General features: G+C 39.7%; 2 protein-coding genes and 4 non-coding genes across 6 annotated transcripts in view; 1 reads left to right on the top strand and 5 right to left on the bottom strand.

Moving 5' to 3' along the window:
• Positions 1-13,972: 13,972 nt before the first annotated feature.
• m1ap (meiosis 1 associated protein) lies at positions 13,973-47,598 on the top strand. Its single transcript, XM_053343073.1, has 14 exons — positions 13,973-13,988; positions 14,115-14,251; positions 15,094-15,114; positions 16,590-16,853; positions 17,007-17,204; positions 21,790-21,955; positions 42,985-43,140; positions 43,294-43,453; positions 45,202-45,343; positions 45,766-45,823; positions 46,071-46,213; positions 46,659-46,771; positions 46,889-46,967; positions 47,578-47,598. The coding sequence occupies exons 1-14, from the start codon at positions 13,973-13,975 to the stop codon at positions 47,596-47,598; spliced, it is 1,674 nt and encodes a 557-aa protein (XP_053199048.1).
• trnaa-ugc (transfer RNA alanine (anticodon UGC)) lies at positions 17,792-17,863 on the bottom strand. Its single transcript has one exon. It is a non-coding gene; the product is annotated as a tRNA-Ala (tRNA).
• Positions 18,926-18,997, bottom strand: trnaa-cgc (transfer RNA alanine (anticodon CGC)). Its single transcript has one exon. It is a non-coding gene; the product is annotated as a tRNA-Ala (tRNA).
• Positions 28,600-28,671, bottom strand: trnaa-cgc (transfer RNA alanine (anticodon CGC)). Its single transcript has one exon. It is a non-coding gene; the product is annotated as a tRNA-Ala (tRNA).
• trnaa-cgc (transfer RNA alanine (anticodon CGC)) lies at positions 30,232-30,303 on the bottom strand. The gene has a single exon. It is a non-coding gene; the product is annotated as a tRNA-Ala (tRNA).
• An 8,410-nt stretch (positions 47,599-56,008) lies between the features above and the next one.
• The window catches only part of dok1b (docking protein 1b), a 14,457-nt gene continuing 1,648 nt past the window's right edge, over positions 56,009-68,817 (bottom strand). Inside the window, exons 2-5 of the mRNA XM_053343348.1 lie at positions 59,970-60,293; positions 59,256-59,352; positions 58,978-59,150; positions 56,009-58,333 (exon numbers count right to left, since the gene is read on the bottom strand). Coding sequence (XP_053199323.1) covers positions 57,017-58,333; positions 58,978-59,150; positions 59,256-59,352; positions 59,970-60,293 — 1,911 coding nt within the window. The 3' untranslated portion in view covers positions 56,009-57,016. The remainder of the gene's footprint in view (positions 58,334-58,977; positions 59,151-59,255; positions 59,353-59,969; positions 60,294-68,817) is intronic.

The raw sequence follows: 68,817 nt of genomic DNA on the forward strand, positions 1-68,817 counted from the left end.
AAAGAAATACAAAAAAGGTGATGATGTTATTCCTATAGTGGCAGAATGTAACCAAATACATTTAAACTCATACAGAAGCCTACAGTCCTGATGTTTTTAAAATTGTATCCCACTTAATGCTTCTACTCCAGGATATTTCTGATACATATACTTACTCCAATATATTTATTTAACAGCTTTAAGCGGTTTAACAGCAATTTGACCTCCAAGAGAGAATTGCATTGACTATTGCATGACTCTTGTTTTGAGACAGATTTGGGAAAATTTGAACCTATCCTGTGATAAGATACGTAAGCATATGAAATACAATGCACTGTGAAGTATTAAACCACTGATTCCCAAAACCTTTGGCTTGTGACTCCTTACTAACAAAGCAGTGTTTACTCAAGGACTCTTATCATGTTTCACACGTCTAAACCATTTTATCAGTTTGACCAAAGAGATATTTTCCCTCTGGACCTCTCTGAGGGTCTCTGTAAATAACTGGCTGAAGCCTGAAAAGATAGAATTATCTAATATTAGATTAATACAAATTTGTGTGACAGAAGGAAACCTCATGCATGAGAATCTAATAATGTAACATCTGATAAAATATCAGTCACAGGGTACGTTTTCTGCATGTACTTTTACTTTTGATACTTTATGCTGTACTAAGACTTAAGGAGGATTTTGAATGCAGTACTTTCAGTGAAGGATCAGAAATCTACTTCTTCACACATGGTAAAAACGTTATATTTAAGAAACTGAGACCATGATGGTGGAACAAAACATACTGTGATCATAAGTCAGCTTTTCCTTGTTTAGGTTGTTTTATTTTTGACTTGGTGAGTATCTGCTGTTCCACAAGAGACCATAAGTTGTTTTTCATACAGGAGTACCACTGAGTACATGTCTGTTTGTTCTCCTGCTGTGAAATATTACTTTAAAAGGGAGAAAAAACATACAGCCCTGGAGGTGTCGGCAGGTCACAAAGCAAAAAGGGAGACAACAACATATCAGACTGACTCCAAGAGAGAAAGTACTAACAAACACACACACACACACACACACACACACACACTCACACACACACACACACACACACGTTTGTCTTTATATCCTTGTCAAGACACTCATTGAAATAATGCATTCCCTAGCCCCTTACCCTAACTTTAACCATCACAACTAAATGCCTATACTCAACCCTTACCCAAAGTGAACCAAAGCCAATTCTAACCTTAAAGTTAAAACCAAATCTTAACCCTCAAATTACCCTCTGAAGTTGTGAGGACTGGCTAAAATTCCCTCACAACACAGAACACATGTCCTCACAATGCTGTTTTTTGACTGAAATGGGTTCTCTTTAAGATAGAAAGATAGATATGCACACACACACACACACACACTTTCTGTGTTCTTGTAATTAAGACAAAGTGCTCCATTAGTTCTCCATTAATGACTGGAACAACTACATGTCTAATCAAGTGATTTGGTCCACAACTCATTTTTGGTTTCTATGGCAACGGACCTATTGAACCTCTCAGCGCTTGATTAACAGTGAAGAGTGTGCACCATAATGTAGTCCATTATGACGTTCCTCATCCACTGTTAATCAGGAGTAACACGAACACTTATTAATAAGCACAAAGAAACATTATAATATATTCAGTCTTCTGTGCTCCATATTATTATCTGTCTCAGTTCAATTCCCAAAGTTTGTACTGCATTCAAATGGAGATAACCGCACCTTGTTTTTCAGAAAGTGTAGTCTACTGTCTGGGATATCCCCAAAGAATCCTCATATTCTGCCATGCAAACACCTTATCAGTCTTTCCAGGGTTTCTCAATGTTTATATGATTATTGGAAGAGTTTGCAGCTGCTTTTCTTGAGAAAAATAACAAGCAAAGGAAAATAATACTACATTTAGAAAATTACTACCAAATGTGTAATCACTTCCTTGGTGCTATTTTTAAATTTATTTCTGAACATCAGACCCACAGGCTTAATTAGCTTCAATATTATCTAAAAAAGGAAATACTGTACTTGACTTCTATTGTTATGTTGGAGGTAGATTATGCTCATCTTTGCATCAACTTGTATTCTCCTCTAAATGTACGTAAACCTCACCTGGGAACATGTGGACACTGTTTTGCATGATCATGGTCATTTTTGGCAGGTGAGACTTGTCCATCTTCCACCTGAATATGACAATTGGTTCAAATCACAAGCATTCTGTTACTTTGGGTATTTCATGCAGAGAAGTTGCAGTAATTTATCAAAATTATAAGCCTTGCACATATTGTGGATATTTAGCTAATAACTAGCTATCAAGAAAACAAGAATTATGATGACAAACAGTATAATGTAAATTTCAGCTTGTCTACTAAGAAGGAATTTCAATTGTCCATCTCACCTGAGTCGGAAGGGGAAAATATTCTTCTATTTAAATCAATACACCTGTCTATACAAGCTGCATAATCTTGTGTGTTACACTCAGGTTCTTGAAGCATCATTTTTACAATTAAAGTATATAAAAGTATTTTCTTCTGTTCTGCGCATGTAACTACAGGACTGAAGCTGCTGCTCTGCTAATGTTGCACTTTCACTACACAGCCTGTGCAGACTGTGTTAAGCTGTTTACATATAAGAACTCTGGACAATTTCCGGTCCAGACCTTTTACACATGCAGCACACAATACAAGATTGTCCATCAGATGCATTCTCACCAACTGGAACTATTCCATTTGGTTCAGGCGAGGGTTGGCACATGGTTAGAATGTGCCAGAGGCAAGGCATGGTGTTTTGTTCACAACACATTGATTGAAGATGTACCGACTCATCTGTAATGAATCCATAATCAGTCTAATCATCTCTCCATTTAGTCATTTTCATTTGCATCTTGTTGTAAATGGCCATTTGATTTGCCCTCAGATGCCTTTATTCTTCTGGTTCTGTGCCAGTTGCCTGAAAGAAGCATCAACAACACACCCACTCACTCACTGTGAATTCTCTGGATAATAATCTGCTCTATTCACACATGGGCTCAATCAGACATTACACTGACACTGACTAAGCTAACAGAATAAAGTCTGTTTAACGTCCGGTCCAACTGATTCAGACATCTAGACCAGGTAATGTCTAGATAAAGTTCAAGGTCACAGTGCATGTGTGAAAGGGGCTTTAGAGTAACACCAATCTAAGTCAAAGATACAGATTATCAAATCTAAAATTACATCTGGCTTTGTTGCCATGGTTGTCTGTCACTGCATGTGGAGGGATCGGGCCATACCAGCGCAGCTCTTCATGGCAGACTGGGCATAGTGATGTCATCCTCTATACTAATTGGAGGAGAGAAGTGGATGACTCATTGAAATATAGCCTTTTCATTCGGGAAAACCGCCTAAGTGGCTGAGGATTTCAAGCTGCCCGAAACCCTTTTTTTCCTAACAAATCAAGTAAAGAGCGTTCAATCTGGGTGAAAATATGCTCAATATGGCAACACTGACAAGGAGGTCATTCATCAAAGTGAGATAATTCAGTCAGAAACAGAAAAAACTCACTGGGATGAGAAACAGAATGTAATAATAAATGTTGGCAGCCAGGGAAAATACTACAAAAATACAAAAATAGCCCTACTGCACATACTAAGTGATGAGTGCAGTCTGGATCATTTCGAGAGCACAAATCAGTAGAATCATTCCTTATCTCGCTACACTCACTTTCCATATTTCAGACTTAGTGAGATTATTAAAACTGGCCAATTGGCATCAGTACCAAAGACACGAAGGCATTCAGCTCTATCTATTTTGAGATGGCTAAGCGCCTACTCTAGTTTTTCTTTGTCGATTGAGCAGTTTTTAGCCCAAAGCAATTAGGCAAACCCACTAGCCCTGTCAGCGGTTCCATTGAATGCAATCCTGCATTGAGAAATTAACCATTGGGCAGATTTTGTACCTTCCTCTCTCCATTCACTGCATCTTTTTACTTCACTTCCTTTTTCTCCGTTTTTCGTCTTTTGATGGAATGACAGAAAGAGCGATTAACTGCTAAAATCCGCCTGTTGTCCGCCCCTCTCTCTCTCACACACACTCACACACTCACACAGACATACACACAGTGATACACACAAAAACTCAAATTCATCATTCATGTTTCATGCAAGGGGTGCTGAATAGTGCCGTTTGGAGAGCCCAATTTCCATGACAACAGGTCTGAGGATTAGGGTGAAAGACTGTCATTCCAGAGCAATTGTCAGAGCACCTTGATTCAGAGGAGCACTTAAAAGGGAAGTGAAGGAGCAGAGCACGGGGGTGGAAAAAGAAGAATTTGGGTCGGTTGAAGGATCAAGGGAGGAAAGGAGGAATAGAGTTGTGGCTAATGATCCTGCTGAAGATCACTTTACCCCAAAAATCCTCACCTACTGTAAGTCACTGTGGAGGAGAGGCGAATACCTAAACTGTAAATTTTAAACAAATTACAAAATTTATGGAACTTGTTTAGAATAAGAAAAATATATAACACCAGCCTCATCCTTTACCAGAAAAACTGGTGTACATGATGAAAACTGGTCAATTTAAATGACTAAAGGTTTCTTTCATAGGATCGCCAGTCTTTACAGCTGTTTAATGATGACGTGATTTTTATATCGGTCATCTCAGAATGAATACAGGTGGTTTAATTTTGAACATGTATCTGAGTAGAACATACGGCAAATGCACCAATAATAGTTGTGTCCTTAAAGGGACTGAGGCAGGTAGGTGGAAGACTGAAACAAATCTGGAAAATTCACCATGAAAAATTCTGCTGATGTAATTTTAGGGATGCTAGATAAACCTAGGGATGGGGAGGGGGCTGCAGACAGGTTAAAGGAACACCTTGGCACTTTAAAATCTAGTTTCTTTTGCTTCTCCTAATCTTTCACTGACAGAAGGATCGCCTCCCACAAATTTCTTATTCACTTTTCAAAGCGCAGCCAGAAAGTAAAATCATCTTTTGTGAGCAGGTTGCATGTGATTTCAACTGTGGCAGCCTGTCACTCTTTCTCTATTTAAAAAGTTTATAACAGCTTTATATATTTCAGCACCTCTGTTCAAAAGCTTTTATGTTTTAATTTTAGTTTTTCATATTCATGAAAATCTGACAGGTTTACATAACCTGATCCATATGCTTTCCAGTTGCTTGGAACTCATTTCGTTCGCTACGCACGAATCTTCAACCCGTCTGCAAATTTAATAGACAAGGCGCTTGTCTTTCACTGCAGTCTCTTCTGCGATGATCTGCCTGGAACAATGTTTTCACGGATGGATCTGCCTCCTTCCAATTAGCTGTTCCTGGGCTCCTTCTGAAGTTAACAGCCGTTCATGTTCATCTCGAAACATCTGCTGTTTTTAAATGGATCTAATGAATATATGATTTTTATTCTGCTCCAAAACTGTGCTAATGGTGTCAGCACACTTTAACATCAAGTCATTACTATTATGAAATTCAGACTTTTGAAAACCCACATCTACCCGCACAACCTTACACAAGAACAAAGTAAAACTTTTAGCTCCCATGAGTGCAGCAGCGCTGACATTTTACAATATGTATGACACAATACCTCACTTCATTGCCCTGGAGTCACAAAACTGCACATGGTAGAAAATATTATTCATTACTCAAAAAAAAATTTTTTTTATGAACAGATCAGCCATGGCAGTGAGACATAGTGTATTTGCACATATGCAAACATACACGTGCACACTGACATGAATCTTTAAATCACAATCAACAGGAGAACCAAGATTCATGAATATGTTAACAAGCACCCCCTGCAGAATAATACGGTCCATCCATTAACACACACACACACACACACACACCAGACACTGACCTGATCATTATACAGCCCTGAGGAAGACACTGGGTTCAGGGAAACACAAAGGGAGAGAGTGGAGACATCGTTACCATGATGTACTGGGCTCCAGTGTCAGTACACCTCACCTTATACACACATAAGTGAAAGCCAGGGAGGATAGTGTGTTTAGAATGACTCTCTATATCTAACACATAGACACAGTGTCTCGCCACCTCAAAACGCAGCTCAGATACCATAACATTAGCTGGATCTGCTTTGATTTAGGCTTGAGATTTTTTATATTACATGCTGAAAATTCCTTCTACTCATGACAGACCACTCAGTAAATACGCCATGTGTGCTTAACCATAGATGTCTAATGTACAACTCAACAACTGTTGAATCACCCAAATTGATCAACAAACATTTAATTCATTCTCTTCTATCATTTTCTGCATTTGGTACCCTCTGACCCTTTAAAGGAAATGAAGAAAACAAATGCACAGGCTTAATGTCGTTAACATGTCACATCACCACAGCTGGGACAATGTATAGCTTAGGCTACTTGTTCCTGTTCTGAATATGGAGTAGAAAGGCATGGGAGGAAAGTGCAACAACAGAGTGGATTGTTCGAAGAGTCACATGTCACATCGGCAGATCCGATGAGACCGTGTGGTGCTATAGCAGTTACTGTACAGAGCTATACTGTCTATACTGTCCTGCACAAGAGATAAGCAGGAAGCACTTCCTGACATTACTAAATTACACATATAACAAGAAGACACAAAGAAGCATTCTGTTTTCTATACATGTAGATCAACAACATGAGGCATGACACGTGTGTGGACCCACATCTACATACAATGAGAGTTGGTTTGTTGTCGAAATGAACAATTTTAACATCTATACCACTACTGCTGTTTTAAGACCTGATTAAACCAACTTTAAGTGCACAGACAAACCAAGCTTCATGTGTTACCACCAGGCATCATAGCAGAAGACAACCAAACCATCCTGTTGTATCCCTGCTTTGCAGTCTTGCCTCAAATCAAGCTGTGTCGATTGTAGGAATTGCATTTTGTTTATCACCAACTTAGCAGACATTTGTTTGTAGAGCTATTCTTTAATAAAGATTTGTCTACATGACGAGATTGACATCTTTTGTGCTATTTAGTCAATTGATCTAAATATAGAGGGGTAAAAGTGGAATATCAATGGTGAGCTCTTACATGAAGAGCTGCAGGTGTTCTTACTTTGGTTAGTACGAACCAGCACACCCCCAACAATCCAGGTACTTTGTAGAAAAAGATTTGTAGAAAAAGGTTTGTAGAAAAAGGTTTGTATCACCCCAGCACGGCTTGAATAGTCACTGTTGCTCACAGCCTAGCTCAGAGTTACAGTAGTACCATCATCCTGCTGAAAAACAGTGTATACATATAGTAAAAGCTATTAGCATGGAGTAGGGTTGGCTACACTCCTTTATTGTGTGGTTTGGTTTGACAGATAACATAAACATCTAAGGCTAATAATGAAATCTAGCATATTTTAAACGCAAAAAGTAAAGACTTCAAGTTGTCTTTTTCTCTTATAGATGCAAGTTGGTCTGAGCTGGTTGCTAGGCCAGAATCCAATAGCAAAGGCAATATAAACTCTCTGTAAACCATTTTTAGATCAATTTTATGCTGAGTGGACGTCCTGATTTGACAGCATGTGTGAGTGTGTGTGTGTGTGTCACCATTGATCGGGGCTTAATATTTCTGGTTGGGTGGTGGCTAAAGAGGTGCAGATAAACAAGTTTCTTCCACAATTCTGATTCTTGAAGGCCTACCACATCTCTTTCTCCCTTCCTTTCCCTCTTTTGTTCCTTCCCTCCTGGTTAAATATTCATCCCAAATGTCATCACACACCTGCTCCTTACACCTCATTATAGAGGCACTATTGGGCTGAATAAATAGGACCGGGGAGTGAAATAATAGCAACATTTGCATAAGATATTTCAATTTGTCACAACTGTTGGTGATTCAGCATAAATACAGTACATTTACTGGCATCACATTGCCAATCTGGTGACATACCACTAATATAACAAGTCATAAGGGTATAATAAAGTTATTAATGAGATCATGACACCACCAGGAGCTGACCTGAACAGGGTAACGTCATCTAGGTCACCATAAAGCCATTAGCCCTGAAGATGTTGATGTTCAAAGATGAGTCATGCATGTTCACGAGGACTTTCTCAGCAGTTTTCCTGCCAAGAACATCACTCCTGTTCATGTGGTACATTAGGAACACTGACTTATTGATGAGGCTGCAGTCACAAGATCATCAGGAGCTTCTGTTGTTTGGTAGACAATCTGTTTTCTGACGCAAAACCCCTGACAGCAACTGATGCAAAACCCCTGAGAATGATTTTAGAGCTGAGATAAAACACTTCCATTGTAACACTCGAAAGAGACCTTTTGACGATGGTGTGGCGATGCGGTCTGGGTCAAAGCAGTCTGCCTGTGGCCAAGTATCATCAGACACATGCGCAGCCACACTTTTGAGCAAATAGACGGGAGTGGCAGACCAGCTAAAACCTTTCATCCATCATCCTATTAGAGAAGGAAATGTCCTCAAGGTTTCAATAACAAATTAGATTGCCAATAGATATGTAATGGATAATTGTATTTGGCCAGAATTGTATGGTGTCAGTTACACACTGAATGAGGCAGGTGGAGAGCTGCAGAATTAATTGCCCTTGCAGAAGTCTGCCAAGTCTTGCCAAACTAGATTTATAAAAGAAAGAAAGAAAGAAAGAAAGAAAGAAAGAAAGAAAGAAAGAAAGAAAGAATACATCGACTTAAATATAGGCAAAATCAGTTGTTTTGGCCACTTGGGGGCAGTAGAAATAAGCTCTAAACACGACATTGACATATTATTAACTTGTTAGCAACTTTTTATTTATTCCTCTGCCAGACACAAAGCAGCATTAGCATTCATTTGGAGTTGATTGCTGCCAAATACAAAATTCCCTCTTCTTTTAGCTCTGATCTAGTCCACCAACTCCTAAGAAAAATATCTGGTTCTTTAGCTGCTAAATGCTCCAATATATTCACCAGCTAGTCACTAATTTTGTCTGTTTTCCATTTGGTGAACAATGGGTTCATCATAGGGTTTTCCTTCTTAAAACAGCAGGCTGCTGCAGGGCCTGCTACAACAGTGATGAGAAAGCAGTGATATATGATATAGAAGCAAAATTGAAAAGTTGCAAGCCATAACACGAAAGCAATTAGCTAGTTTAAAGACGTGATGAAGCTCGGTAGAAGTGAGGAGACGTGCAGAGACTTTTAAAAGTTTGTCACTATGAGCAATACCTTTTACATTCGCTTAATCATTTGAGTCATCATTCATATGAAAATCTTGATTATATCAGCTGTAAAATGGGTATATTTCTGATCTACAAACCCTGCTCTCCCATCTCACTATGGCGCCTGGTAATGCTTCACTCATTATTTATCAGTTATTTAATCAAAAGTCATTACTTGAAAAGCCAAGCCATTATGGACAGTAGCACTCATGGTAAGACCTTAATGACCAGTGATAAACAAACAGGCCAACTGGTAACATGAACTCTGGCACGTTCAATCTGTTGTCTGGGAAACATCTCAATTGATTTATATCAACATGAACCAGAACACCTCCTCCCTACCGACTTTGCAATTAAAATCTATGGAGCCAAGCAAAGCAACAGTGATATGTGATAACGATGCTCTCATTGTTAAGGTAGATGTACTCCATGTCACAAAAAGCAGAGCTCCAATTACACCATTAAACCATAAAGGCTGTGCACCCCTCCTTTTAAAGCACTCCCATCAGGTTAAGAGCAGCAACTCTGTGACCTGATGAGTCCAGGACATCCACCCTTTTAGCTACTTCTACCCTATTATATCACACTCTGTCACAACAGTAAACACAAACACCTTGGTAAGCAGGTTTGGCTTTGTGCATTGACACACAAAGACTTGCTTCTTTCTCTCTCTCTCTCACACACACCCACGCACACATACACACTCACACACAGGCATTCCAATGAAGTCGTTTTCCCACCCAGATTAGTACAAACACTCAGAGTATTAATGCTTATCATGCTAAGCCCAAAACACACATACATAGACACACACTTCCCAGAACAACAATTCCCATAATACCCACCAATACACTACGACCCAAACACATCCTCTGTAACGATAGGATTGGGTCGACTCAGAAATGGGTCCCATGTGGATAAAAGAACAAGGTGGTTTGTCCCTATTTGACTTCTGAGCCAAAGCCGATTTAAAATGACAAAGGAATCTATTTTGATTGAACATTTTCATTTTTTAAAACATGCACGCCTGCTATGAGGTTCAGCATCAGTTGACCTACAGCAACCCTGAGGGTTCACTGTTGCCACCAGGTACACAGCTTTGAATTTTGTTACAGCAAACTATTTTGAAAGGAAAAAAGAGATAACACAGATCTGCCAGATTTAATAGTTGATTGATGATTCATTCATGATTCATGAAGCCCAATAACAACAATGTCAAACGTGGCAATCTAGAGTTTCAAGTCAGCCGCATTTTCTCCTGAGGGTAAATGCCTGTAAGTGGTTTAGCTAAATCCTTTTTCCACATCTGTTTTGACATATTGAGTGTTTTACATGTCAGGTAGAATTTAGCTACTCTAAAGTGGCATTTGTGGCAGATGTCTCTATTCTCAGTCATCAGAGCTACTGTACTGTTGCTGCTCTGTGTGATCCCCTTTTCTGTCTTTCTTACCTTCAAGAAGTACAATCTAGCTTCAACATGGTGTAAAAATATGATCTCAACCCAAATTGTGAGGTTTTTTTTATGAGTCCAGAGAAACAAGCGAGCAAATACCTGCAGTAGCTCATTGGAAGTCAACCCTATCGTGTTAAGACAGATACATGTAAAAGGTGTGTTGTGTTAATACTGAAAACAAGTCATTTTCATAATCCATGTTTACATCTAAACCAACATGTTACACATAGCATAACACTGTAAAGTCTACCAAACATGCTGAAACAAGCCTTTTGTTTTAACACTGGATTCCCACACAGACTTAATAATTATAGCCAACATATACTCTTTTTTCTTCTGCTGTATATAAAAAAGGGCACTCAGAGCCTGTTATTCTAGTTTAGATACATTGTTTTTAAGATTTAGATATATATTATAGATATTAGATATATATTAGAGATGGAGATTCATCATCAAATAATGTGTAAATAATCAATAGTGCAAAACCAGTGCAATAACACACTAAATAATGAGATTGGACACAGCTCCATTGTCATGTCCTTAAAAACACATGTTGTGGAGCGCACAACAACCCTGCTGCCCGCTATCTGCTTCCATCTGCCCCCCCCCCCCCCCCATCCCCTTCCACTGAAACTGCTGGGACGTACTGAGAGGATTTTCTAATTTCATGCTCCTGTTCCCAATTTCGGGAATTAAACTAAAACTTCTCAAGGCAGCAAACAACTTAACACAACTGACTTAGCGTTAATTCAACCTGGGTCACACAGAGAGTCAAACTGAGCTTGAACCCGCGGTCAATAAACAGTGCAATAATCACACTAGACTGAGAAAAGCAACTAGTGTGTAAAATAAGTACTAAAAACTACTGTGCAAACTTTCCCCCAAATCTCAGAGAGTAAATCAAAAAAGCATATCGGATTAGTACACTGCCGGAAAGCTCCTATTGACCTAGAAGTGTGTTCATCACAACTAAATTAGGACGCATGTGTGTGTATGCTAAGTAAGTGTGTGTGTGTGTGTGCATAAGAGCGATTAAGCTCCAATCATATCGGTGCACCTAATCCCTTTACATGGGCCTTCATATTTGTAACTGAAAGCTCACATCTGTCTCAGTGGAAGATCCTCCTGGTGAAATCTAGGCATCCTGGCTGTGATTTTATACATTACAGCTAAAATTAGAGTTTCTTATGCTGATGAGCAGGTGGGATGTAGTGAAGTAGGAGTAGGTGGGACTGAATGAAAGAAAGGGTTGTAAATAGAGAGATAAGGTACAAGGATCAGGTGTGTGATGAGATTTTAGAGGAATGTTTAACTAGAAAGGAAGGAAGAAAAGAAGGAAAGTATGGCAGAAATGGAGGTGGGAGACCTTCAAGAATCAGAATTGGGGAAGAACACTTAACTCAAGTGAATCTACTCAGCCATCATCCAACCAGCAACATTAAGCCCTGATCATCTGGTGACACATACACAGGTTGAGCTTTCAAATCAGGATTTCCACTCTATCTGGAAATGGTTTTTGCCAGGTACAGAGAACTGGCAAATAGTTTCCCTCTCTCACATACACACACACAATGCTCATCTTATCTCCCATAAGCAGCTGTACATGTTCCACATTTCTTCACGTCATCTCACGCATCCCGACAAAGTAGTGTGTTGTGGCTGTGGGTGTGACAGAGAGAGACAAACGAGCGCTGTGTGACTTTGCATGAATCAGCTCTCATTTCACAACCCAGCATTCACTAAAGCCTCTTACACGGTACACAACACTTTACAAAACCCCTACACTACACACACACAAACACACATTCAATATTGTATTTCCCCCATCTCCAATTCCTTTCACATCTTGATGGTACCTTGATGGCTCTGAGGGTCACAAACATTCACATTGAGTGAATTGAACAGACAACTATTGGGAACAAATTTCCATATTACTCTTTCATTCTGTCCCTGCACTTGCACTTGGCCTCTCATTATCTTTCTCTCTATGCATATGAAAACTGAGGTACAGAGAGAACCCATGGAAGGAGGGCAGAATAAAAAGCAAAAGTTTTGAATTGAACTTAAAGTAAATACGTTTTTCTTCTAATTTAAGAGAAAACCAACAGCTTACTTTCAGTCGTGGTGTATCTTTTTCTGTCCTTTGCTCCTTGCAGATACAGATGTTCAAGACTTCTTTGTCTGTGCTGCTTACTTAAAAAAACACACAAAAAATAAGTTTTCTTAGAAAATGATCATTAATCTAGTATGGTGACTTCCAGTTCAGCCCAAATTGTTTCCTTAAACAAGTGAAACACAGAGTAACATAACATGGAATTATGACTTTTATTATGACATTTTAAATCTGTATCAAAATACACAAATTACCTTCAGGTCGGTCGCTTTAGACGTCGCTGCCTACGCTGTAAAAGTCACCACAAAAAAGTTAATTGAGTATGAAACGAATTGAAAGCATTAATTTAAAATATTGACATGGTCAGTGTTTTCAGATTAGAGTGATTCATCTTCTCGATAGACAATCTTTGCTTGCGTTAACGTGAGGTGGTGCTTGGCTAACAGAGAGGTGGAACAAGACAGACGCTACTCTGGACTTTATTTACAGGTTTGTTGGCGTTAGCTTATTAGTTAGGTAGCTTTAACTGTCGGATTAAAGTTTCAATACGTAACGATAAATAGTTAACAGCTTACTTTTGTCGTGTTTGTCAAATCTTTAGAGGATACATTTAAGAATCATTAGTATTAATGTTATCTAATTGGCTGTTATAGGCTAGTTATCCCAGCAGCAGAAGCCATCTGAGGAGAAGGAAACTAGCTAAGGTAATTACGCAGTTAGCGTTAGCTAAACTTTCCCACTATGTTATTAGCAATTCGGTCAAATCCTTACAATAAATGTCTAGTATTTATAAGAATTTAACGTCAGCAGTTTAGCTAGCTTTAAAAGGAATTCAATTCAATTTCCAACTTTCTTATAGCTTATTTACTTTGGTTAAAGATATGTGCAGCATTGCTTGATCAACTTTTTCATTTCCACGTCAACTGTACTAGCCAAAAGACACGCCCTCCGAATCGATTCACTTTAACAAGAAGGAGTGTACTAACTTTTGACTGAGACTGTAAACATAAACAAACATAAACATAATTAGAGGAATTTGACAAAATTCACATAAAGTTAGTGTACAGTACTTTAGTAATACTGTTTACCAAGTCTGTTTATGCCAAGGAGGAAAGTCAGCTGAACAGATGCAAGGTGCATTCACCTGAATCTGTGTATTATTTGTTGAGTCTTATTGCATTTATTTATGTTTACACAGAGTGGGAGTTGATGTAAGATCAAAGCCATGAAGGTATAAGATGTGTGATCTGGGTGGTGAGAAGGACAGATTTTGGCTTAGAAGAGGAGAACTGAGTCATAGACAGATGAGAAGGGCACAAGATCAAACAGAAAACACACACTCACATAATATTCGGTGTAAAATAGCCCTTTCCTGTGAAGATCAAAACAGAACAGGGTTTCAGGACAGTGGATTTAAGAGCCTGGGTGATAAAGAGTGCTCAGGGCTCAGCTTTCGATCCGAAGGGATTAGTTCTGTCAATGGTTTCTACTCTGATAACAGCAGTCCAGGCCTTCAGGTGCTTTCTGTATGCCATGTTGTTATTTCTACCTCTATTTTGAGTTCAAAGCTGTTACGGAGCTGCTGGTGAGCTGGTCCTTGTGTTCATGTGGGCATCAGCAACCCGGTATGACTCTGTGTTTCTGCAGACAAATGAAGTGAGGCAGGCCCAGTGGCAGATTTATAGCAACATGATGACATAAAGCTGAAATATTCCATCCGCCTTTAAATTAATTCATCACTTAAACCCCAAAAGGGAATTTGTAAACAGAAGTTTCGTCTGTAAGTGCCTAAAAATGTAGTACCTCAACCTGGGGCACGGGCTGATTGAAGTGTTTTGCTGCAAGCTGTACCGATGTGTACCGTGTGTGTGTTTTTACAGAGACAGTAGTGAAGAAGCTTCCCTGTTCTTTAATAGTTAAGCCAGAGATGAATAAAGTGAAAAATCAGGCAGTATCATCATAAGAGATAGTTAAGTCAGATTTAGGGCTGCAAGTGATGAAAGGTGAATGATCTGTAAGTCATTTTTCATTTTAGTCTAAAAAGGGCCCAATCTGTGTTTTATCCAACCAACTGCCCAAAATCCATATTCAATTTATAATGATATGAAAAAAACAGCAAATCTTCACAATCAAGAAGCAATGATCTGTGAATGTTTTGCGTTTTTACTTAGAAAACTGGACATTTGATTTCCCACCATCATTTCTATCAAGTGATTCATTGACTCAGAGTCTATTGTCTGAATATTAGTATAATGTTTTGATAATATACTCCGAAAAACCCCCATCATGTGTCATTTTTCTGTGGAAACTGTAGAGTAATCTGTTCCTGTTTTAACGGTTTTCTCCCTCTCTGTGGTAGTCCCTGTTCTTGCCCAGCGAGGTGTGGAAATGAAATGCCTAATTGTACTGATGTATGTCAAAATATGGGGTCACTGATGTTGCTAAATCAGGGGTTTCCCTTCAGTAATGATGATGCTAGTGACCAGACATAAAAGGCTGGTTCACACAGATACACATTCCATAATGATAGGGTTTCAGATGGTGCAATTGACTCTGTGAAGCGTGGGGAAGGTTTTAAGGGGGTGAGGGTGAGGGGGGAGTCCCTCTGGCCACATCCTCTGTGTTGCATGACTGACTGTTGCCTTTTGACACACAGCTGAGGCTTTTTTCCATCTGTGGAGACAGTAAAAAAACAAAAAAGATATGTTTTTCTCCTTGTACACATGGATTAGATAAAAACTCAAAGACATGTATTTTCTATTAAAAGCTTTGCAGTCCATATTTTCTTTCCTTTTGTAACGTGTGACCATGGACTAAATTTAGACTGATCTTACATTATACTCATTCTCTGATAAGCTGGTCAGCAGAAAACAAATCAAAAGCAATTATTTTAATGTTTGAGTGTTTGTTTAAAGCAGAAATACCAAATATTTGCTATTTTAAACTAACTAAACTATGAATCAGTTATTCAAAAACATAATTGACACATTAATTGACAATTAAAATAATGACTAGTTGCCACCATAATTGATACCATACTATCATTAACTCCAGTGCTCTGTATTTTATCCATTTTGATTAGGTTGCTGCAATCATCCATTTGCCCACAGGGTTCATTAACTTTTCTGTCAGTCTAAAGCTTGCGTTGCATCCTCGTAGGTCGGACTGCTGTAAATCATGAAGAACAAATTAAACATCTTAATTAGTTCACCACAAATGACTCTCATAACTCTTAAAGGCCACTTGAGGGAGGATTTACACTCTAGGATGACTAAATATGTTGTCCTCTTTGCAGATACCAGATGCAATTTTTTTAGTTTCAAAATTTTTTACTTCCTTTGAGTCATCATTGCACAAAACCTACTTTAGTGTTAACTTGGTAGCAATCCTCTTCAGCAGTCAGGCATGGAGTTACGTGAAACTATTTATAACCTAGATTCTGTTGTGACTTACGTAATTTTCTGTGTTCATCACAGCTGATTTATTCATGTTCTATTTACAGTAGTGCTTACTGCTGATAATTACGACTACAGTGAGTGTACTTTGCGACAAATGTTGACTGTAAAGGCTAATTATCATCACAGAACAATGGATTATTGTGGGATTCTTTTTTGTGGTCTTTGTAATTAAAGCTTCCCCAATTCATGGCCTTTTATATTTGTTAGATGTATTGTAAACAAGTTTTGCTTGCTTGCTTAGGTTTGAAATATTTGTGCAAGGTTTTTGGGGTATATGCAATTTCAGCACAAAACATCTGGAAGATATATCCATGAATACATCTTGCATGGCATCTTTGGGGGGAAATCTTGGCGTTTATGTTTTCTTTGTACCCACTTCTGTGTTCCTTGTTCTCAGATTTCCATGGACAACAAGAAGAAGTCAACAGGTTCCTCCAGCTCTGGGAGCTTGGTTTACTGGTCCTCTCCTTTCCCGCGGCAAACAGCCAGGGTCCTGATTGTGGAGGCGCTGCCACCCTGGTGGTCCGACACCTGTACAATGCTCTGTGAGGCCCTGGATAACTTCCTGTCCCTGGCCTGTAGTCTGGATGGACCCTGTAGAATACCACTGCTCAGCTTGTACGCCATCAGCAGGCAGCAGGAATGTCTTCTGCCATTTGTGGTAAGATAGATTAAGATGGGTTACGGTTAGTCTTTCTAAAAGCAATGAAAAACACATACATAAGGCACAAATCACAAATACAATGAGTAGATATAAAGTCCATCTTCTCTCACTTTTATCCTGTTTTTCTTCTTTCCCCCTCTCTATTTTTAGCAGGTCCGTGGTAACCTGGCCAGGCTGCGTTCCTGTGTGGAGGAGCTGAGATCTATTCCAGGTGAAGGATGTATCAGGGGAGCAGCCAGGGGAGGCGAGTTGCTGCGACAGGCAGTGCTGGACAGTCTGCAGCAGTTTAAACAGTACATCAGACATACCAGCACTGGTAACCAGGCCAACAGCAACACATCTGTGGAGGTGAGCATACACAGGCCTGGTTTAAGCACAACCAGCTGAGCAAAAACACAACTTGTTTTCACAGTCAAAGGACATTTGCAGGAGCACCCTGGTGGTTGAGTGGTTGAGTGGTTAGAGCGCATGCAACATAATCGCAGTGTCCCTGGTCAAATCCAGCCAGGAACCTATGCTCATTTCCCTCTCTCTCTCTCCCTGTTTCCTGTCAGCATCTCTGCCAGCTACTATCAAAATAAAGGCATTTGTGGCACCAGAAGTTTCTAGTTAGACTGAATTTTACTGTCCAATTTTGCCATTGCTTTCAGAAGTAGCACCATTCATGCAACAGCTTGCAGCAGAAGTGTACGCACACAATAACAGAAAGACATACTGAATATATAGAGATGTGTTAATTCAGTAATTAGCAATGTACGTGGTAATTATTGGTATATTTTTGAAAGCCATTGAACTGCTTTTGAAAACATTATAAGAGCAAATGTTGGATAGCTCACTCAACACAAGACCTGTTGATTTTAATGTCACAAAGCTTCATCTTTATATGTGAAGTACTGTGGCATTATCAGTCTATTTTGAAGTGGGAGTTGAAAATGTGGAGATGCTGGGGATTGAACCCAGGACCTCATACATGCAAAGCATGCGCTCTACCACTGAGCTACATCCCCTCTTACTTTCAGTTACCTGCAATGACAAATTTTCTTGGAGCAAAGCTGATGCTACAGCTACATTTTCATTGTGCATATTATTTCATGTTAATTTTATAATGATTTCTGTACACACCTGAAATGACTACGCAACAGGAAATGGCCAAATCACTTCTTCTTCGTTCAATTATGGTGAGCAAACAACAAAACTGCACATCACAGGCAACATCTGGTAAAATGAGACAGGTACTTATTCTGCTGAGTGTCTGTTGGTGAAAACTTACATGTATTTATTTATTTTTTTAAATTTAATGTTCTGTATGAGTGCTTACAGAGAATTACCTTGTGAGGCAGCTGGATCATGCTATAATACATGTTGTCAGGCTTCAAGTTATGTGCTCCTAACCACTAGTGGTGTGGACCAATCAGTGTCACAAATCCAGCTGCCTCACAAGATAAGACAGTGATTGATGGTGATGGATCCAATCTAATCACCCACCAAGCATATTTGAAAGTGCCTACGTTTATCCATACAGTCTTAATGGATGACCTCTCAGATGGATCTGTGTAACAAACCATCTGTTCAGGTCACACAGAGAAGGTTAGAGGCAGCAGAAAGCTGATGCTTATACACTTTACTAACACACTTCATCACCATGTCTTAACTGGCCTACATCATATCTTATTCTTTTCTTTGTCCTCACTAAAAAAGCCAGCATTCAATATCCAGATATAAATACCAGCAACTTAGAGTGAGCACAGAGATCCAAAATGGAGAAACTTACCACCCGTCTAGAGAGCCTGTAGACTCCAGTTATTGGAGGATCATTCACAGTGGACAAACATGTTCATTGCCTTGTGCCACAGGGGGTGCAGGTGGCAGGTGCTGGGGATTGAAACCTGGACCTCATACTTGTGAAGCAGCGCTCTACCACTAAGTTACATCAGCTCCCTGAAAGCATTTTCAATTGATATGTTGTAGAAACTTCAATTTTAAGGTGTGAAAGGGCCAAAATGGAAAGTAATATAAAAGGCAGTGTATGTAATAGCATTTTCACAGTAATCAACATTGAAACCAAGAAGTGGAGATGCTGGGGATTGAACCCAGGACCTCATACATGCGAAGCATGCACTCTACCACTGAGCTACATCCCCTGCTTTCAAGGTTTAATTACAGAGACATATCACAATTTAAAAAAACAGTCTGCCTAAATTTTTAATTAAGTTAAGCTGAAGCATTTTGTTAGTTTAACATATCTTAATTGAATTTTCCACCAAATATTTGGCTGTTCTCTTCACATCCATTATGGAGGAGCATCTCTCCAGCTGCAGTGTAGCTCAGACTGAATAGACTCCCTTTGATATTCAAGCTTTGTACTTCATGCTAATGTAGGGAAGAGCCTCCACTTATACCTGTTAATAAGCTCTCTTCAGGTCCAATTCGCTGTATTAAGCAGTGGCAAAAACATATTGAATTAGGAATCTGATTTGCATTTTTAAAAGCTTAAAAAATCTCAGTCCACTTTAGTGGCTGAGAACTCTTCACATCTTATATCAGACAGTTCACTTCGAACCAGCTCACGTACATTTTAAATGCAGGAAATGGGCTTTATTCATCTGCTGCTGAACATCAGAGCTGTAGTAGGTTTCAGGGCCTTCCTGCTAGAATATCTAATCAGCTATCATTTGTAAGTCACAGAGTGTACAAAATATTTAAACCGCTTTCTCTTTTTTTAATAGTTTCCAGGAAAATCGTGGTGTAATTTGTTTCTGCTCGCTTATGTGCCTTACCACATTATGGTCACACAGTAGTGGGTGGAATTGTTGACATCAATAAAAGATCATAGCTATCACTCAGTTGCAGCATATTTAATCAAATGATTAATTCCTACTTATGTAATGTAATTTAAAGCCAGCTTTAGGCTAATATTCTGTTTGTGACACTGTATTTTAGATGTCAGCAAATGGCAGTTGGAATGGCAGGGGAATGGGTATATTAAGCATGTCATTTGTTACATTTAAACGTTTGACAGATGGGGAGCCAACTGAGAAGTGAGCCAGTCACTGTCCTTCTTGTTAAATTTGAACAACATGTCCTCTGGATACAAGGCTGTGGGTTGTTGATGTAGATTTCTCAAATCCAGCCTGCTTTATTAGGAAGCTCTGGACAGATGATTACACTAAGACCCACTGTTTCCGACAGCAGCAGATATGAATAGCACTATTAGAAGACAGAGAGACACTAAGCAGAGACATGACCCTTGTAATGTGTGTGTGTGTGCGCGTGTGTGTGTGTGTGTGTGTGTGTGTGTGTGTGTGTGTGTGTAGCTTCACATTTTCATCCCATGTATGCCGCAAACATTCATGTGTGTGTGTGTGTGTGTGTGTGTGTGTGTGTGTGCCATGATTCAGCAGCAGATTCTACTTATAGTCCAATAGCAGGAAACAGAGAGCACTGATAATCCCATCATAATCATCATTTACTGCTCCTGTTAATATCATTCAGTAGAGTGCTCAACATCAGCCTAACATTACTTTATCTGTTTTCGTCACAGTATGCATGTAAATGCCACAGAAAACTAATTTTGCTTCTTTCCATTATCAGAAGCACTATTTTGTTAAGTTGTTGTCTTTTGCAGCACACAACTGCACACATTTTCATTATCATAAATTTAATGGATTAGAAAAAAACATTTTGCAGCACATTACCAGCAGTTGTGTCTATTCCTGATCCTGAAATCATGACATGAGATAATAAAAAGCTTTATGAGTTACAGAAAACATTAAAATACAGATTATATAGCACACGGTCTCCTAAAGTTGTGGTTTTCCCATCAAATCACAATTTCACAGTAGAGTTTTGTGAGTATAACATATGCTATGACATTTTGCTCTCAGGGTGGTTGTTTGCTTTACTGGAACTAGGACAATCTGACATCATCCATTTAATTTAGTAACTGTAATTTACCGCATGTCATGTCCCTAAAGTAGAAGATAAACATGAGAGTAAGGCCCAAAGAATGCATTGTTGTTCTTGTGTTTGTGTGACCTGTTTTTTTTTCTGAAGATGTGACAACTTAAAACAAAAACCTTATCTTTCAAAACTCCAGCTGGAGCGATTCAACAGTGAGCTTTTGGGAATAAGTTATGGGGAGGAATAAATCTGTGGCTTAATAACATTAAATTAAAACTGATCAAGGCTGTCAGTGTGGTGGAGGATAAACAGCAATGTTGATTGAATTCAACAGAAGACTTTTAGGATGGGAAACATGTCAGCTAGTGTGGTGGACTGATTCATGAAACACTAAGCTGTGTTATAAAGGATGCTGTTTTGGCCTTGTATTGATTGTACCCATCAATAAAAAAAAATATAATATATCAGTCTGTCCAGCTTGAAATGAAATGTGACTTTCAGAGGATGTTTCTTAGTAATTCTGTTGCCTTTTGTTTAGCGCCACAGTGAGGTCAAAATGTCCCTTTCACCAAGACTACTTAAATATAAAGTCATCTTAAATTCAAAACCTAATGGGTGATGAAATGTACTGTGCATGTTTGTGCTCCACAGAGGATGACTTATTCACTGCGACCTGAGTGTCAGGCCTCCAGTCATTTTCCAGCTAACTGCAAGAAATGTTACATTGCTTTAATAACCCAATTTCATCTGCTCAAAGGGTGGGAATGTTTGGGATGTTTCCTGTAGCCACAGTAATCAGACAGCGATATTTCAAATCCTCGTGGGAGCTCTAGTTTTTTTGTTTTTGTGTCTTTCCTTTACTTTGTTTTAGCTATTCGCATCTTATCCTGCACTCTTCAAACTATATGAATTAATTAAATATTGGTTTGATACAGTAACATGGTTCTAATTTAGGTTGATTTCTTTTGGGACATTTTTTGCCCCATTTTTGCAGAGGAACTTGTTTTTCCATTTCCTTTTGCTATATTCCCAGGTTACCGTGGTGACCAGCCAGCCAGGGCGGGGCATTGTGCGCCAGATGGAAGTAGGACTCAAAGATGTTGACCTGGTGTCACTGAAGCGGCTCTTGGTGGTGCAGATCCATAGTGTAGCAGACTGTAGCCAAGACGCTCCTTCACCTGAAGCTGCACACACTGAAGGTAGAAGACACACACACACACACTCAAAGATCAGACTTACACACACACTCATGTTGTTCTGGGATAGACATGTCTGCTATCTATTTCTTGAACAAACTTTACTCCTCTTCACTTTGACACATACTTTTAGCCTGGGCTTCCTTAATGATCTTCAGTGTTTGGAGTTATGTAGTGCTGACTAACAAGAGAGTGCAATGAGGAAAGAAGACACTGAGTGAAATAGAAAGTGAGTGAAAAACACACAGGGAGGAGAAAAGAAATGAGAGCAAGATTGAGAGAGAAGGGTGTGGAGAGTCTTGTAAAAATCCTCCAAAAATATTTATGCAGCGTGTGAAATATTTATTCCATGGTGATAAATATTTACCAGAATCTGACTGGAAAAGACTGAACGGAGTGCTTGAGACTTTGGAAACATGACGCAAATGATGTTGTGAGTTTTAACTCACCTGACACAATCATGTCAGTTATATAATCCCTCCTGCAGCCTCATTTGTTGTCACCATCCCCTTTCCGTTATTTTTACATCATATTTAAAGTGAATTGTCAACAATTTGTCCTAGTTCTCCTCATCAAACTTTGCCCATGTTCCCTTTGGAGTCAGTCTCCCCAAAAACAGCTAATGAGTTGTGGTAGAATAAATATGCTATAGATTAGGATGCTACTTATGAATTTCACATGAGTAGAAACTGACATCGGAGCTAATAGGGACAAAGGTCATGGACAGTGACTCAAGCTGAGATGTCAATCTTTCTTTATATTTTAAACTAACTTAATAATATGAAAGTAGAGATCATAGATAATGAATGACCACAGAGATGTTATTGTTTAAAGCAGATATAATCCAGTTTAATGTTGAATGCTGTCTTGTAGTGTCCTTTCTCTTAATCCAGTGCATCAGGAAACTGAAGGGGTTGCCAAATGAGTCAAGGGTTAAAAGAGAAAGAAAACCAAAATGCATGTTAAACTCTGTTTTTTCTGGGGGGGGGGGGGGGGGGGGCAGTTCTTGTGTAATATTGGATACTTTCACCTTATCAGGCCTCTAAAAAACCTTCAATTTAAACAACCATAAAAGTTTGGTTTAACTGCCTACAAATTCTTTGCACAGTAGGCTATAACCTGTGGCAATGCCTCCAGTAGACTTTGCTTCATTTTAAAGTGTCACAGTCCAAAAAGGTTGGGAATCACTGTCTAAAGGTGTTGACACCGTGTTATTGGTAGTCTTTGATGTGAAGTGCCACTGTGAAAAATATTCATTTGAAGAGAAAGTTGGAGGCTTAAATTCAATCACTTGAATAAAGTTATGAATTATGATAAGCAAAACAGGAAAAATAGTATGCAGCATTAGTATGCCTTCCATCTTATGTCTTGCAATTCCTCTCTGTTGGAGTCTCTGTGAACCTCTGTTGTTGTTCTGACTGTAAAAAAAAATATCTGGAAGAAATTTTTCACGAGCGACTGGAGCCTTTCTGTAGCAGCATTACCAGTACAAATTCTTCTGCATTTATCATACTCATCGAGCAATGCGTGTGATGCTCGTTCAAGTCTCTCTCCAGTGTCTAATAAAAAAGCGATGCCATGCAACAAAGAAATATTTGGAATGGAGCCTTGGAGACATAGTTTAGTAGTAACCACAGTTGGATGGTGGTGAGGTCTACACCCTTTCAGTTGCTGCCATGCCAGTGGGACTAAATCACTGCTTTCCTCTGCAGCATTGTTTTCTCAGAAGTGTTTATCACGCTGAGTGCTCGAAACACAAGAGTCACTTGAGCTCTTTGATGCTAAGGCCTACACCCTCCAATGTCAACACTGGTGGTGCTACTACCCACATAAAGTTGTTTTTTCTGATCCTTGTTTCCACGGTGAAGAAAACATGATTATTGCTACTGAACACTGTTTTTATTGAGTCTACCAGCATTTAGGTAGCTCTGGTTTCAGAGAAATTGTGTATATTTTTATATCTACTGTGTAACAACGCTGTCAGTTTGAATATGCATCTGTTTGTTTTGTCTGTCTCTTCCAGTTCTCTTATAAATCCAAAAGGTTTTAACACAGAGACTTGGTAACATGACAAATAGCATAACAGCATTATGCAGGAGAGGATTCATTTTTAGTTGTAAGGTTTGCTGTGATATGCTTGAAGATTTAGAGATCTTTATTTGGTTTGGTATTCATTTTATTCTGGTTCACCACCGGCTGTGCCATCTCAGCTGCTTGTATTTATTATTATTTTGCTTCATCATGATCTTTTTACACTTGCATTATGAAAAACAAATGTCTAAACACACTCTGTACGATATTTCACATTTGTCACATTCCTCACAGTAAAACCGCAACCATTTTGGATGAAGTACTTGTAAAAAAAAAAATTGGGCAACACAGAAAAGGGAATGGGTTATGTGACCTCTGAGGTCGTCTGGAAGAAAAGTGAAGCGGGCTTAAATCAAAGATAAGAAGTTTATCTGTTCTGCCACTATGAATTCTTCTCAGCATTAATGGATGTTCATAAAAGTCCTGAAATAGTGTGTGATAGAAGTTAAGGCACTCACTCACAAGGAGGATTTTTATTCAGAGATAGTAGCTATGTAAAGAAAAGGTATAGTGTGAAGAAACTCAAGGGGTGCTGCAAATCCTTTTAAAGCAGCTCATTAATGATGTGTAAGTGGACCGTAAAAACAAGATTAAGAAAAGATGACAGAAGTGAATAATTTAATCCTTCATTAGATACTGTAGATCAAAATGTAATAGATCTGCAAATAAATAATTTAAAATAGGTTCCTATTAAATTATACAGCATGGGTTGACAGTTTGTGTAACTAATAGACTAATCATAATAAAGTAAAATGTCGAAAGCAGACTCTTGATTCTGGGAATTCTCTGGAATCTGGGTGTGCTGTGGAATCTTAATCGTGTCCGTGTGTGTGTAAAGATGCTGGGTGGGAATGGACTGTTAGAGGGAGAGATTGTAGCAAATACATTTCCCTTACCCACACTATTTATTTTAACTGTGTGTGTGTGTGTCTGTCAGTCCGTCCTAAGAGTGCAATATATTAGGAATATAGGAAGTGGGTGGAGTATCCATTTTTTTGTTGTGTGCCAAAGTGAAACGAGAAAGAAAGAAAAATACGTTCTCTCTCTCTCTCTCTCTCTCTCTCTCTCTCTCTCTCTCTCTCTCTCTCTCTCTCTCTCTCTCTCTCTCTCTCTCTCGCTCTCTCTCTCTCTGTCTCTCTCTGTCTCTCTCTCTCTCCCTCTCTCTCTCTGTCTCTCTCTCTCTCTCTGTCTCTTTCTCTTTCTGCCTCATCATTTTTGCATCTCTCACAGTTGAAAAAGAGGTCACAATGGTTGTCTAGAGCATAGAAGGGGTAGTGTGTACAGTACAGTACAGCTGATTCCTAGAAAGCATCCATTAAGCAGCTGTTACACAAATGTCTCATTTTCCAAAAGTGTTCAAACATTGATCGAGGGCATTAGTTGAAAGTCAGGACATTTTGTCAGTTTGTCTCCATTAGACTCCAAGACTTTGTTTTAGGGTTAAGGTTAGAATCCGGTTTAGGTTGACGTAAGAAAGGTGGTTGTGAGCGTTCAGGTTGCGGTCTAGGAAGTGCCGCGTTACAATGAGAAATCTCAAAAGCATAAAAGTTCAAACAAGCATGTAAGTGTTTGAGGGACAACGCCTTGCTAAGTATCCTGTTTTTGTAGAAGTGCAACCATCCCTGAGTCCCGGGCCTATTTTGTAATTGTACATTTGAGCACCGGGGAGAAGATAGAGAAATGGGTCAGGGAGCAAGAGCAGAGGAACAGAGGCAGAGAGGGAGAGAGAGAGAGGCAGAGAGAGAGAGAGAAGGAGCAGGGTGAGACAGGAAAGGGGATTATTATGGCACCAGTGGTTTTGGTTTCCCTCCTCACAGTCAAACAATCAAGTTGTTGATTCAAACAGTCAACAAGTTCTTCTGAACAGTCAGGGACAAAAACTGTAAAGTGCATCACTCTGCTTTATAAATTAAGCTCAAGCATCAATGATATAATAATCCTTACTCTTAATCATCATATTAAATATCCACAAAATAATGAAAAGGTATTGCAGTATATTTTCAAATATGATCTATTGCTATTTCTCAAAAGTAGTATCTGTTCTTTCCCACATAGCGTATCACGAAACATAAGTGTGTTTTTTATTATTGGGCAAGAGGGATGTGACTCCTCCGCACTACTAGAGAAGGCAGAAGAGACTTTTTTTGTGTTTTTCCTCATGATGAAATTGGAGTCAAGAGTTTGACGAAAGTGGATGAAACGATGCAGTTAAACACGTTAGCGAGCCAAAAAGGGGGGATGCTCAAAACATGGCTGCTACTGGTTGTCCCAGGGGTGTGTACAGATTTTAACACGGGGTAGACATGCTGAATTTAATTTCTGTTGATATCAGTCGTGTTCTGAGTAAATTCAGTCACGTCGTAGTTGCCAGTGTGTCATTTTCAGAAACGTTCACACCTCGATGACTAGAGAGAAAGTAAGAAGAGGTAAAGGAAAACAGGTAGCACTTCTCACAAAGAGCAGCAGGAGAGAGAAATACATTGAAAAGTTTGTTAAAAGGACAATTAAAACTAGAAAGAGGTGGATCAGATAGCAACAGTGACAGACAGTGTGTTGATGGCAGTGTCAGTAGGTAGCCAGTTACCCTCTGGCTCCTCATCACTGAAGCCAAGGACATGGGGTGACATCCCAAGGCTGAGAGGTTTTCTGGCACTAATACAAGTAGCATTTTGTGTGTGAGCATGTGCCTCCCTCTCCTACCAGTCAGTGAAATATTGTCCCCACCTGCACTGTGACTTCAGCTCCAAGAGAGACGGCCTTCCTGCAGCTAGAAAGTTATCACCTACTCGGAAAGAATTGGATCCACCATCATCCCTCCAGACTAGAGAAATATAAACTTTCCACCTGTTATTTGGTGTGTATATGACAGAATCACATTTTTACAATATGTAGGCTACACATGTTCATTAAAACACATATCCAAGCACACATTCAAACAAATAGTGTGTGTATTTACTCTCCAGATTGATTCATAGCCTGTGTTGGCTCTGAGACATTTTATTTTTGCACAGTCATAGTCAGCAATAGAGGTCACCCACAGTAACACGTACACAGACACAACATCTGGAGCAGCAACAGTGATAGATAACAACCATCTGCCTGTCTCCCATAAACACCTTAATGTCTCTCACTCTCTGTCTGCTTTCTGTATCCTCTGACAATTTGATAGATTTCGACAAATTCAGTGATACTCGCATTAGAAGCTTGCAGACATGTCTGTTCAAAGGACAAGACCCCATCCTCAAATGCTGTCTTCTCTTCAGATTGGCTCACAGCTGGTCAAAAGCCCTTGTGCTCATTAGGGCACAGGGGTTTATTGATGATGCTTTAAACAAGATGGATTACAAGAAGTGGAGATACTGGGACAGACACAGTGATTCAGCCAAACCTGTTTCAGCAGTCTATCTGATAAGTCAACATGCAACAGCCTACACTCCTTTATAAACCTCTTCCTCACAAGGGTTAAATACAGGGAGAGACATGGACTATAGCCACTGTCAAAATGAAGTATAAAGGTCAGTAATAGTTATTACAACAATTGTAAAGGGAGAGAGAAGGAGTCTTATTTGAAACAGATGTTAGAAGGGGAGTTTATTTTAGATTTATTGTTTTGCAGAGGCTCGAAGCTTATGTATTCTCTCTGAAAACTCTGAACTCCTTATCATTTTGACTTACTGACTGGATGTTATCCCTCTTCCAGAAATCCTCATTTCCACTATCAAGAGATTATGAATCCATTTAAGATAAGCTTCAGTGTAAGAAGAGAGGACACATCACTGTTTCTCTCAACTTTTTGTGTTGTTGCTCTTTGCTGATAGTTTGATTTGACAAACTGTAATAGTCTAATGGGTCTGTTATGTTCTGTAGGTTTGTAATGAGACACATGATAACTCTAAGCCAACACTGAATGAAAGCAAAGCAGATATCTGAGTATAAATGGTGTTAATGTCAGTGAATCACTGTGGGAGTTTGCATATGAATTATTTCACTACACTAGGAAGTTGTTCCAGTCAGAGACATTTCTACTATCTAGTTTAGTTGGCTAGCACTTTTTTTTGATATTTGATGTGTCTTTATGTGATGTTGGGCCGCCGCGGGCTTGACAAACCACTTTTGAACAGCTTTAAAAGAATGTGACACCATTACTCCACAAAAATGTCTTAATGTGGTATTTTATTAATGATAGTGGTAACTGTCTCAGGAAATAATTCAAAAAGTGTATCTTTTGCTGATGTTAAACTCCTGTTCCTCAATGTTTTCTCAGCAGATTCTGTAAATGAACTTTAAAAGCTTGATAAGAAGTTTCTGTTGAAGGCTAAATTAAAATTGCATCAACACATAACTGAGTGGAGAAAACATGTGCTCTGCTAGGCTTAATCTTCTGAACATATGTTTGCTGATTCTGAAGTAGATAAGGAGTTAGTTTGAAATGCAATTAGTCCGTGCATGGCTGCTATTTTCATGTTTCCCTGCAGTGATGAAATTTGCTCCAAGTTCAGTTCAAATACACTACATCCTTAAACCACTGTATGTTTTCAGCTAACAATAAGTGCAGTTGGAGATGCTGGGGATTGAACCCAGGACCTTATACATGCGAAGCATACGCTCTACCACTGAGCTACATCCCCCCTTATTCTCATTAAATGTGTTACAGGTACATGACACCCTCGACATCACCCTCACCCCGCCTCACACCAGCTTATTTGAAAGCAACTGAATCATTTACTTCAAATTGATAAAATGACCCTCTCATCTCATCCTCTTGAACCCTTTAAATACATAAATATTTAAATGAGCTGAGAGGAGCGTCCAAGCTAGAGGAGACCGTGCCCCAAATATTAACATGTCTCAAATGTTAGTACACTGAAATTCAAGTATTTGTATACAGCATCCCACATGTATTGGTACAAAATCCCAAATATGTTTTCGAGCAGTTGACGTTGAATTTACATTTCTGGAGAGACTGAAACTCTCCGTGTCAGTGGGTTGAATACACACTTGATTAATTTTGCATTCATTTAGGGTACATTTACAAGTTCACAGTGAGTGCCTCTTCTGAAAATACCATGAGAAACACAAGTAGAACTAATCATCTGACAACACAGAGCATGTTTTGCAGCTACAATTTGCATGTATTATTTACTTTTTTTTCTCTTTCATTTATCAGCCAACCTAAATTTCTTCTGCACCCCAACACCTTTAGCATTTACCTCTACTGTACTACAACAACATTAGAGCAACATTTTTTCCAACACCTTTAATAATTCATCCTAAATCCAATAACTGAGCGAGTGGCACTTCATCCCTTAACCCTGAGAACATTAGCAGGTAGATGTTGAAAAGAATTACCGGTACTCTTAAGTATCTGCAGCTTAACATTGTCATCATTGTGGTGGATGATGCATCATCTGACCAATGTTTTCACCTTTTCCACAAACCCTACAAAAACAACTGGAGTAATGTGTATTTGTTCAGTGTATGTGACAGTTGATGCTTTTTGTTTGCCACTGTGAGTATTTGTTATTTTTAATTGGTTTGCTACATATTATTTAAATCTATGCAAATGAGTGTCTTTGTGTGTTCTTAACTCTTTCCTCTCTGTCAGAATTGTCCTAATAATAAGGCTCAGTATAATGAAAATCCATGTGATGCATACTTCTCAAATCTCCCTGTTGTAAATCCCCCTCAAATGGCTCCCAGAATCTGTTTCCTCATCATATTTTGACATATATTAATTCAAACAGGCATTTATTTCATTCAAATACTGTATGTGGTTTGCAAAAAGCTTCTCCAGTTGTCAACATAGTGGTTCCATCCATATATATATATTAAGTCTGGAATCCAGGTTTTGAGTGACAGTCTTTATCCTGTTCAAATACCATCCACAAAACCATTTTGTGATTGCCAGTGGAGGCTGTTATTACCCAGTCATTGATCTATCCTCCAATCATCCTCTTACCTCACATCAATAACTTCCTTTATTGCTTTTTCTAGTTTAGCTCTGAGGTAAACATTATTCCACTCTCTCACACACACACACATACACACAATTATACCAACACAAACTTGTTTACCCTCGTTTTGAATGAAGGAAATAATACATGCCGCAACTCTAACTCCATCCCTCTAATGTAAGGTGTATCTTTAACATAAACTATGATAAGGAGAGAAGCATGAGATAATAGAGTTGGAGATGCTGGGGATTGATCCCAGGACCTCATACATGCGAAGCAAGCGCTCTACCACTGAGCTACATCCCCACCAAAGATGATTGTGTATCTTTAACACAAACCATTCATTCCATAGACCATTCATTGTAAGAAAGCTCTAAAGGACAGTTACAGTTTTTGGTGATAAATGAGCTGAAGAGGGTGATATACTGTTTCTTTTACTATCTGCAGACTACAACAACACTAAGAAGCATTCCTTCCAAAGTGTCATCCTGATCTAATAATCTGATCTAATTGAGAGAAAAAGTGGTAGTTAAATTCAGCACAGGCACAGTTATATTTTGAAAAGAGCCTGATGCAACTTTTACGCTGGCATCCAACTATTATTATTTGGGCTGTGTGCTTCCTGACCTCTGTGTAACTGTAACAGGCTCACATTTGCTTATACTTTACTTCCGAAAACATTATTCAGGTTCACATTTTTCATTTTTACATTGACATGGTATTCACTTGCTCCTCCCAATCTCTTTCTTACACACCACCAATATAAGAGGTGAGGGACAACATCCTCAGCTCTCATTCTGTGCAGAAGTATATTTCATAGTTTATTTGAAGCTAATATGAAGTGTCAGGATTCTTAGTTAGTCAAATCAAGTGGGTATCATTCACAGTTACAACCTTTTTAGTACAAAAATGACTCTCTTTCTGTGCTGAGCAATAACACAAAAAGGGGATTTAGTACTAAAAAAAAGGCACTTTGGAAGGCACCCACTTTATCTATCTACCTCAGACTGCTGAAGCTGGATTTTAGCTTTAGACTTTGCAATGTATTTTTGCACAGATCAAGTATTGTGGATCCTCACATCTGTTACATTGGAAAGCCATTTGGATGGGATAAGCAATAAGAACATTAGGAATCATTACAGCATCGAACTATCAATACATTCATCTGGGCATCTGACTTTCATTGTAGGAACCTGTCCTTTAGGTTCATACTTTAAAGTTCAAAAGTAATAGTAGTAGTAGTGTGGCCATAACATTAGCATAGACGGTTGCTATTGTAATTTCATCTCAAAAGCAGAACTAGCACATTTCTCCTGCACTGTCCTTGGAACAATAATTGAAGAAACGATTCCTCTTTACTTTTCTATAATAATAAAAAAAGTTCAGTCCTGTATTGCAGCAGCATTTACTTGAATCATGCTGATGAATAAAGACTACAATGTTATGGCAATGCAGCATTACATAGTAGAAGTACTACAATGCAGCACTACATCGTCTCACAATTTTACAAAATCCTAGTAGTGGGAATCATCTCAAGACTTAATACTGCTGCTGGTTTTACACTCATTTTACATGTTGTCTGTGTGGGAAGTGTGGGATGATAGCTGATAACAGGGAAAACAAATGAGGGGATGTCACAGTAACACAAAAATGAATTCTGTATTCAATAGCGACAGTTAGATAAAGTAAGAATTACTGTGTTTAATTGGTAATGAAACATCATTACTAAGATTAAAAAATTAGCTCATAAAACCAGACAGCTGGTAGAACGGGCTAATCTTACTGCACGTACTATTTCTGTACTCTTTTTATCCAAGACCTTTTGAGCTGAAGGTAGAAGCAGTCTAAAAACAGATTCATATATCGGACAAATAGCTCATACAAACTGACACTCCATCAGCAATTTCTGGATCCTTCTTTCAATAGAAAAGGATTATGGCCCATTATATCTCCCCTAATCCTCTCTCTCTCTCTCTCTCTCTCTCTCTCTCTCTCTCTCTCTCTCTCTCTCTCTCTCTCTCTCTCTCCCCCTCTCTCTCTCTCCTCTATCTCTCTTGCTCTCCCTTCTTTTCTTTCGACTCTCTTCTCAAACTGTCCATATTGCAAGCTCAGTGTTTTCCCCTCCGGATTGTTCTTTTCTTCTCTTGTCTGCCTGTCTGTCCAGTTTGTACGAGAGATAAGTAGCTTTTAAAAGGGACAGATGACAGTTGTTGTAGTTAAGTCTGAACGAATAGAGAATAGCGTGCGTGTGTGTGTATGTATGTGTGTGTGTGTGTGTGTGTGTGTGTGTGTGTGTGTGTGTGTGTACCAGGTATTCCTCATGTTGTGGGGACTTGCCTCCCTTATGAGGACAAAAAACCAAGTCCCCTTAATGTAAATCATTAACTTTGGTGGGGGTAAAAACTTGGTATAAAGTTAAGGTAAGTTTAGGGTTATATAAAGGCTAGTTTAAGGTTACATGAAGGTTAGGATAAAAGTTAGGCGTGTGATGGTTATGGTTAAAGTTAGGATAAGTCTCCAGCAAATGTATTTAAGTCCATGTAAAGTCGTCAATGTAATGATGCTTGTAATAAAGCAATGAAGCCTGTGTGTGTGTGTGTGTGTGTGTGTGTGTGTGTGTGTGTGTGTGTGTGTGTGTGTGTGGTCCCTACAGAAGTAATTTTACCATATAATTGAAACTTTTCTTTTAATCATACTCTGCTTCACAGGATCTGCCTTGCTCCATCAAAATGTAACAGCGAGATGAGAGAACTTTTTCCTCTTTCCCTTTCTTCTCTCTCCGGCTAATTAATTTCTTTCTCCACCTCCTTCTCATTCCTGTCTTCCTATATGTCTCTCACTGGGAGGAGGAGAACGAGAAATGATCTGCTAAGTTTTTGTCTCCCACTTTTCTCTCCTCCCTCTGACTTATCAGACTTTCTGTGAACTATCCCATTTCCTCTCTTCTTTTATCTTGTTCCTGCTTTATCTCTCTTGTATTACCATAGATTCATAATGTATTAACCTAGATTTATTGTACTTGTCTGCCTAAACCACTTGTGATTTTTCTCGAAGTGGGTCTGCTTAGATTAAAACTAAGCTTTGTTCAATAAAGTGACACTTAATAAAAATCTGCAAATGGGAAAGAGAGGCTGTCCAAAATATTTGAAACATCTTTCACTTAACATATGAAATTAAGTTGTCTAGCAACCTAAAACAATGTCACTTTTAGTCTTTATGCTCTACATCCATTCATAGTTGAATATATATATATGTAGCCAAGCGTGTGGGTGTTCTTTATTGTGTAATCATATTAACTGTTACACTGCCTGCAGTGTGTACTGTATGCCATTTCATCCTTGTGACTGCCACCTTGAATAAGTAATGCTCTTTTTGTTTAGAAGTGTTTTCCTTCTCCTTATTTGCCTCCTCCGGAACACTTAAGCCATTTGCACACCCCACACAGTTGCACTTGGATCAGCAGACATCCCACAAATCCATTTTGAGTCGCAAGAATAATGACTCCGAACATTTATGTCCCTTGAGCAGAGGATTATAATCCACTGGCCCACAGCCAAGAATTATAAGAGGGTAAGCCAAGCCTTCATCCTGAGGACTTACAATGAGACATACTTCTTGTATTACATTACAATAATAATGTGAAACGTCATTGATCCCCAGAGGCAACTTGTCGACTCACTTGCCCTCCTCTCAACGGGAACTTCAAACCTACTCAGCAGCAGTCCTAGAGCAGAAGGGGAATAACTTTTGCATTTTATTTAGCAGTTCAGTTTAGCTAGAGAGGTACCACCTATCCATAAAGTCACACAAAGACATGGATGCATTGTGTCACCCATACATATCATTCAGCCTTCTTGATGATCATGTGTGTTAAAGCAGCGAGAGAAGCTTCCTTTCTGTCACTTTTAATGTGGGCAGAAAGCAAAGTCGATTTATCTGTTTTAACTACTGACTACGCCTAGCTTTTTATTTGTGGAGTCTTTAATGTTTTTGTTTTTTAATGTAGTGTCTGCATGGACGACATTCTCCCTGTAGTTTTTCACTACCTCCCTTACAGTAAATCAAAATTTTGATACATCTGTGATTTCACCATGTTGAACTCCCTGGGAGTAAGTAGAGGGATATTTTTTGTGCTTCTACCTCCAGTGTAGACTCAACTCCTGTAGGATGTTAATAAACACCATTCCTACATTTTTGTGGGCTTGGTTTTGTGTAAAAACAACTTTCCACCAGACTTTTCCTCCTCATCTAGTATTACAACCACACACCTGCTGTGATTCAACCCGATGTTGCTCTCTCCCTCTCAGGCTCTTTCCCTCTTTTTCTCTTTGTTTCTGTCATTCAAAGAACTTTCCGTCACAGTCAGCTAGTTCAGCTTAGTGTAAAAGTGCACATACGTAGGTGCTCAGGAAGAAACTCCACCCAGATCTGCTGACAGACTCACGCTCATCCAACCAAAGCTACCACACAACGTACACACAGACTTGAAGTACATTGTACAAGCTCAGATAAAATTGACCATAAAGACTTATCTGATGCATGAAAATGAGGAGTGCATGTTTTTCCCGCCACACGCACACACACGCACACACACGCACACACACACACGCACACACACACACACACACACACACACACACACACACACACACACACACACACACACACACACACACACACACACACACACACTGTGCCAAGGTCAGGCTGTTCACACCTCTGTGTGACGTTAGCAGAGCAGCAGGTGGCTGTACAGATGGATACCGGCATCACTCTTCACACCAGGATATGGAACCTATTAGTCCCACACTGAGAGATGGCCTGTCGCTTCACATCATGGACACACACTTTTTAAAAATCTAAACCCACCTGACATCTCAGCCAATCTATCTGAAATATATTCATGAAGTCCAGATAGATTGGCTGAGATTTCAGAAAGAGCAGATTTAGTTGATATTTTGATGTCATAAGGTCAAGTCAGGCAAGACAGGTTTCAATTATCCCTCCCTCTCACCCTTTTTTCTTTTCTGATTTAGTTTTTTTGTCTCCATAACATGTACTGACCAAATAAGGGGTTGATTAAAAAGCAAGAAGATGAACAGAGAGAGTAGAAGAAAACTGCTTCACAGCTATTAAACACCCAGAGAGTGCTGTTATACTCCATTCGCCGCCGACCTCCCTGCTGTCTGCCACCATCCTACTCCTTCAATCATATCCCTCCCCTGTCTTTATCACCAAAAAATTGGAGTTTGAAGAGTGTACCACTAGATACATTTGGTGGAAAATCATTCTGTATGTTTAAAAAAAAAGGTTAAATAACAAACAAAGGCCATGGTGTCTTCAAATTACTTGTTTAATCTGGTTTTTATGTGGTCGACTAATCAATCTCCTAAAAAAGCAATCAAGCATCAAACAGAGAACTCAAAACCCATTTTAGCATCCTGACTTTGAACCACCAGCAAGACCGTCCTGACAGGCCTCATTGCTTCTGTTTTGTAGCTGACCTGATTTCTGATCACCCTGTCAAGGATGAAAACATAAAGAATTTCCCCATATTAGCATCAAAATATTCAACTACATATCACTTAACACAGTGCCACACTCCAACTCTTCAACCCAAATATATTAGGACATAACAAATGTTGTCCTTATAGTGTCAAAAGGTCAACCTGGTACGATTGTCTTATTATCACAAAACAGCAATTAAATCCATCCTCTCAATTTCTGGTCCCTGTTACATTTGCCGCGGGTTAGATTATGTCTTAACAGAGAATGAAAAAATGAGTTTGCACTCTTCAGTTTGGTATCTATAAAACATCAGATAATTGCTTCCAAATATCACTCTCTCAATCACTGGTTTCCTCTCATTTCTTCTGTAATGGCACATTTTCTCTTCTTACCCTTTCGTTCTTCACAAACTTCTTCCTACACTGTTTCACCTCATTTCCTCTCTTCTATTTTCACTCCTTTTCTAAAGCAGCCATATGTAAAAGGGAAAAATTACTTATCTCAGTGCCCGTCTCTCCTCCTGTCTTCCTTATCTGTATGTCTGCACACACAGATAGACTGTGTGTCTCTCTTTCATCTTAAAGGAAACAAGGTCATTCTTCTCTTCCTCTTTTGAGAGGTTTGTTATGTGCAATCGTCTGCTCTGCTACATATCACCGTCCCTTTCTCATCTTTCCTTCCTGTCTTCTTGTGCTTGAATTCACAAGCAAACATTTTGGTTTGAGGACACTGCATGACACTGGAGACTGAGAAGTCTGTCTGTGGGAGTCACTGTGATATTGAGGCGGCCTTTCTGGCAAATGGATTTTTGGAGTTGTAATTGCCTAAGTCCATAAAAGGGATCCTGGTCAGAATCCCAAAGAAACAAACAGAAAAAGACAAGTTGTTTGCTTTATCTTTGCTGGATTCCTGTCCTTCTGCGTAACCCTGTGTAATCTACGAATGCCGACTGAAGAGCTCTTCTCATCCTGCATCCTCTTGTCTTCTTCAAGTGCTTCAAAGAAGTTGTCCAGATGCCACGCTCTCTGAACCTCTAGGTCCTTCTCTTCTATCTAACCCTCTCCTCTTTTCACATTCTACTTGAAACCAGGCAGTTGATCTCTTGCCATCACTTTACTTCTGCTTGCCTGTTGGTCATGCTCACTGTAACATGATTTATTTGAACAACAAAAAAGCAAATAGCAGTTCTTCCTCTCCAACATCCCCAGGTTTATATGATTTGATATTAGTTTAGTGTCATATTAGCACCACAATGTGTGGTAACAAACCTAATCATAAAATGATGTCCCCCCATCTTTCTTTTTCTCTTCCTTTTTTCTCCTCCTTTAAGATGACCACTGGTGCCCCCCGTCCTCATGTCCTTCTCAAGTGTCCGTCTGCTTTAATTGTCTCCATGACCGCATGGCATTAACAGAAGTGACTGCAAGGCAATTAGGTCACACAGCCCCTGGTGTGTCTCAGGCTAAATGATCAATGTCGTATTTGTCACAGTCTCCAACTACATCAATGAGCTATTCATCATTAATGCTAACGCAGACACGCTGACAGACAAGGACAGAGTGTGTGTTGTCAGTGTCACTTTGTATGTTAGATATGGATTTCAGCGGGAAATTCCGCAGACAGACATTCGTCAGCACTTCATTCATATTTAGATACACTTTATGTTTGTCATGGAGATGCATTAAGTTGGTATCACAGTATTGCTTCACCCTTAATGTTAAATTGACACATTGGTGCCAAATAGGGATATTTTTATTTGTGTTACACAAGTAGAGATACCAGCTGAACTGACACAGTTTTCTAATAGGATAGTGCTTAACTTTAATCAAAAGTAAGGCAAGTGTTATATAAACTTTCATTATACCAGCGAGTCTCTAATCTGGGGTCTGTCCATGCTAATAAATTAGTTACTACTAAGTTACTATTTCCTTAAAGTTAGGCTGCATTTATCGTCATGGCTACAATAATACCCAAATGATTAAGGTTAGGGCACAATCATAGTTACAGGCTCCTGTGGCAAAATCCATTGTTGGGTTATAATATCCATCCACCATAGTCTTCTGACTGAGAAAATCTGATATGCAGTATATACGTCAGTCAAACTGCACCAGTGCTCTGGGTTATGAATACAGTGGCCACTAGGTGGCATCTGTCTCACAAACATAACTATATGTTGTTTTTGGGCACCCAACATGCAGTCTGTGTTCAACCCAGATGTAATAAATAATTGTGTTTAATTATTAATATAATCATGGTTTGGTTATGATAAAAAAAAAAAAACACGTTTATTGCTGAGGTATGGGAATACAGCGATGTTGCTTCATTAAAGTTTAACTTGGTAAGAAACACTGTTAAGATGATCTGACACGATTCCAAGACAAACCAAGGGTTCAGTCAGATTTTAAGCAATTATTCAGGAGTAACACCAGCAAGTACTCATGTAATGTCAATAATAGTCCAGACAAGAAAACTGTATGTACACAACTATGGCAAGTACAATAGATCATAGTCACATTACAACACACGTTTATGTGAGTAATTTCACCCTTTGCCATTTCATTCATCTTTGGATCACTTCATGACTTCGCTGGCAAACTTTTAATAACATCATCATGTTCCCAGATCTCTGTCATAAGCAACAGAATAAAAGGTCAAACCAATGAAAAATAAAAATCCAAGTTGTTGTAAACTGGAATTATTCTTCAATGAGAGATCAGACCTGTTATGTGTCCACTTTATTAAAGTGTCACTGAGCTCACTGGAGAGGAAAATTACATTTTATGCTATCATGAAACTGTCATCATTTAGATGAAAAGTTAAAGTTATATATATGATATACATGCAGTGGATAGGCCCAGAGGAGGTCTTAAAAAGCGACATCAACTTGTCAATACTAGATGTTTGACTGTATGTAAATAATTTTCATTTATAATTACCTGCTTCAACATATGTCTCCATTAGCATGATCTTACTGGAATAAGACAAACTAATTGTTAGAAGCTTTCATAAAGATTCCTACCATTACAGAGCACAGAGGTCCATTATCTGTATCTGGTCTGTGGTCAAGCTGATTCATATCTAAATGAGTGAAAACAGGGTTGTAAAAGTAGAGCTCAGCTTCCTCTTCTGGTTGTGCATTAGCTCGCTGCATCACTTATTTCCCCAAACAAGCTAATGTAACATTGGTTGATGGTTACAAGGATGATGCACTTTTGCTAATGCACAGAGTAAAAGGAAAACCATTAAACAGCATGGACCAGGCAGAGTGGAGGGCAAAAGAAGGAAATAGCCCAGGGAAAGGAAATAAGACAAAGGCTGTGTCCGAAATCACTCCCTATTAACTATATAGTGCACTACATTTACGTCCCCCATTTCATGTCTGAATGCTGTGTGTGTAAAAAAACTTCACTATGTAGTACCCTCAAATATTCCACAATGAAATGAAAAAGTAGCTTTCATGGTATGCACGCTACTTTCTTCTAACAAGCACACAATGCAATACTCCACACTTTAAAAGAATTAAAACTACATTCACACAATGCTACACCTGATAGTGATGACACAAAATAACAACAATTATTAGATGGTTAAATTGAAATCAACATACAGCTGATATTGTTCAGCGGGTGCATGGCGTATCTGCTACCTCACTGAAGTGACAAGCTAACCTGTTAGCCTGTCACTATTAGCCTGTATCTGAATCTTCCACATCCAAATTTCTTTGAGTGATTTGAAGTGAAATAAAATGGAAGTTCAATCTTACTATCAGGCTAACAGGTAACTTCAGATTTGTTGTGGTCATAATAAGTTTATAAGACAGTTGCATCTTTAAAGGCAGCAAATACTCTTACCTATATTCATGATTTTTCCAAGACAGGAAGTTTCTTTTCTTCCATTTTGCATCATCAAATAGAAGAAGTCTAGTTGGTGAGAGGGAAGCCAGGCATGTAATGGGTCTACCTGCACTGTACATTTTATTAACTCCATGCTGGGGTGCGAGGCTTGGCTTGATGGGTTTATACACTGTGATACAGGTTAATATAAGTTTTCTGCATAATTCAGAGGGTAGTTCAAATGTAAATGTCCTTGTGTGAGAAGTAACCCAACCTTCTCTGAAAGCACTCACATCAATCATTTATTTAACAAAAAGAGCAGAGGTCTCCAGGGAAATTATAACAAAATCAAAGTCATGACATTTTCATCTAATCGAGTAGTGTTTTAAGGTTACTTTGGAATGGGTGTGTGGAGGTGAATGACAAATATGGTTGCCCTTGACGAATTTCAGTAGCTACAGATTTGGGCGCGCCTCTAGGCTGTGAACTAATCAATTTCACACATTTTTCTTAGATCTAGAAAATCTGACGTCATAAATGACTCATTTGGAAGTAGGAAAGTCATAATCAGCCGTTGTTTTACATGAAGAGCGTGTTTCTAGGCAGTTATGTAATGAGTCCGCATCCGTTAAATCTTGACTTCTTAACGGTCTTAGCTGTAGGGAGAGACAACCCACAACAGCTACCTCCCTTTATATGTATTTTAAAGAGTAGTAGAAGTCAAAGCAGGCTGGGTTTTGACTTTCAGGGACATTTTAATACGTTCACTTCAAGTTTTGGACCTTTGACCTGTTGAACACAGGCATCTAACATTATAACTGTATAAAAATAACAAAAAATCACAAAAAGCACGATATGTCCCCTTTTAAATCCGACAAGATGAGAAAATAGTCTTAGGATTCTAGTTTTGAGTCCTAAAACTCTCAAGCGAGTATTTATTGTCTTTGCTGTATGAATTCTTTTAGATTTAAACTGAATGCTATTTGATTGCAGATTTGATGGTTTTACCCTTGCAAACTAAATCAACTATTTAACATCCCATTTGTGAATTTTAGAGCTTTTGTAACATATTGAAGTAAAGTTACTGTCTCTGCAATTTAACTGGATTTTTTTACTAACTTTAAATTTATGGTATTACATTGCAGAATCATATATATAAATGCATATTTATTTTATTCAGTGTGAATAATATTACTGTTTTATTTGCATTTCCTGACATCTTCCCAGAGTTATTTGTGGGTATGTACATTATAATTCCAGTATAGTAATGAGTGAAAGTGAAGAAATCATTATCTTATTCAGTGACCATCCCTCATTTCACAGCATCTAATAGGGCCTGTGTGGAAACAGGTGTAATACAGTGTCACATATTCACTCACACACCTGCATATGTTTTCATAGAGATCCCCGTTTAACTCATAATCTTTGTATTTGACCCTACAATCAGGACACATACATATACACGCTTAATGATATTCTACTGCGACCCTGAATCCTTACCTCAGCGTGTGTGTCACACTCTGTCTTCTCAGGTATACACACACATACACACACACACACCACGGGACACGCTAATGAGATGTATGAGCACAATTAGACTTTTAGATGAGAGGGATGGGTCACTCGTAATGTAATCTCTCACACTAACAGAGCAGAGAGAAAGGAAACAGACCAGAACAACCAAGAACAGGAAGAGTGAGAGACACGGGAAGATAGAGTTTGGAGGCATGGATAATACATAATTGATTTTTTTTTTTTTTTAATCTTACATGCCTACAGTGAACACACACTTAATGAGGTCAGTAAAGATTCGTAAAATAAGGAGAAACGTCTGTCGGAGGATTTAGTAATGTAAACACATTCTTCATGAAGTCAGATAAGCCTCCTGGAGAGAAAACACACACTTCTGGGTTAACTACTCTCCCCTTTCCTGCTCAGTCAGTAATGTATTACTTTACGGAAAACATTAAGTCTCTCTCACACACACACACACACACACATGCAAACTGGAGTGTCTTTAGCAATTCACCTCTCATTATCTCCCTCTCTCACACACTGGCACACACTTCATGGTCTAATTACACAAGAGCGAGCACTTCCAACAGCGCAGTCCATCATCCATCACCCACCACACCCATCCATGTCTTCTCCGTCTCTTATCTCACTACATCCTCCCGTTCTCTCCCTGGCTGTAATTTATACTTTCTTGTCCTCCTTTTCTGCATGCTCCAACTTCCATAATTCTTTCTCTCCTCTCTCCCTCCCTCCCTCCCTCCCTCACCCGCTCTGTCTCCTCTTCTCTCCAGTCCTACTCCCCAGACAGGCATTATCGGAGGGAATGGCGATCGATTTCGCTCCAACTCGTTTTTCCTCCGTCTCAGTCCATCTTAACCAAGGATTTTGCTCTTATCTCTCCATTACTGTTTCCACAACAGCAAGAACCCACCCTCTCTTCTCCTTCTCTTTCTCCTCATCCTCCTGCATGTCTTCATAATGTGTCCTCTCCATCTCTGTCAATTTCTCCATTACTGCTAACTTTTTACTTTTCTCTGTCTTTCTCTCATTATTTCGATCCACTTTCTCCTTCTTCTTACTCCTGCTCTCCTCTTTCTCTGCAGTCACTCTGTCCTCGATCAGGAATGTAGCAATACTGTTATATATCTTTATTGTAGTGCTAATCCCAAATACGTGAGAATTCCCACCAGTTCTGTAATCTGTATTAAGAGCAAGAGTGATGTGGCATGTGTTGAAATTGACTTTACATGAAAGGAAACTGGATGGATTGGAGCAGAACTTGTAAAGCAAAAGTGCTTTTAGTATATCCTTTGTTACGCCCTTAATCGCCTCTCTTTCTCAGCCCACATCGTTCTCGCCTTCACCCAGCAGGGATCAGACCACAAACGTCCATCACACCAACTCTGGGCAGGGGGGGTGTAGAGGACATAATTCTTTCCTCCTCAGATAAAGTACTTATTTCTCAATGAAGCACTTTTGGAAACTTTGGCCCAAGACAGAAATAGCTTCCGTAGCTTGCGCCTCTGACAGATGAAAGAAGAAATGACATATTTTATTTTTAGGAATTTAAAATTTCTCTTTTTTTTCCTGGCTGGGTGAGTTTAAATTCTCCATCCATCCTCACTTCTCATTTTCTCTCTTATCCTCCTTTCTGTCAACCCCTGCTCCATCTGACCCCTCCCTTGCTCTTACAGTGCCTCCTGATTCTTTTGCTCCCTTTAGTCCCATTAGTTATCTCCTGATGGATCATTAACTATTAAACACCCGATACAGGAAAAAGGAGAGGAGGGTTTCTGTCGAGTATGCAGTTCAAATTGAACATAGAGGGACTATATTGAATTTATTGATCGTTGCTTCCATCTAGTGGTCAAATTGTGCATAAGGAATGTAATTCAACTGCAGTCGGTCTGACACATGAAATTGAAAAACTGGGAAAGCCAAAATTGATTTGTTGAATCATTAAAACAGCACAATTTGTTTTCGCTGCCAAAATCAAGTGCTGGTTTGTTCTTATTGATCTTTAAAATAAACTAATGACAAAGAAATGAATAAATGGGGATTATTTCAAGTTCTCAGTCAGTCTGGTCTTCTTTGTGTCCAAATATGAATGCTGTGGTGTGTCCGTCTACAGACAGTCTGATGTTGGGGACAGAGATTGACCTGCAGAGGGTGGACAACAGTGTGTTTGCCATGGAAACCGTGTTAAAGGCATGGCTTCAGGAGCAGGGAGGGGACAGGGAACACCTCCACCTCCTTCTTCCAAGCCCCCTGGACAACCCTATGCCAGGTTTGATACTGCATACACATACATATGTCCACCAACTTCCAAAAAAGTATTAACCACTACTTGAATTCACATTTACAAAGGTAAGAAGAACATGCTGAGTCAGTGGAGCCTACATAATGTCACCTTCTCTTATGGCACGTGCCTCCTGTGTAGTGTGTGTTAAGTGCGACATGCAGGAGCGTCTGATAAGCCCTGCCCTCATCCCTCTGACCCCCAACCTGGGAGTGAAGACCGAGAGCGTCCGTGACTTCATGCCTGTCACTAAGGGATCATCCAATCAGAGCCCAACACCACAGAGACTGCGAGTGATCAAGTAAGAGAAGGGGTGCAGGGGAAGAGGCTTCTTACTGTAGCCATAAACATGAGGAAGTCTGGCTTCCATTGGTCAACTGTATGCAAATAGTTACAAAATAGTTCAAATTGATTTAATTCAAAATCACAGACTACCAAAAGGTGAAGACTTGTGTGGCATGAAAATAAATATACTGATACTTTTTTCACTCTGTGTGTTTAAATGTCACGTGAAATTGTAATACACATACACATACATATAGTGAGTTGATGCAGTTGTAAATCCAAATCATTGACAGAGGAAGGAAGCAAAATCTGTGATAGAGGACAAGATGAATATACCAAGTTTTAAAATGAAAGGGATTGTTAAGATGTTACTGTGTGAGCCATCCTTTCTTTTTTTTTCTTTTTAAAATCACTTTTGAAGGAGGATAAGAGGCAGAATGCGTGTGTATGATCATGCATGCATTCTCCATTAACCACATGCATGTATGTTGTGTGTATTCAGTAAAACCCTCCATGTCTATGAATGGCTCCATTCTGATTTCAGGGAATAGTGGAATATTTCTTGGATGAAACTTTCCCCATCACATCAGAGTGGGCTTTGTTCTGCTTGGAGTCATCTGCTCTGATGACCCAAAATGACTAGAGTCGAGCAGAAAAATAGCTGCATGTCTGACGGCTCCAGTCCAGTGACTTTGTTTGTGAGGAAATGTTTTGATTCTCATACAGTAGAAACTCATGACACACAACAGCAGTGGTACGACAGTGGTGTACGGGGGGAAGGACAGTAAGCTGACAACAACACACTGGCTAGAATAACACACAGCAAAATAGGAAAAAGAAGTTAACTGTAAATAGTCACAACACAAAACACAGATCTACACACACCAGCAGAAGCCAACTTAATGTTAACTGGATGTTTGGAACATGGTAAACCTAATCAGATCAACCACAGTCTGAAAGTCTTCTCATTGAGTTGAATTAAGTGGATTGAGTGTAACAAATTGAGGTTTGCCTGGTTCAGGGTGGTTATCCTGAATTTATATTGTAAGGGCTCTTAAGTTTACACTGGTATAAACAGCTCTGATCATTCAGTACTGATGTCATTTCATCCAAAATACACATACAGGCGAGCAATACATTTATTGTATGTACACACACTGATGATAGAAAGCACACATTCAAGTGTAACATAGATGAGCTTTTTCTTCCTCTTTCCCCATTTGCATTAGTTTTACATTCACAGGGGCTGCAAGTAGGATGTTATTTGTATGGCTATGTGTGTGTTTTGCATACTAGCCAGCGAGAACGGTACTGTGCACTGTGTATATGTGTGTGCTTTACATACTCATGACTCATGATTAACAGCTGTGACATTTAAAGGAAGCTAGAGGACGGTCACTTTGTTAATAAATTCACCTCGGCAGGGATGATGTCATTCTCCGTCTCTCCGCTCCTGATGATTTATTGTGTTTGCGTAGTGTCTGCGTTTGACTGAAAAATGTTTCATGAGATGAGAGGCTGAGAGAAGACGGATGATTTGACATAAACTTTCTCACAGGACGGTTGCAGCTGTCACAGTCGGTGCAAGCTGCAAAGCATTTTTTCTGACATCAAGGACAGTTGCTGTGAAAAGTAAAAGATGTCCAAGACGGGTGTGTGTGTGGGTCTGCATACTAACCAAGGTTGCCTGTGTATGTGTGTGTGTGTGTGTGTGTGTGTGTGTGTGTGTGTGTGTGTGTGTGTGTGTGTGTGTGTGTGTTGTAGGGCCCTGCGAGCAGACGGAGTGTGTGAGAGTGTGTTGTACGGCCTGCCGCTGGTGATCCGCCCCACCACCTGCTGGCAGCTGGATTGGGACGAGATGGAAACCAACCACAACTTGTTTCACGCTCTCTGCCACACACTTAGGGTGTGTTTTATATTAGTTTGTCAAAAAATACCAACTATACATAACTGACAATACAACTACTGCAGAAGTGTCTGTATAATTAATATCACTGTGTTATCATTGATCGTGCTGTAACATGTTCTAGGTTATCTGTTGATAACACAGCTCCATTTTTTTTTTTTTTTTTGCCAAGATGATCTTTATGTTAATGCATATCTTTAACTAGATCATCACACTTTTATTTTGCAGTCTGCTCAACCATGTCTTTGTCTGCACAATGCCACTAAAGTCTCCATTAAACAAAATAGCTCTGAAGTGTGAAGTGTGAAGTTGATTGGTTCTTTAGTTAGCTTTTTCCCCACATCGTAACACTCTCAACATCTCGTTGTTCTTTGCTAACGTGTGACACTTATTGATGTGAGATTTGTTTTTCCCTCTTTCAGAGTCGTGACTTGTTCCTGCTGCTGCAAGTGGAGCTGGCCCAGAGGTCTACAGCTGGAGGCTCAGGTCCATATGTTGTGTGTGTTTACAGTATGTGTGTGAAAGTGAGTGAGGTCATGGTGGCCTAGTAGATAAGAAGCATACTGTACCATAGAACTGCAATATCCTCAGTTGGTTTCTTGTCAAATAAAGACTAAATGCTGAAATCTTTTTTTTTATAAAGAGTAATTTGCAAGTCCTAATGCAAGTTTATGTATTGTCTCTCTGTGTGTGTGTGCATATGTGTGTGTCTCTGCATGCAACACAGGTGTGTATTCTCACTATGTCCTCCAGCCCTCCCCTTCTCTTTCCCTCCTCCTGAAGCCGGTGGTCTCCAGAGAATTGTTTCTGCCCTGCTCACTGCCTGTCTCAACTCAGGACCCGTCCCCTGAAACCATGCATATTATTCAGGTTAGGTGACCTCTGTTCTGCCTTATTAGTAGTAGCATCCACAACTCAAAAACAGAAACAGATGTCTCATACCTCCAAAATGATATGAAAGACAGTTTTCCTTTGAAGTAGTATCTGGTGTTTGGGTGGGATGAAGGCTATTTCATATCAATTAAAGTTGGACACACACAGAAACTTTATGTAAATAAATATGCAAATTCAAATACAAGAGCACATATGTGTATGTGTCCCCTGGCAGTATTTATTTATTACTGCATATATCACTTAACTATGATAGCAGAAAAAAAACCCTCTTTTCCTCAGCCACTCACCTTCCTGTTATATTTAAATATTTTTCAGTAACTGCTTTATTTGATTACAGGAATTACATGAAGCAAACACACAAACAGCAGTTCAGACATTCAAATGACACACGTTTGGTTGATGATTAATTTGTCTCGGTCAGGGTTGTCTCACTCAGCTGGATGAGGAGTTTGTGTTCAACCCCCTCACCTTGACCAGTAACCTCTACCAGCACCTCAGGAGCCGAGGCCTCTCACAGCCGCGATACCCTTACAGGTATCATGGTTTTTATTATCACTATCCTCATAAGTGTGAGGATTCTGCTCATATTAGACTAAATCTATGTGAAGACGGTAGTTTAGGAGACATTTGGTGATGATATTGGTGTTGTAGGGTCCAGCCAGCTTCCCACAGAGACCAGCCTCAACCACTAGAGGGCCCTAAAACCACAGCCAGCAGACAGCCTCGGCAGGTAAACAGACCAGCTTTATGACAGTGTAAAGGTCATCCAGTAGAGCTCAATGATCATCACATGAGTAAACACGATAAACTACATAAAAGCTCATTTGACAGGGCAATATTCTCTAAATTATGGTTTATAGTACGTACTTTTAATTTCACTTCCTCTTCACTTCCTCACTCACTAGGTGGCAGCGCTCACTACATGCAGACAGTTTCACAAGTACAAACTTTTTGTGTCTCTTAGAAAAGATGTTGAATTTCCCACATGTAGGGAAGTGGTTCTTCCAAATAATTTCTGTCTGACAAGCAATGTTTCTTAGAGCTATAGATGAGGCTGATACATTTTTGACTGTTCTCAACAATGTCAACAGCCTGACACTTTTTCATTTTTGTAGTTTTGACAAATTTGCATATGTTATATGTTAAAATACCATCATGCTCAGTATAAGAAGGACTTCTACTCAGAAATATTTTAACAATCCAGCTACTGGAGGTTTGTCAATGAGAATATGAAGTTTCACTCAACTCACAATGGACTTGAATTTCATGCTAATAATCATTTTTATTAGACTTTGGAGGATCTTAACATTTCATTCTTCTCTGTTCTTCCGTTACATCAGCTGAGGCCCACAGTGGGCTGAAAGTGTGTAGCTGTTGGCAGTGTGACTCATCAGGCTTGATAAGGCTGCTGACATGCAAATAGTTCAAAAACACAAAGAAAATGTTCGTCCGCTCTGCTTTTGTTTCATCCTGTTCTTTGGCACGCTCTCTTTTTACTCTCTACAGCACAACTTTAACCCTGAAGTCTTCACATTATCTTTGTCTTTGCTCTGTTCATGTCCTCTTGTCTTTCTTTTCTTCTATAATTCTTTAATCTCTATAATCTCTCTGTTTCTGCCACCTCCTTCAGAACCACCTCCTCTTCCGCCTCTTTTATCTTTCTTCTCGTCTCCGTGAGAAATTGAATTTTACAGTTGAGACTTCTGTTTTTTTTTCTCCTGTATTGTTGAAAGTTGAATCTAATCAGAAGTTGTTCTTAACGTTCATTATAAGTTAAATCATTGATTATAAAATGTGTATACAACAGATTTTGACATGTGTTTTTCATTCAGCAGCAAAACCAGGGTCGCCAACTGGGAATGAACAGCAAGGTCAGGGCCACTGTGGCTCCCCTGCCTTCCTCCTCCTCCTCTTCCCACTCCTCCTCCTGCTCTTCCTCCATGGGACCTCCTCCAGCTAAGGCTTCCCGTCCAGCTTTGACCCTCCTGAGTAGCAGCAGGAGTGGAAGCAGTCGGGCCCCAGCTCCTACACAGCTGGAGGAAGACGACGATAGTGACTCCATGATAATACTGTAAGAAAGGCCAAAGGGGTGAGTGGAAGAAAGCGTGCAGTAACAGGGGAAGTGACAAAGAGGCAGAGGTGGTGTTATATATATTTTAACAAGTCATTTTACACACAAACTTTGTACACAGCATGACCTGTCACTTCAAAGAGGTTTTCAAATGAATATATGGTATGATAATATAGCTTAGGCAGCACACACACACACATATGGCTAATTTGTCCCCATTGTCAAGTTTGTGAGGCAGCTCATAAAGGCTTTAAAGACTTTTTGAAGACTTTGTAAAGGAGGAAAAGACACACACCCCTTTGCACGTAGACGCACACGACACACACACTTCTGTGCTACACCCTGGGTGGTTGCGGCCTCTTTTGATACTTCTATTCATCTCTATTTAAGGGTTCTCACAACCACCGAGTTGCTATAAGCTAGATCTCAATTTAACAAGCCCCCGTGTATGCCTGCGTGTGTGAGGAAGGGAAGTTTCAACTCACTGCCATCTGCTGAGTTAGCAGAACTTCAAAGAATGGCACACCATAAACAATGAAAAAGATGAAAAGAATGGAAACAGTGGGACAACGAAGGCCTGAGAGTCAGAAAAGGAGGGAAGGAGTGGAAAGTTCGTAAGATATTACCCCCCAAAAAAAATGGTGGGTGGCGTGTGTGAGAAAAGGAGAGAGATTAAAGCAATGTGTGCCTGTTACAGCACGCGAAATTAGCTATAATAATCCAAAAAGTAGGAAAAAACATGATGTAAAAATACTAATGTAAACAAACAGTATATGAGGACTAATAGACAAACGCACATATGCACATTCCTTTTCCATTTTGCCCTTAAGCATCGGTCTGAACACAGCTTCACTGTTTTAATGAGACAGAGAATAAAGCATCAGACAGAGGGGCCTCTCTGCTCTCCTTCACCCCCACAGCACGCTCTCTCTCTGGGGGTTGAAAGGCAGCGTTAGAGGGGGGGAGGCGGTGGATGGAAGGAGAACAGAGATGAGAGGAAACTGATAAAAAAAAAACTTGAGTATGTTCTTTAAAATTGTGAATGTGGCAACTTTTTGTAAAAAACAAAAAAGAAGAACATTTCCAGTGTGTGTGTTTGTGTGTGTGTGTGTGTGTGTGTGTGTATGCAAGGGTCAATTCGAGTCCATGCATTTACATCACCGCTTGATTTCTGCACAATGTCAGGCTTTGCCCACGTTACAATCAGTCACGTTTACTCATTGATTCAAGCTCATACGCACATAATTGTTCAGTTACACACATCCATCGTCACCATTATTAATCCATACACACACACACTGTCACACAGGCTTAATCAGTCTCCCGCCATTCCACCCCCTTGTTGAACCTTATAACATTAGGGACTACCAGCGGCAAATGACTTCATGATGCTGTGATGTCACAGGACTTCCGCATTCAGGAATTACAACCACAACGATCCTTTTGTCTCTGGGGAGAAGTTGAACGGACCTCCAAAACTTCCCACTGACATTTTACCCACTTCTCTCTCACTCTCGCCGTCCTTTCCCTTTTCTCTCGCTGGCTCAGTATTTTCCTCAAAATCCTCAGCGGCTCAGAGAAGTTGAGTCAACGGGTGCAAATTTCATAAATTTGTTCAGATGGAACAACAGCAGCTTCTCTGTCCCCTCCAAAAGGTCAAAGGGCCCAAGCCAAAGTTCTTCTATGCCACACTGAAAGCTATCAGCCACCCTCCTCAGTAAATGTCACCGCTGGGAGAGATTAATGGGATGCGGCCACCAGTTAACAAAAGTGTGATTATTTGTGCAAACTCATTCAGATGTGAATTGGACAGAACGTCTCATTAGTCCGGAGCTGTCTCAGTTATTGACACATAGCAGAAGTTCTTTTTCTAAGAAAGTTTGTTCATCTTTTTTTTTCATTATCATAGCGCTGACTCAGTCGTGTTCCTGTTCAGCTTTCATTTTGTGTCTGTTGACTGTTTTTAATGTAATTTAGTGTCTGAGCAACAAAGGAAATTGAAAAGGATTTATGTCATTTGTTAATGATTCAGCTGTTTCAGGATATTGTGTCTTCTACATATTTATATATATATATACAGTATAAATATTTATACACTTTCTATCAAATTTGTAGTTTTAATTCTGCTTATGAACTTTGGGTTAATAAATTGTCCTTAAGCAACCTTTTATTTGAATGATTTCAACTGTCTTACCGCATTTAACTTTCTAACACCTACCAATTCAACCACAAGACATGAAGATAATGACATCTAATTAACATCAAATATGTGCAGCCGCTCCACATTTCAATTCAGTCAGTTGTGTTAAATATTTCAGCTGCCTTTATCCAGTTATGTTGAATCTATTGGCCATGAAAACATCACTTTTACTGAGTGAATAATCAGTGTTTTAGGCATATAAAAAAAACTTGTTTGGAATAGTCTCTTATCTTATGTGGTCTCAACCTCTCTGAAAACTTCAAAATGTGGTTTCTCGCTATCTTTACAGCAGTCTTAAAGTTTGACATTGTAATAAATCTGAAATAGAGGCTTTAATATAGGTGGACCACTCCAAAAGTGGTGTTAAAGGACACTTAAGGATCTTACAGTCAGAACATTAAAGCAAGCAAGGAAACCAGTCGAGTCTGTCCCGCTTTATATCAAAAGAAAGGATGTGTATCAGTGGTGAGTCTGGAATGAGTGATCATACACACAGTTCAGGAGACAGTTTGTCTCTGACTAAAAACATTTTGATTCATCTTTTCGTGGGTGGAGGGGTGACCTTTCATCGCACCATTTTGTCTCGTTTTGCAGACGCGTTGGTGCACGGACGATGGCATCAGAACGAAGTTTTTGATTCGATTTCTTGGCTTCCTCTTTATTTATCATTTGCAACTGTTACATAAGTATGTTTTTTTCCATTTTGACCTAAAAACAGAACGCTTGTGGTCTGCCTGGCTAAAAGTGTGATAATATTTCTTCTATGTATCATCAGCCACTATATCTGACTCAGGATAATATTAGTGCTGTGACTTCCTGCTTTATTCTCAATGTTCCATTTCCTTCTTTGCTGCAATCTGCAGAACATTAAAAAACATCTTTCAGGCTCTCTATCTGTCTCACAGACTGTAATACACTGTCTTTCCTGTAATTGTCTGTGTGTTCTGGCCACAATGTCGACACAGCACTCTTAAGATACAAACAGAGCAGAAACACTCACACAAGAGTCACGATTCATATACAGGTTACGGGCAGAGAATAATCGACTCTCTCACTGGCAGGGGTTGAGCGAGAAGAGAAAGAGGAAGTGCATCTTTAGTGAGGAGGAAGTGAGGAGGTGAAGTCAGGAGGCTGCAGGGCCTGAACTATAATCCCACTGACAGAAATCTGAAAGGTTTGTTCTCCTACGCAGGTCACAAAAGTCTAGAAAAGTCTGGAAATTTAATTAGCTTATCTGCAGGTCTACAAGATAAATTCATGAGTGTGAATCATACTGAAAATTGTCTGCTATCACTAAATCTTGTCTTTAAATTTAGATGTAAAATGCATAGAAACAAGAAGTTAGTGTGGTCTAGGAAGATTTTGTCACTGCACATTTTTTGCATAATTATGATTATCTATAGCAGGATTATCACTGAAACACTCTCATTAGACACATATTCTGCAGGCTTTTGCATAGGCATTTCTTCTATTTACATGAAAAAGTCATTTCCTTCAGATAGCACTGAGAGCTGAGAGTGAGTGAATGAAATTTTCGTTGAGAGACATATGACTGAATGAACTGCCCACGCACAGCTAAAAATAAAACTTGGTGGTCTGCAGAGTCAAAGACAGGAAACCGGACAGTTTCAGGTGCATCTAAAGTCAAATGTGCCTAAAAAGGAAAGGCTAATATTTCAGTTATCTTAAAAAAAGAATGAGGAAATGCTGCTGAGTTTCATCTCAAGACTGCAGCTGACAGGTGTGAGAATGATAAGGTTTACAACATGCCTGCATTATATGAAAATAATCCTAAATATGACAAATATGAATTTTTGATATTTGCTGTCCTTTGCTATCATTTGGAACATAACTGCATTAACAGACTTTTTTCATGATGATTTCAGTCTGTTGTCTACATCATTTGGGAGTTATACGGTGTCCGATGAGCTTACTTTTACACACAAATTATCACTTAAGTCTGCAGTTCCCTTCACATCAACAAAGCTTCTTTTTTTTTTCCGGCCAACAACTTTTACTTCAGTCGGCTTCACCACTCTCACCAGCATCATTTCAAGCCACATGAGGCATCTATTTCCAGTGAAAGAACAAGAAACAGACAAAGCAACTAGCTGAAGAGCAGCGTAGAATGTTTAGCAGCTAAAGAGTGGGTGGCGACCAAAACAGAGCTGAAAGAAGGGTGAAAATAAATGCTGATCATTAACCAACTGTTTAACACATTCATCGCTTTTTAACACATACAACTTGTTGCGCTGCCAAAAACATCACACCTTTAAGACATTTTAAACCTTTTTTTTTTTTAAATGAAGATATTTTCCCTCTAGTAAGAACAGCCCAGCCTCTAATATAACACCTGTTAGCGTGAAGACCAGTTTCGGTTCCTGTTTCTGTAAGTACATAACCTTTAAAAAAACAAAGGGGAGAGAGAGAGGCCAAGTAATGGACCTTGAGAGTACAATCACGCGACACGGAGAGAGACAGAGGACAGGAAGAGTGCGGCCGTCAGGATATAAGTGGCACGATTGCATTGCGCAACGTCTGCATACAGACATGCAGAAACCTCAAACAGGCTGATAAAACTGTCTGGACAAAGATAGAATCATGTGGCTAGAAACAGCAAACACACAAACATCCGCCTACATACACAGACATATTTTACCTTAAGCTCAAACCCTGAAATATATTTTTGATTAGAAAAAATATGTAAGTTGTTAGTCATGCTTAAAGTGAGTTTATCTGTATGGAAGGAATGGAGTTTCCTTGTCCTTCATCATGACCCCAGAGACTTTGGAGTCATGTGTTCCTGTCTTCCTACTGACTTGACATTTCTCTATAAAACTGAGAAATCTTGCAGAAGTTGATCTGAAACTATGAAGTGAGGTCTCTGATATGCTTTCAGTATGAGGCGACCAACCTTGAGCACACACACACACACCCCCACACACACAATCAAACAATCACACAATCACACAGGAATGCATACTAGGTGATTTGGCAGCAGTAGTGAAGAGTATTCTTGCACTTCTCATCAAGTCCTACCCTGATGTACCCTACACTGAACCAATTTGACAGCTACAGGCCTGTTTGCACATTTCTCCACACCTGCCTGTAGCTGTCAAACACACACACACACATACACACACACATTCATCAGTGATCAGGCTGGCAGTTGAACTGTTCTGCAGATGTGTGAAAGGTCAAAGCAGATGTGGAGAGAGATGCGAGAAGAGGTGACACAAAGTACAAAGGAACATGTTAGAGTTGTCAAGCCTGTAACCAAATGTGTTCTTCATACGCCTTTTCATTAACCCAATATCGTATGTCACTAACTGGTTTTACTGGTGTTTAAGATGGAAAATGTTCTGAAACTACATTTTAACCAACTCCCAGAGAAATCCTGCCTGCCAGCGTTAGTGATCTCTCAACCGACCACACCTACAATTTGACACGCATTACTGCCTTTTAAAAAGGGACACTCCACAAATCTTACAACTAAAGGCTTAAGTCTAATAACCCCCTGAAGATGTAATAGTGATGTCACCAGGGTTGCCTTGGCTTACACTTGAAGATGGCAAATTTGTAATAAAAAAACAAACTGGCAGAGAGGGTCTAACAAAAAGATGCTAATGGTTATGGGAAATGCCTTATGGGAAATGTAGGATTTCAGCATTTTCTAAAGTATGAGCGGGGGGAATAAAAGTCAAAATATAAATCCTTTTGATTTTTTTCAAATAAAATGAAATATGATGAATGAAATATTATATTGCTGGAGAACCTCATATTAACCTAATATTTGTCCCAATGGAAACTGCTCCACTCTGAACTTTAAGTCCCTCTATTTAACATTTATAAGCTCTCTATAAACAGTTGATTCATGGTTTTTAGCACACTATAATGAAGTTGATTATTAGTGTTTTATGTCTCCATGAGTTGTAATTGTTAACAAATACTGTACATATACATAATGGACACTTGAAGTAATGTGTTTTGATGGTAAATATAATGAAATGAAACTGTCATTGAACACAGCATTAGTATTTAAGCCCAGTGATTTATTATCTGACAGGTGACATTTTTTTTTTAAAGCTACAGCCACCTGCTCAGTCCGACCAATGCACAGTTTACACAGTTCATATGGTTTTCAGCTCTAGATGATGTAATAATATAATAATATTTCCTTCTGTTAAGTGTGCAAAATGTGAGTAGCTGTGTTCAGTGTCACGGTCAAAAGGCAAAGTCCAGTTTCCAGATATATAAGTGAGATGCAGTTAAAACACAATGCCAGCCATTTAAAAAAAGCAGGTCACTCTGGGCAAAGTCTCAAGAGCACACACACACACACAAACACACACACACACAGGCTGTAAATGTGTCCACAGCTTGTTTTGGATATTCTAAGGAGGAAATGTTAACCCATATAAGCATAAACAAACAAATGGTGAATGCATGAAAACCATAACATGCACTGTAGGCTGAGTTTGTGTGTGTGTGTTTGCGTGCGTGTGTGTGTGCACACCTCTTTTCCAATGAGTTCACAGAGAGTTTAATGAGAAAGACAGAAGTTTGTCGTCCTGTTTTTCTTCCCTCTTTCCGTCTGAAAGAACAGAGGAGGGGAGAGGCAGAATTAGGAAATGTACTCTCTCAGAATGTAATCCTGTTACTTTGGGAGGATTTTCCCATCTAGAACGTAGTGCAGTAGCAGGTGGGGAAAGAAAGAAAGAACGAAAGAAAGAAAGCAAGAAAAAAAAAAGACGGATGAAGAGGGATGAAGGGGATAAAGAGCTGCAGCAGTGGAGGGAACAGTCTGTACCTGCCAACCAGACACAGACAGGTTTCATCCAGCCAGCATTCATCATGTCAGCATCTTTTTCTCCTCCTTTAAGTCCCTTCTCACTCTTTCGTCATCCTGGACTTCGGATAAACACCCACATGTTCCCCTCTCTCTCTCTCTCTCTCTCTCTCTCTCTCTGCAGCATTCTTCAACATGTCAATTAGCAGTTTTTTTCCCCTCTATCTTCCTTTTTTTTCCATCTTGTACTCCTGCCCTCCTCTCACGGTATCTTTGCAGTTAAAATGCACAGCGTGTCGGACACAAACCAGCACCCCATTAACTGTCGCCACAGCAACCGAACAACAGAATCGATGCGGAGTCATAGAAAGGAAAGGGAGAAAGACGAGAAATAGAAAGAGAGAGAGCAAGAAAGAAAGTCGTTGTTTCGTTTTCTTGAGGCTCGACTTTAACGGTGTGATTAAGTGGTTGGAAACGGACCGAAACAACAAAAACAGAGCGTGGCAGAGGGAGGGAAAGTGGAGGATGAGGTCAGACCGTTTTACTATCCCGTTCGGTCCAGAACAAAAAGTCTTTTTAACATGAATAACTGCGTGTGATTGGCTCCTGGCAGGACAAACACACCGACGGGAAGTGGTGATGTAGCAATTAGAAGAGTTTTCATTTACAGATCCACTTTAGAGAAATATTTCAGGTTTAGGCCTCTTTTATTATTAGTTTATTTACAGACAGCACAGCTGTTTCTGAAAAACACACAGACACATTGCAAGGGATGAATTAGTTTCATATTTAGTTTGTATATACAAACAACCATAAACAATTCAAATAATATCTCATAAAACTGTGATACTTTGTGCAGGAAGTATTTTAATGGCAACCTTATGACCCCTTTATCACTGGTAAAATCCCAGTTTTCATGCTTCCTCCAAAACAGTAGCAACAATGTTTGTCCATTTTGAGGAAGCCCATATGAAACCCTCTCATGTGTTAGTGTCCTGGGCTGAAAATATTCTAATTCTCCCTGCTTTGGTGGCATATAGGATGATTAATCAGTCCAGAAAAACACAAAACAGAACGGAAAAAAGCTCCACTCTTTTGGCTCTGCAGAGAAGATCCAGAACGTAGTCGGAGCCTCGACCTGTCAAACAAAAAGCTGTCATATTGTTTCATATTGCAGAGAAACAGAAACGCAGCAGTACAAAAAACATATTTCCCAGTCGCTTTATAAGCAAGGCAGACATTTTATAAAAGAAGAGCCAAGCCGCTTTCTCAGCTTGTTAAAGTGAAGCCTGGAGGCCGAGCTGCTTTTGGCAAATCCATATACTTTCTGTGTGTGTGTGTGTGTTCAAGTGAAGTGGCTGGCTCCAACCACACTGTGGCTTGGTATACCAATTATGGGTTTGACCATGCAAACACTCTCACTCTCTTTTCTCTCTCGCACTCACACACACACGCAGAAGGTGGCCCATGCCTACCCTTCAATAGTTGCACTCTGTGTCTCAGGCTGTTCTCTAATGAGCTAATCCGCTCTGAATAAATCCCAAATAATTATTCAAGTCCACTGACGGAAGGAATCTGAAATGAGACATGTGCTTAGTCCTTAAAAGAAGTGCATCAACTGCAAGTTTATCTTCAACATCTTTTCAGCGTTAGCGTCTTTCCCCTTCTCAAAAAAAAGGGAAGAAGCAGCAGCTTTGCAGTCCACAAAAAAAAAAAAAGTCAAATGTCTCCCAAGTTGTCATAGATGATATCAGGTGACCTCAGCGGTGCTTGGTGGCTGTACCACGAATTAGAAGACGAAGGTTTCTGTTTAGACACTTTGCTATACAGCTCCCTCCCCCCATTTCCTCCTCCTCCTCCTTCACCCCAAATGTTGTTGTTGTTGTTGTTCACATTGCTGCCAGGTTTCCCAGGGGGCAACGGTACGGGCTCCTTCCGTCCAAAAGGGTTCCTGCTAGGCTTTGGCGCGGTGGTCGGTTTGGGCCACCTCGGCGCTGGAGGTCCGCCACGGCCCAGCTGCGGAGGAGAGTGTTTTTGGGATTCCGACGCCTCCTCCTGCCTCCTGTGGCTGTGAGGCTCCAAACGGGCCTCGTTATAAATAGTCATCCCCGTAGTAACGCACGTGCTCGCCATGGCGCAACCCTCCGGCTCGTCGTATATGTGCTCCAGAGGCAGAGCGGGAGGAGTTAACGGCCCTTCTGCTTGACCTCCCGGGGGTCGCCTGGTGTTATTCACCCCTCTCGCTCCCCCTCTTCCTCCCGTGTTTCCGGCTCCGTTCAGATTCAGCCCGCTGGTTTTTTGGCTCAGCTCCAGGTTGATCTGGTCATACAAATGCGAATACAGGTCTGGTGGTTTCCTGTGGTTGGTGCTTCCGTGATGAGTATCCCCTCCCGAGTTCTCGTCGCCCACCGGTCGGAGGCGCGGGGTGGGCACTGGAGGATTTGACGGGTTGCTTGATTGGTTCTGGCCCTTGATGCTGTCCACCGGGTCAGAGTAGAGGCAGTCGGAGCTGTGCACCCGGACTGAATCGGCCGGCTCAGAATAGAGACATCCGAGGTCATCGGCAGAAGAAAGACCTTTTGCTCCTCCCTGCCCTCTGGGAGACCGCGGAGGAGTTGTTCCTCCTCCCATGACTCCCAACATGGCCGGCGGTTCTGGTAAACTCCTCCCTTTGTGTACCGCTCCTACCGCACCGCCTCCTTGCCCCCTTCCTCCTCCCGCTCCATCTCCTCCCTCTCTCTTCCCGAGCACGCCGTCTGCAGAGCCCGGTTTGCTGCCGCCCGAGTCGTTGTCCGCCTCCCGACTGCTGCAGCTGCTGCTGTCTCCTCCGCCGGGGTTGCGTATGTGCTGCAGCGACTGGGGGCATTCCATATCAAAGTTTATGGGGCAGCTGAGGTGACGCTCCTCAGCCTGCACCTTCTGCGATTGGATGGCCTGGTCCACCAGCGTGAAGATCTCGTTGCCTTGCTTGGTCTCGAAGGTGAAGTTGCCGGGGCCCGAATCGCAACGTCGGCCCGCCTCGAACGAAAACATCACCTGGAGAAGAGGAGAAAGGGAAGAATGAAGCAAGGAGAAAAGAAGAAGAAGAGTGTGAGCATATAAATAAACAAGCATATACATCAGTGTGTCTGCAGAGAGTAATGGACGCTGGTCACAGTAGTTCCTGCTCTCTTATCCAATCAACACTTGAAAAAAAATCTTTTCTCTCATAATATCTATTTTTATTGCTTCATTTTACTATCACCACTTTTTTTTTTAATCATAAACTTCCCCCACCTGACATCTTTCACAAATGCCAAACACCTATCATTTCCACATTACTATCAATAAAGTCATCTTTTTTATCTTGCAAGCTGAAACCCCGATGACCTTACACATGCATAAATATAATATAATGTTCAGACAATTCTTAAAGGTCAGCTGGTATTTTTAGATGCTTGTCTCATTCTTTGAAGCATCAAGGTGACAAAATCACCAGAATAAAAAGCACAATATCCTCTTTGACACTGAGCAACTGACCACATGCACATACAGCTGCTAAAATTATTATTTGCACTTGTGAGCTGTGATCAATCGCCGTGCTTAAATTAAACAAACTGCACATCCTCTGTCTGTACTTGTTAGTTGTGTCAGAGTTCAACCTTTTTTTTTTTTTCTTCTCACAAGCCTCATGCACCCACCCGGTCTCTCCCATATCTCCTCAGCAGCTTGTAGGGCCACACCAGAATTTTCTTCTTCGTCTTTGGGTCCTTACAGATCAAGATGTCATTTTCTGCTTTTAGCCAGTAGTTGCCAGCCAGCCCGCAGCGCTCTGACGCCTCAGTACGCTGAACGCTCACCCAGAACTCGTTCACTGCAGGGAGAAATATAAGAAAAGGTTTGTTTTTGCTTTGATTCATTTCAATTCTCCTAATTATAAAGGATATTTTTTTGCCTAATTCATAGATTGTGTCCTTACCCTCCTCTCTGGAGTAGTAGATGAGGTTCTCAGACATCTGCAGGTCATGTGCTCCTCCATTAGAGTCTACAGAAGAACTGCTGGTGCCTCCTCCTCCCTGTGAACGCACAGAGCAATGGCAGTTTTTTTATTAATATTTAATTATATTATTAAACTACACCCACATGCAGGAGTTTGGATTATGTGCTGTGCTTTGTAGACTGAGAAAGAAAGAATGAAAGAAAGAGAGAAAAAGAGTACCACAGATGGATTCTTCCCCATGGAAACTCCCTTCAGCTTCCTCTCTGAACTGTGTGATGATCGTGTGTGTGTGTGTGTGTGTGTGTGTGTGTGTGTGTGTGTGTGTGCGTGAGCAATAGAAGCTGCGGCCTGTTTAGACACTCCTGGGGCATGTGGGAAATTTTGGCAGACACAAACAAACAAAAAAAGGAGCTACTATCCCAGATGAAAACTAAATTTAAAGCAGCAGGTCTTCAGGCTTGTTTTTTTCTCCTTTTAAAAACATATTTTCATCACATTAATATATGTATATATGTAGTGTGAAACATTTTGTAAATGAAACACCCACACACAGGTTACGTTTGCACCTTCAGCACTCACACACACACATTACATACTGTTAAAACACAATTTCACTCTGTGGCCAGTGTTTTGACACACACCCACACACACGCACGCAAGTAAGAACAGAGGAGAAAGAAAGTGTAAAGATACCTGAAATGCGATGTCACACATGGTATCCATCCAGTCCTTGGCGGTGTTCTTCTCCGCAGCGAACACATGGGTCTTGTCGTTGGTTTCCACACAGAACGCCGCCATGTTCTCTTTGGGACAGCTCTCCGTCAGCGAAGGCAGGATGGAAATGCACTCCGACAGGCGGATGATCTTCTTGTCCAGCTTCCTGGTTTTCTCGTTTGACCCGCTGCCCGAGCCTCCACCTGTCACGCCCCCTCCGCCCGATGGAGAGTCGAAGAACTCGAGGCGGGCGATGCCGTTTTGGCTGGCGGGGTAGAGGACGAACCAGTTCTTCTTCCATTTCTGATGGGTGGAAAACAAGAGACAGTTATAGAGGAGGAAAACCTAAAGCTGCAATAGAAGAAATGAGCGATGTGAAAAACTTCCTCTAAGGAATCATCATTTTAGTGTGACAACCAACCAATGACAGCAACAGCCAAACAGTAGTCTAGTTTATTTATGTGGTGTTATTTGTGGTGTTAAAACAAGCAAACAAACATTCTTTTTCCATTTGGTGCCATTTAGTATCAGAAGCCTCCTGCAGAAACCGAAAGTAGACAAAACGAGAGGGAAGACTGGAAATGGATGACAGGAAAAAGAGAGAGAGGAGGTCGGAAAAACAAACAGAAAATGTGATTCTTCTTTTTTGCGCTGCACACATCTGTCCCTATGCACAGCTGTTTAGGGAGGGTGAATAAGTTGAAAGTATTTAGGGAAAATGCAAAATGCTTGCAGAGCTAGCCACAAATCATCAAAATCTGTGTGAGTGGAGAATTTGAAGACATAAAGTCTGTAGAAGATGTGAGTCAAAATGATATTTTCGGGTCTTTTTCATACCTCCGCTCTACTGACAGAGACTTAATGTGGGAGGCTTTGTGGTGATAAATCTAATACAGTTTGACTCAGATCAGTTGCACACTACACTGTTTCCTCTACATTCAATCAGCAGCAGAGGGCCACAGTTACAGCATTACTCACTGCTGCTCGTAGAGAAAGAAACCATTTCCACCCAAAAACCAAAACCGGTGCTGTCCTGGTTTTTAATGGTTCATCCAAAAAGTGAAAGGTTGATGTGATAACCTTGATCACAAGTGAGGAAGTCAAAATGAGAGCATCATGTGTGCTCAAAACCAGGAAGAGAAAACAAAAGAAGATATACCTTATACTAGATTAGAACTACTTTATGATGTTGAACGCTTTCCAAAAGTATTTTAGGGATATGAAGTCACTCCACCCTTAACTCAATCTGCATCTGTCAACATCTGTTCAAGTTACAAAGACAAATAGAGTGTTTTAAGGTGGATGTGTTCTTTAAATACTCGCCTGCTGAGTTGGAGTGTCTACACATGTTCCTTGAGATTTTGTTAACGTAATGAAATGAAGAAAAAAAGAAGGTGACGTTTAAAAAAAAAAGTGCACCAGCTTCAGTTTAGGATTACACATTAACATTCATTTTCAGTATTGTGGATTTTATTTTTACCATTTTTTGAAGCGTGCCTTGAACGAGTCAAAACACCACATGGTTTAAACTACTGTTGGTGACAGGTGCATCATTTCTCCCTGAGGACAGCAGAAAGGAAGCAACAGCTAACAATGATCTCTTCCCCCTCAGAGACAAATATGGACATGACACAACACCAAACAATAAGACACAACTAGGACACATATGGACATGACACAACACTAAACAATAAGACACAACTAGTGTGTGTAACACTCCAGATGTTCAGCGCTAACAATGGACATTATGACACTCTGCGTGCAAGATTACTGAGATCTCTCAATCACACACTTGTTTGGGAAGTCCCTGTCGTCCCTTGTACCCTTTGGATGGGCGTCAGCTATATTTCTCCACAGTGTGTCTGTGTGTGTGTGTGTGTATGTGTGTGTATTTTCCCCTTCATTCACTGTGTACGGCGGTCGCTGGCTGACAGTCAGAGCTGAGCTGGTGATAAAAAGGTCAGCAGTATGAAAATCCTGCAACCAACGGGGGAAAATCCGGCTAACGAAGAAGAATGACACAGTTAAACCTACAGTGAGTTATGTCAGTTATGTCCACTGTAAAAAGAAAAAAAAATAAGAAAAAAAAACAGCAACCAGAGGCTGACAGATGTGCTTTTTGAAGCAACACCAATATCAATATTTTGAAAGTTAGAAGTCCCCTTTAGTCATGCATTACAGTATGTAAAATGACTCTGCTTTGAATAATAGATTCTCTCATATGGTTAAAACTTCCTCTCTCACTGTGTGCGTGCTGGAGGTTTAAAGAGAACACGTCACACTTCTTTAAGTTGCATAAACAACGCAGTCTGCCTTACAAAATATTTGTGGTCTCACAGGTTGTTCATATACATACGTACACATATTCAAATGAGTTTGAAGGTGACGTTCATCCTGCTTCAGCCTATGTCTGAACATCTGTCACTCTGATCAGATTAAAGAAGACAAATTAAATGGAAGCAAAACATATTTTTGAGTGAGACTTCTTTTCTTTTCTTTTTTTACCAAACACACTCATGCAACAGTAATCCTCACTGGAAATAAAACTATTTTAAAATAATAAGTATGAATAAGACATTTAATTAGACAGGATAAAAACTGTATTAAAGCTGAATGACGCTTTTTTTAAGTCAGTTCCTGGAACTCAGGCCCTTTTTTTTTTACTGCAGTATTACATTTTAATTCCGTGGTACCCTGTTTTCTTTTTTTATTTGAATGTCAATGTTTCAGTATTGGTCAGTTTCATCGTCCTGCAAGCTGACAGCCGTTGTTGGTTCTTGTACAAGACGAGCTGGTGCATAACGTCAGCTTGTGTCACTATCATTTATTATATGAAAATAAGAAACACATGAGAGTCGGTGTACAGGTGAAAATATAGTATTTGCATGATGGAGCTGATACAGTTGTAACCATAGGGTCTATATGCTGCATATGAACACCTTATATTTAGATCTCACGAACAAGAAACAAACCACATTTGGTTCCGTTGAAGCGTTAGTGACCTAAATCGAATACACAGAAATAACAGTTTTGATCCATTCATGCATGAAAGCTATTTTCATCAACTGAAACATCTAAATAAAACACACACAAGCTTTCAAAAGTCAACACAACATGCTAAAATTAACTGCCAGAGAGGAAACGTGTGGGATTGTCATTACCCAGGATTCTCTTCACTTCCTTCTTTTGACTCCAGGTGTGTCTCAGTATAAATATATATATATATGTGTGTGTGGGTGTGTGGGTGTGGGGCTGTGTGTGTGTGTGTGTGCGCTTGTGTGTGAATACATATAAATGTGCATGCATTTATTTCTATTGTGTATCTATCTGTTGTATCGACTGTTTTGATTATTCCCCTCATGTATTTCTGAACCATTTGTAACTGTGAACACTTGCAAAAAGACTCTAAATGTCAAGTCAGTACTAAAGGTGTGAAACATTAACCTCTGCTGCAGCATGACCCACACATGTGTTTGCATGTGACCCAGCGGCTCCATATAAGGCAACAGACAGTTATCAGCCACTAATACACCCGAGTGGAAATTATGCAAAAGGCCTCATGAAAGGGAGAAAGAGAGAGAGAGAGATACTTCCTCACCGATGCCCTCCCTGTTCAAAAGGACCATAGCAGCTTTAATACAACACAAATGCCTGTGTGTGTGTGTGTGTGTGTGTGTTTGTGTGTTTGTGCCCGTCGCTGCCAAAACATTACACGCCTGTCACATTATCAGCTGCATTTTATTTGTTATGCTAAGAAAATGGCGCAAACAGCAACACTGCTTTACATCCATTATTGAAGCTTTCAGATTTTCCATTCTCAACATTTTTCTCTTAGTCACTGATTTCATGCTTTTTCTATATCAGCAGCAGTTTCTCATAATATCAGTAATATCAAAAGAGTAGTTGTGTTTTCTCTTAAAATCATCAATCATCATCAATTTGTCACCCATCACTTACTGAATTCATTTGTTTCTGAATTGAATCAGAGTTTCATTTTGAATGCGTTTTACTTCTGTATTATTTTTAGATTATACTCCTTTGAGATACTGATGCTTATTTCAAAGTATTGTTAAATTACCACACACAATTTCGACTTTTCATTTTAGGTTTCACTTGTCACGTGCCCACAAACACACATTCAGTTCCTAAAATTATACTTCACAGGAGGATTTGCTTTTTGAAAAACTTCCACAGAGTAACGAGTGACAGCATATTGAAAGGACGTGTATGATTCAGTGTGATTTCAGGCTACCGTGGGGAATTTAGTCACTTCAGATCAGTTTTCTGCATAAGAAAGTGACAAAAGGGGGGAGCTTCATTATTAATCAGGGGGGAACTCTCTCTGGAAATGAGGAATTTACCCTTAAACTCCACACATTCATCGCTCAAGCACAGCTAAACCACTCGACCATGTTCCCACTGGCCACAGACAGACCTCAATGACACATGCAGGAAGAGTGTGTGTGTGTGTGTGTGTGTGTGTGTGTGTGTGTGTGTGTGTGCGTGTGTGTGTGTGTGTGTGTTTACTGTACGTTCAAGAGAGAGAAGAGTGTGTCTGCGTTTTTGAAGTGTTTCTATTCTTGTTAGTGTTTGTTAAAGGAAGAGTGAAGGAAAACAGGAAAGCTGGGTGATTGTACTCATTTGTTAGTATGTGTCATGTGTGTGTGTGTGGGTGTGTGTGTGTGTGTGTGTGTGTGTGTGTGTGTGTGTCTACGTGTGTAACCATAAGTTTGCTACCCTAACCTCAGCCCTCTCCTGTGTCAATATCAACTACAGAGAGTTTTTATTTGTAATAGAAGAGGTGTAGACTTCTGAGAAATACTCCAACCTGACTAAAGAGGACAATAACTTTAGTCAGGGTTTTTTTTTTTTTTTTTACTATTAAATCTTTTTATAAAAACACTGCGCGCCTGTCGTGCATCCTCACATCAATGGCTGCTTGTTGTACTGAGAGATTTCATAGGTAGATAGTGATATCTGCAAGCATGCTCAGATGACTCGGGTGCAAGGAGTGAAGCCTGTGCATGGCTGAGTTACCGTAAACACACACAATGGATCCATGTCCATCACAGCGAGCCATGACTCTATGCTGCACGCTACATACAACAACCCCCCCACCCCCCAAAACCAAACCTCACTGTGTGGGACAGCTCAGTTAACACAGCAGGTATCCACAGTCATCGCCTAAGGCTAAAGGAATAGCTTTTTATTTTAAAGGACTGGTTCACCCAAATCATTACCTAACTCATTTTAATCAGACTGTAAAGTTGCAACTAGCTATTATTCTTATCATTGATTCATCTGATGACTATTTTCTTAATTAATTGATTAATCGTTTGGGGAAAAATGCTCATCAGAACATCCTACAGCCCCACAATATTACATGTATAGTAATTTAAGACCAATAATAGCATTCTGCACATTTCTTCTCACTATTTTTAATGCATTTTCTGCCAGTAGATGTATTGTTGCAGCTCTAGACTGCAGTCTAATATAACAAAACCTTTACTGTATGACTGAATACGGGTGCAGCCTCCCTGATGTCTTTTATCAATAGTCACAATGTTACAGAATGAACTGTTTGTGTGTCCAACTCAAGAAAGAACCTGTACAACAGCAAATATCCAACTGGTGCTGGTAACAATAGAGATTATGTGTATTTCTTTTAACAACAATTACAATGTTTGTTTGTTTTGGTGTTTTTTTTGCTTACGGCACTTTTTGTTTCTTTTCTCAACAGAATAAAAACCTGAATTCATAAGCAGAAGGGGAACTGTTATTGATCAAATCTACATGACAGCTTTGTTACAATGTCCCAGTGTGTGCACGCTAACTACAGTGAGAGGTGAACTCCCATCTGACACAATATACAGTCAAGTTTAAAATCAGCCTGGTTTTTAGGATCATAAATAGTCACAAAGTCTAGTTTCTATTCTCTCTTCTTTTCTTTTGCTTCTATAAAGTCACATCAGTTACTGTGTCAGTGTTACAGTAAAGCTGAGCAGCTGACCAACACTCATTCCTTCCGGCTACAGGCCTACATTTACATTTACAGCACACATGGTTACACACAGATAGTAGATTCATGTTCACACGCTACGCTAAACTTTTCTGGGTTAATCACATGTTTAAATACAGATATGATGATTATTATGGAGAAAACAATATATGTCAAGTTACAGTAATTCATCATGAATTGCGTGCAGGGGGAAAGTCAATTAGCTTTAGCAGAGATGGAGAGAATACTACAATAGAAAATGACTGAATGAATGTTGATGTGACTGGAAATGGTTAAATTATAAAAATAAAAATGATTGCATACTATTTTGATATCGGAAACTATGACAATACATATGACTAACCTCCAAAAATGACATCATATGCATCATTTTTCTGCATATATTTAATCAATCATTTCCACTTTGCGTCATCAAATCCTAAAGTCATACCACTCTTCCTAAAAAAACACGCCTACTGCAGAGTATTTATGGACAATTACACACTTTTTTGACATATATATATATATGTGCTACGTAATTACTCTTCACCCCACGGATGATCTGGCATTCCTAAGAAAAGTGATTAGGTGAGATGCTGTCTAAACTTGTGATGAAAGAATGAAAGAACAAATGAGAACTTCTGACAAATCCTAAAGCTGTTAATCCATCCCGCAGCTATTTCTGTAGACATGAATCACATAAATGTAGCCTGAGGGTGTGCAATATCACTTCATTCTGACACACCCTGTCTGTTCAAGTGCCGGCTAGCTCCTGGTCGAAGCTGTCTGTAGGCACGTTGAAAGATCATCTACTACTCCCACATCTGCAGCCAGCGCCGTTAGCTGGAACGTTACAACAGCTGCCAACATCAACATGACAATAAAAGCTTTTTGTGGCTCCAGGGGGCAGCTAAGCTACAAACCGCTGGTCCAAGCATCTTGAATACGAATGTGTGGCGGGACAGCAGATGTGTTTACAGAGTGCTATCTACCCACTAAATCACACACTATAAAATTATTATTGCATAAATCTAATGACCGCTCATCAAATGTAAAAAGTGTGATTACAGCAGCAGGTTTGAGACTCGTCCATGGCGCGCGCTGATCATATATCACCACACTGACTGTATGTAAATTCAGACAGCTCTACATCCACCTCATTGCAGATATTTGGCACGCTTTACCACTGTGCAGATTTAATCTGAGGTACGCGCCATGCTTTGAATGTTATGAATATATTTGTTATCGCAGCCTGCATCAAACTTCAGCACAAAACAGAAAAACTATTAATTAAGTTTTGACAGGGTTTCCTGAGCGTTGAGCCAAGATTCAATAGGACTTCATGTCAATCCATCCGTCAAATTGCATTCCAGCGGTGCAACATGTAAGATTTGGAGTGTTGAACGTAGCACAGTGTGAACATTACAAGTGCAAAATACATGTTGAAGATTAACACTAAATATTAAGGCTGCAATTAATCTGGCAATTCTTTTTCATTAATCAATTAATCATTGGGTCAGTCTAAAGTGATGTCTTATTTATCTTAATGTCCATATTTTAGATTAAACAACAGTCCAAAACCCCCAAAATATCAAATTTACAGTCATTTAAGAGCAAGCGTTAAATTCTCACATTTGACAGCTTTGAACCAGAAAATATTTGTCTTATTTATACATCATAATTCTCTGTAAATCAAATAATTGACTAAACATTGCCGTTCTACTGAATATACTGTGAAAGTGTAATTGAAGGTCAATGACTAACTACAGAGTGTAGATACAACATAACACCTGAGGCAGCAATGAATCAAATGAAACGTTAAGCCCTTAATCCATCAGTTTAGGGCGGCTTCACGGCTTAAGAGTTTATGGTGTGTGCCACGTAACTGCAACATCTCCAACTTTATCTGTCTTGAGTATTCCAAAAAGAACTTATTAACTTTAAACTTAAATATACAACTTTTTTTTTTTTTTTTATATCTTTTTTTTCATAATTCTTTAGAGCTTGTGCTTCATGAGTTAGGAAGGCTGGGGGTCAATCACATCATTGACTAATCATTTCAGCACCAATAGAGACAGTGTAGTTTAAAGCAGGGATGGCTAATCTATTGATATTAAATAGACATTGTGATACGAGACTATCATCTTCAATTTTGAATATCATAATACTGTAATACGGCATAAGTGTTCTTTTCCTGGTTTTGAAGGCTGCATTACAGTATCATAATGTCACTTTCTGAACATTGCAGACTGTTCTAGCTGTTCTATTATTTTGCTTTTACCCACTTTATCATTATTTATTTAGTTTGTGAATGCACCAATATTCATTCCTACCACATTATTGCAGTATGTTTGTCCAAAATATAGCGATATTTGATGTGAGCTGCAGTTCAAAGGCTGCAGTTAGCGTGCGAGCTGAAGACACTGAGCATGTGAAAGCAATGTAAAAGTTTCACATATGAAGAGGTAGATGCAGAATGATGAGTTACATCCTAAAAGCCTGCTGTGTAAACTCTATAATAGCCATTACTTCACATGCCACTACAGTTAGAAACAGAAACCATGGTCGGACATTGCCAGTATGCTCTTGAGTCACATTTTCCAATCATGCACGTGGGAACTAACCTATATGTGTGTATGTATGTGTGTGTGTGTGTGTGTGTGTGTGTGTGTGTGTGTGTGTGTGTGTGTGTGTGTGTGTGTGTGTCCACTGACAGCTCTAAGATTGCATAACCTCACACCAATTTCAACACTTTCAGATGAGCTGCCATTCAGCTTCCTGTTCTATTCTTTTCTGCTATGCTGCCTTTTTATCTACTTCAGTTCGGTG

Source organism: Scomber japonicus, chromosome 22, assembly GCF_027409825.1.
Source record: "Scomber japonicus isolate fScoJap1 chromosome 22, fScoJap1.pri, whole genome shotgun sequence".
Taxonomy (NCBI): Eukaryota; Metazoa; Chordata; class Actinopteri; order Scombriformes; family Scombridae; genus Scomber; species Scomber japonicus.

What these genes read in the sequence shown, in the direction of transcription:
- m1ap (XM_053343073.1), top strand. An exon ending in CCCTGTTCTTGCCCAGCGAG is followed by an intron (nt 15,115 to 16,589) that starts GTGTGGAAATGA and finishes CCTTGTTCTCAG; the next exon opens with ATTTCCATGGACAACAAGAA. An exon ending in TGAAGCTGCACACACTGAAG is followed by an intron (nt 21,956 to 42,984) that starts GTAGAAGACACA and finishes GTCCGTCTACAG; the next exon opens with ACAGTCTGATGTTGGGGACA.